This window comes from Zea mays, chromosome 6 (assembly GCF_902167145.1).
Source record: "Zea mays cultivar B73 chromosome 6, Zm-B73-REFERENCE-NAM-5.0, whole genome shotgun sequence".
Taxonomy (NCBI): domain Eukaryota; kingdom Viridiplantae; phylum Streptophyta; class Magnoliopsida; order Poales; family Poaceae; genus Zea; species Zea mays.
The window spans coordinates 25150895-25222983 of record NC_050101.1 but is presented as its reverse complement, the minus strand read 5'-3'; the positions used below and the strand labels follow the sequence as shown (position 1 = coordinate 25222983).

The 72089-nt window shown below is 49.0% G+C and overlaps 1 protein-coding gene across 1 annotated transcript; it reads left to right on the top strand.

Annotated features, from left to right (window-relative positions):
- The first annotated feature begins 42237 nt into the window (after window positions 1-42237).
- On the top strand, window positions 42238-43396 carry LOC107436074 (uncharacterized). Its single transcript, NM_001321536.1, is given in 1 exon segment — window positions 42238-43396. A coding segment is annotated over 1 exon segment (819 nt). The 5' UTR covers window positions 42238-42412; the 3' UTR covers window positions 43232-43396.
- The last annotated feature ends 28693 nt before the right edge of the window (window positions 43397-72089 follow it).

Sequence of the window (72089 nt, the reverse complement as noted above, 5' to 3'; positions counted from 1 at the left end):
CGAAACTAGCGGTCCCGGTAGCGTCCCATCTACAGAACCCACCAAAGGCTGTGTGTGCTATAGGAAATCCTGCAAGTCCCTTAGCGTCGCACTCAATATCTCAGAGTGGTCCCGATGCATGGATCTCCGAGATCCGGGACTACCTGAAGGAAAATATCCTTCCTGAAGACCATGTGTCCGCAAGGCGCATAGTGCGGTTGTCTAAACGCTACGCGGTGGTAGAAGGAGATCTCTACCGACGTGGCGCCAACGGCATTCTCATGCGGTGCATTACCCAGGAGGAGGGTTGTGAGTTGCTCACGGAGATCCATGGAGGAGAGTGTGAAAGTCATTCGTCATCCCGCACACTGGTCGGTAAGGCTTTCCGGCATGGCTTTTACTGGCCAACCGCTCTCCAGGATGCAGTTGAGATGGTAAAGTCCTACAAGGCGTGCCAGTTCCACGCAAAGCAGATACACACACTAGCTCAGGCTCTGCAGATGATTCCACCCTCTTGGCCATTCGCCATATGGGGGTGGATATCCTGGGACCATTCCCCAGGACCGTCGGCGGGTACCGGTTCCTCTTCATCGCCATTGACAAGTTCACAAAGTGGCCAGAGGCCACCCCTGTGGTCAACATCACCCAGGGTGCTGCTGTCGCTTTCCTCAAATTGATCGTCTGTAGATTTGGGGTCCCAAGCCGTATCATTACGGACAACGGGACCCAGTTTACAAGTCGGATCTTACAGGAGTATTGTGAGGGCATCGGCACCCAGCTTTGCTTTGCGTTCGTGGCTCATCCAAGGAGCAATGGCCAAGTGGAGAGGGCAAACGTAGAAATCCTCAGGGGACTCAAGACGTGCACCTATGACTGCTTGAAAAAGCATGGTGCAAATTGGGTCAGCGAGCTTCCGTCAGTGCTATGGGGGAACCGGACCACACCCAGCCGAGCTACCGGGGAGACCCCGTTCTTCCTGGTCTACAGGGCCGAAGCCTGCCTTCCCCCGGAAATCATTATGGGCTCCCCATGGGTCCAAGCTTTCGATGAGTCTATGCAGGAAAAGCTACGACGAGAGGACGTGGACTTCATCGACGAGCGCAGATGGCAAGCGGCAATCCGAAATGCACGGTACAACCAAGCGCTCATGCGCTACCACCAACGGTTCGTGCATAGTAGGGAGCTCCGGGTCGGGGACCTGGTCCTAAGGCGAGTACTGAACCGAGAAGGGCTCCACAAACTCTCCCCCAGCTGGGAAGGACCCTTCAAGGTGACGGAAATATGCCGACCCGGGTGTGTCCGCCTTGCCACAACTGAAGGAGAGCCTCTTCCCAATCCTTGGAACATAGAGCATCTCCATAAGTTTTTCCCATAGAAAGAAACCTGGGGATTCGGTTTTCTTCCTTTGTAACTAAATGGCACATATATGTACGCCAGCCCGGTGAGGTCTGCCCTCGTAAACCCGGTCTGTTGGCCTGCACTCATGAATATCAAGTTATAAAGAAAAGATTCACCCCCATATTTGTTTTTGTGGTAGTCTTATTTTGCTTTAGCTTACGAGCATCATTTTTCATCTAAACCACCCATACAGTACCCACCTTGGCTGGTATATGGACATCCGAATTGAGTAGCCAGGCCTACAGTTTGGGGCCCCTCGATAGGGGGTCCGACAGCCTGGAGGCCAGTTCTGGAGAACGGGTACTTGCCTACTAGGGTGGTCCAGAGCTGTGTAGCCGTTTAGCTTGGTTACATACCCTAAGCCTGCACACTCCACCATTCTATGACGGGTACCCTAGTATTCGGAACTATAGTCTTGTGGGTCCGTCAACCGGGGATCCGATTCTAGAGAACGGACACCCATCCCCTGGGGTGGTCCGGAGCTGTGTGGTCGCTTAGCCTGGTCCCATACCCTAAGCCTACGCGCTCCACCACTCTATGACGCATGTCCTAGTATTTGGAGCTATGATCCAGGGGGGCCAGACACACGAATTGACTTCCCGGTCTAAATCCTGCAGGTCCTGTTGCGTGAATCAAAGGATAAAAGATACCAGTTAGTGGGGGCCCTATGGGCGCACTACTAAAGCTTCCTAGCCAAGGCTGTGTGCAAGTCCGGGTCCAAGTCGAGACTACCTCCTGGGGGCCACGTCACGAATTTTTCTTAAGTATATTGGCATCCAGCCTCGACATGTCGAGCCTACATACCAGGGGGGCCAGATACCAGGGAGAAGTTGGTAACAAACGCACACAGCAAAGGCAAATAGCATACAGATAAGTTCTGTCACTGTTAGGTTAATACTTCCCAAAAGTATCTTACAAGACCAAAAATATTACAAGCCACTTCCCAGCGGGACCCTTGCCTTCTCTCTGTAGATTCAGCTACTCGTCATCAACAGGATCCCGTTGAAAGCGCTCGGCCACCAGCTCCACAGCGTATTTAATGCCCTCCCAGGCAGTGTCTTCAGTGTCGGCCACCGGACCAGCGATCACCGGCTCCAAGGATATGGCCGGGTCGTGGCTCTAGAAGCACGTCAGGATGTACTTGACTACCGCCTGGCAGAGTATGCCGCCCTCAGCCTCCAGGCGGGCGCCCAGGATCTGGTCCAAGCGTCGAAGGCGATCGGCGACGGAGTCCAGCACCGGGAGCGCGTCGGAGATGGACGTCGGTGGCTGCGACACCGGAATGGGACTCACTCCTAGCGGCACCAGTGCTGTGCTCGCCTCGCCGGCCCATGCGGCGATGCGCTGGACCCCGACGCGCTGCTCTGCCTGGAAATCCTCAAGTGTCTTCCTCATCGCCTCCACCGCCTTTGAGCCCAGGGTTGTCTGCGCTGCTCGCGCCGCCTCGAGCTGGCGGACCCGCTCCCCTAGCATCTGCTCCTTCTCCTCCAGCGTCCGCTCCTTCTCCTCCGCCTCGAGCTCATGACCGGTCAGCAGCTTATCCCGCCTCTCAAGCATTTCCTCCCTGAAGGCGAGGCCCTTCTCCCGCCAGGCGAGATCCGCCGCCCGCTTATCTAGGGAGGCATCCTTCTCCTTGAGGTTCTCTTCGGTCAGGGCAAGGCTGCTGGCCCTGTCATCAAGCCCCTGCTGCACCCTCCGCAAGTTCTCCACAGTCGTGGCCTGCTGATCCCGCTGCTCCTCCAGCATCTTGTTGTAGGCATTCAACTTCCCTGGAGCTCCGAGATGACCTCCTCCCTCTGGTCCAAGTGCACCTCCTTCTTGGCCAGCCTCTTCTCCTTCCGGGTCACCTCCAGCTCCCAGGCAAACACCTTCTTGAGGTCCTTCCTGTAGTCCTTGTGGTCCTGCTCAAGCTCGGACCGCTCGAAGGCGAACTAGCGGGACGCTGCCTTGGTGCGCTCCTCCAGCTGGGTACGCCAGTCGCTGAGGCGCTGGTGTTCAGCCTCAAGCGCCTCCCACTCCCGCAGGATCGCCGCCTCAATCTCTTGGAGGGCCTGGTGGGCGCGGGACAGCACCCGGGGGAGAGGAACTGGCGCTGCTTCTGGCTCAGCGCCGGACCGGAGTCGCCGCCTAAAAATCACCTCCGTCTCCTCCGGAGTGGGCAGCGGGTTGGAGCTGGACGCACCCCCCGCGTTGACCTTGATAGCGGCGGCGGGCGCAGCTGCGGCCTCCTCTACCGCTGCCGACGGTGTACTCGACGGCATCGCCGTCGTTGAGGCTGTGGCAGCCATCGGGGCAGTAGGGACCCTCTCCACCGCTGCGGCACCACTTGGTGTTGGCGCCGCCGCAGCCAGACCCACAGCTGGAGCCTGGGGGCCCGACGACGCTGTCTCTGTGGTAGCAGCGGGGGACGATGGAGGCACGACCTTGGGAGTAGAGGGGGAGGAAGCCCTGACAAGCAAAGGATGGGTTAAGACCTGTCGGCATGTTAAATAGACTAATCAAAAGGAAAGGGGCTCCACTCACTTGGGGCCCTGGACCTTCCAGCGACCTTAGAAGCGAGGCGACCGCTGTTTCTGTTGCTGCTGCTGCTGGTACCCCTGGGGGAGACCATCCCCAGGTCCTGTTTGCGGCGGCGAGCCCGACGGTGGTGGTGGTTGTGGTGGCGGTGGACCCAATGGCTGTGGTGGCGGAGGACTGATGTGCCTCTGCGCGCCCTGGGCCTGGGAGCCGGACTCCTCGGCCCCGCCAGCGGTCCTCTGACACTTTTTGGGAGCCGGCCTCCTCAGCCCCAACGGGGGGGGGGGGGGGGGGTCCGAAACAAATGATCCATCGGCGCGGGGTAGCCGACGTCTCCTCTCCTCCTCCAACATCTCAGCGCCGCCTCGGGCGGAGGAGCTACTTGCAGCCCCTTTGCCCTTGTCCAAAGGGCGGGGGCCATGGCGGGGACGTGAGAAGCCCCAGCGGGGGCGCTGGGGGCCACGCCAGCAGTCTGGGGGCCTCCAACTGGCGCATCGGAGATCTGGATCTCGCGATGGGTGTCCTTGCCACCGGTCTGGCGAACCGCGACGCCGCCTCGTCGAGGGTCGGCAGCGTGGCCAAATTCACTGACCTCAACCCTGCGTCGTCGTAGAGCGCAGGGATGCCCTCGGGGAGGATTAGAGACTCAGGGACGAAGGACTCACCAGTAATCCCCTTCACCAGAACCTCTAGTTCCTCCCAGGTCAAGACGGTCCCCGGCCCGCGCTGGATCCGGCCGATGTCGTTTGAGCCGGTGAACCAGCAACATAGACGCGCCCTCTGGTGCAGCGGTGCGATCCAGCGCTTCAGGAAATCACCGACCACGTGCATCGACGTCAGGCCGCCCGCCGCCAAGCTCTTGATCCTGTCCAGTACGAGATGGAGCTCCGGCGCCAGGGATGGCTTGGTCCTCCGCTGCTTCCGGTCGAGTCTCGGCCCATCGCTCGGCAGGGCGAGGCGGTCGTTGGCCTCCGCGCTAGCGATCACCCAGTCGCCGCGCCAGTTCTCCCACCTTGCGCCACCAAGGGAGGGGATGTAGGCGCCAGTCGAATCCGGCCTTGTCTGGAAGTAGTAGGCGCCGAGGTGGTCCTTCGCCTTCCTCGACTTCATCAGCACAAAGAAATGGCGGAAGAGGGAGGTGCAGGGCGCCACCCCCACGAACATCTCACATAGGTGGGCGAAGATGGCCGCCTAGAGGATGGAGTGGGGGTGAGGTGCTGAAGCTGGAGGCCGAACTCCTCCAACAACATCAGGAAGAAAGGCGAGATTGGCAGCGCCAACCCGTAGGAGATGTAGGAGGTGAACAAAACGAACTCCCCGCGCGGCGAGGTCACCGAGGGGGACGGCGCCAGCGCGGATCCTTTCGGCGAGCGCCGGCGCACCCCATCCAAGCAGGTTGCGCACCACATCGAGCGTCGCCTCGGTCTGGAAGCGGTCGGGTTGGCCAAGCGAAGTCATGGCATCGGCGGTGGCGTAGGTATGGAGCAGGAGAGCGCGAATGCAAAGGGGCACGGAAAGCTCGAAGGCGAAAGGGCGCAGCAAGAAGAGAGAATGCGAAAGCGTAACTGCTGCACGCAGGAAGAATCCCTTTTCAAGGAAGACTCTCCCGCTCGCGCCCATCTCGCCCGACGCGCACTAAAGCGACCCAGCCTCTAACACGGGGGCCAGGGGCCACAAGTCATAAAACTGGTGTGCGAGTCTCCGAGTACTGAGAAGGCGAACCGCAACGCGAGAAGCGAACCGCCGCCCGCGGTAGTGCGCCTCTCCATGTCCGCCGGAAGCAACGGCCCAGTCTCTGACATGGGGGCCTGAGCCCACGAGCCATACTCCCTGGGCATCGGTTTCTGAGTACAGAAAGAGCGAACCGCCGCTCGCGCCAGTACTGCGCATCCTCGGGGCCGCCGCAGAAGACAGAGAAGGTAATTTTGCAAACCGATGCAGCGGTATCGAGGTGTCTCGCGCATGGCCCGGCGAGACCATCATGCATGGGGGACGTGGGTCAGTCAGCCGCGGGGACAGACGTGGCAGTTGGCGTGTCCGAAGGCGGACTAGCAGTGATTACGTCAGCAAACACACGAAAGCGGCGCGCCAATCGCCAGTCAAGCTTTGGCCCCACCTGCAATCCTCCCCTGAGGCGGGCCCGGGGGCCACTGTCAGTACCCTGGAACAGGGGTACCCCTTACTACAGTGTGAAGACATGGCGCCCATGCGGCTATCTCTAGTCGCGTGGTGAACAGCACCCAACCCCACCACGTGGATGACTCCGGGGCTGCCACGTGGCCAGAGAAGACGATATACTCCAAGGTGTCAACAGTGGGTCCGGACCCCCACGGAAGAGTGTCGGACCCCTGTATACACAGGTCGGACCTCCGGGTGAGGTCCAGGACTTCCACGGGTACAAACCGGACCCCTGGGACGGGGCCCGGACCCCTCTGTGAGGGGTCCGGGGCACTCACTGCCGGGTCCTGGGATTCTGGGACAAAGAGTACCCGGACCTTAGTCAAGGCCAGGCGGGGGTCTGGAGCTGACACGTGTTCGGACCATACCATGTACGCCTCTGCTCCCTGCTCAGGCGGAGACCCGATGCTGCCACCTGGCCCACTGCCCGTGACGTAAGTCAGCGGGCGGAGCCTGACGTAAGGCCTCTCGGCCGCGCGTCCTCTGCATTTATTGCGGGTAAGGCGCGCCGCCTGTCAAACTGGCAGGCGATGTGCCGCCTCAGCATTTAATGAGCCCTATCACTCCACTGGCAGGCGATGTGCCACCTCAACATTAAATGTGCCCTGTCCACTCCGCTGACGGATGGCGATCGGGCCATCTTACAAGCGGCGTGCCTGTCCATTCCGTTGGCAGGCGATACGCCCATGCTGCCACATGTGCTGCACTCATCATGACACACACATACCAAGGAAGTTGCGGAGGCATATCAACACTGTATGCGCCACGGACATTACAACGCTCGGAGTTCACCCTGGCGTCACACGCATTAGTTGCTTTCTTCCATTTGTCTCTGGGCCCACATGTCGGGGCTCAGTGTCCTTGTGCGTGCCCCCCTTGAGCTATAAAAGGGAGGGCACACAGCGTTACAAGGAAGGCTCACTCAGACCCAACTTAGGCTCATACACTCACTCAAACTCACAAGTTCATACAAGCTCTCGAGCTCAATACATCACACAATGTAGTAGGGTATTACGCTCCGGCGGCCTGAACCACTCTAAACCCTTGTGTGTTCTTGTGTTCTTCCCATTTCCACCTAACAGGCAAAACGCTTAGGCCCCTCTTCATCTTAGGATTTAGGGCGGGTGCGTTCCGCCACCCGGCCGGAGAATTTCCTCTCTGACAGTGGTGTTGTTCTTGTGCTCTTGTGTGTTCTACTCCTCCCTCTTGGTGCTCTTTGGAGTTGTTGCTCCTATAAACTTGTGTACGACTGCAAGAGACTCTGATCTGTGGAGATCCTTGCGAGGGAAAAATTGATAAGGAATAATTGTGGCCTCAAATTGATCATTGGATCACTTGAGAAGGGTTGAGTGCAACCCTCATCCTTTGGAACACCACAACGTGAAGTAGGCAAGCATTTGAGGCTTGACTGAATCATGGTAAAAAACGATGCCTTTTTTGATCTATTGCGATTTGTTCTTCATCTCTTATTCTAAGTTCTTTATCTTCACTCGTGTTATTGCTCTAGTTATAATTCTGCATTCTAGGTTTAGGGTTTAGGGTTTAGAGCAATCAAGTGAAAGAACTATGTTCCTTATTACTCTACTTTGATCTCTATTTGTGCTAATATCTATAGATCAAGTTTGTTTTTAAGTTGTGAATTTTAGGCGTTACTTATTCACTCCCCTCTAGGTGGTTATTATGACTCCCTAGCAACCCCTTAGCTCAAGGTTGCCGACTAGATAAACTCTAAGAATAGAGTATTCAGAGTTGAGTTTAGTCGGTGTATCTAAATCAAATCCCACATTAGGTCAACGTTAGATCAAATGCTCTTAAACGTTGCTCACCGCTCCTGTTTATATTGCAAGTGAGGAGAGTGGTTACATGAACTTCGTATTCCATCGGCTAATACCTAACTACCTCATTCTTATTCTAATCTTGAAGTTGTAACATTGCCAAAGGTGTCCTTTCTACTAGCGGTTGCCATACTTGACACATGAGGGCAGATATGATACGTCGCTTCATTGGGTGTCAGGGCCCGTGCTACCTGGTATGAAGTAGTTGGTATCCGGTGTAGTCTTTTGTACCAGATAATACTTTTTTGTCATTTCACGTGCGCATGCATAGCTACATAATGACCTATGCATACAACATAGTGAGTTGTCCTATAGTCCAAGTCATGGCAACAATATGATTGTGATGTCCATAATGTCACGTATCATATATAATATATTTAATGTGATATACCTAAGACTTTTCCATTAAACTAACGCTATAAACTTGTCCTTAGACCCTTAGATGTGGAACCCATTTCACGGGATGTACTGTTTCTGATTGGCCCCGACACATCATCATGTCTTATGGAAGAATTACACTTGGACGCCTGAAAGCTTAGAGTTTGACCGCTTTTGCAAGTGACGTTGGAGCTAGGTTGTTCTCGGTGGATCATGTAAAATAGAGGATGGGTAATTATAGATTATACTGCTTGACACTGTTTGCAGAGTGAAGTTCGAATTAGGGGATAAGATAGGGATCGGATAATGGATCTACCATGGAGCCAATGTTTAGAGGATCTTGTCGTCGTGTATTTTGTAGCCCGATCACCCGATCATATTAATCTATATTTTTTGCTCGATTATGACAACGAATTGTCTCCAATTTCAACATAAATCCTCTCTTAGCACAGAAATATAACCGTGTGCTCACATAAATTTAACTTTATGGAAGAAAGTAGACATGACGTGCTTTTAGCATTTTTTGAAAATAGGACTGAAGTGGCGGAGGCCTCGAGGTGTCTTACAGAATATAACAGTGTTTACAGAATGGCATAATATATTTGTGAGTGTTGACGCCTTTTTGGAGGCGCCAAATACTCAAGAGAACCAGCAGCGGTGCCCTCTGCACAGGGGCGGACGGTCCGCGGCCTGGTGCGAGGCGGCGGTACTCTCTGGTCAGGCACGGACTGTCCGCGGCCTGGGGCCGGACGGTCCGCGACCTAGTGCAGGAGCTCGGGTTCCCTGCCTGATGGCCGGACGGTCCGCGCCCTAGGGCCGGACGGTCCGCACGTGCGCAGGGGCGGCGGAGGATCGCCGGCGGCGCCTGGATCTCGCTCCCGGGAGGGACCCCGTCGGGGAGGAGAGATCCTAGGTGCTGTCTAGGCTCGGGCCGGCCGACCTAGACTCCTCCAATCGGCATAGAGTCGAAGAGAGGCGAAGAATTTGGGGATTGAGAGGCTAAACCTAAACTAGACTAGAACTACTCCTAGGATAAAATGCGAATAAAAGTTGTATTGATTCGATTGTTGATGATTACAAATCGGCCGTAGACCTCTCTATTTATAGAGGAGGGGGGCTGGACCCTTTACACAACTGATTCCGAGCTAATCCCGCGAATATAGCTAACAACCGTAGCACAAAACTCGGAACCCTAATCTGTTCTGCGCAGGCGCGGACCGTCCGGCCCACAGGCGCGGACCGTCCGGACCGCGGACCGTCCGGCCTCAGGGCCGGACCGTCCGCTTGCTCATTTCTGGTTCAAACATATGCCCCCCTGCCTTTTGGTGGAGCTGGGCGAACCAAAAGCAACTAACTCGATGTGATCACATCGGTTCTCTTAGGCATCTTGCCACATACTAGGATGGTACTGTTTGAGGAAACGCCCATTCAAAGCCTTTGGTAAATCCTTGCCTTATAATGTTTGTAGCAAATAGGCGTTACCAGACATTACCTGTTTTACTTTATAAGGACCCTCCCAGCTTGGCGACCATTTTCCAAACTTCCGGTCTTTATTCCTTAGAGGCAAGATGGTCTTCCACACCAGATCCCCTACTTGAAATGACTTTGCTTTAACCTTCTTATTGTAGGCCCTGGCTACCATAATCTTGTCCTTTTCTATTGCTCCCAAAGCTATCACCCTCTTGTCGGTTACCTCATCAATATTATCCATCATTGAATTATAATAATCAGTGATAGTTAGATCATTTTGTCTGGCGAACCTGACAGCATTCAAACTTATTTCCACAGGCAATACTGCTTCCTGCCCATAGACAAGCTCAAAAGGAGATACTTTAGTAGCACTATGTTTAGATATTCTATGAGCCCATAAAGCTTCAGACAAAATCTTATGCCAATGTTTAGGATTATCAGATATTTTCTTTTTTATCAAATTAATCAATGTCCTATTGCTAGACTCGGCCTGACCATTGGCCTGAGCATAATATGGAGATGAATTAAGCAGCTTAATTCTGTATAATTCAGCAAATTCACGTACCTCCTTTGACATAAAAGAAGTACCTTGATCTGTAGTTAAGGTCTGGGGAATGCCGAATCTATGAATGATATGCTCAGTTATAAACTCAATTACCTCCTTGTGTGTCATGTTCTTTAGAGCAACGGCTTCAGTCCATTTGGTGAAGTAGTCAGTGGCAACTAACACAAACCGATGCCCCTTTGATGATGAAGGATGAATTTCTCCAATAAAGTCTAATCCCCATCCTCTGAACGGCCAAGGCTTGATAATAGGATGTAATTCGGCTGCAGGGACCAACTGTAGGTCGCCGAATTTTTGACACACTTGGCAACCCTTGTAGTACTTGAAACAATCAGCTATCATACTAGGCCAATAAAAACCAGACCTTCGCAACAACCACTTCATCTTTGGAGCTGATTGATGAGTACCACAAATTCCCTCATGTACTTCGGCCATGGCTAATATAGCGTCATCTGGGCCCAAGCACTTAAGCAGGATGTCATTGACTGTTCGGCGGTAAAGTTCATCACTCATCAAAACATACTTGAAAGCTGTTCGCCGAATGTTTTTATCTGTCCTGATATTGGGATTTCGTAAATAATTAAGTATAGGTGTCCTCCAATCACTTGCATCGGCTTCATTGTCAGCCGAATTAATGAAAAGAACATTTCTGGTAACCCCGGACGGTCCGGCGTCATCACGCGGACGGTCCGCGACCTGGGAATTTGGCCTTGCACTGGTTATCAGATTTTCAGTTTTGTGAAACTTCCCTCTCTTTATCCGATAACCTGATGCATCTTGTGCCAAATCATTAGCTCTATGATTCTCAACTCTAGAGATATACCGAATACTGAATTCGTCAAAAGAATGGATTATGCTCCAACATTTCTCAAGGTAACTATTTAGAGTACCATCAAAACATTGATATTCTTCTAACACTTGTTGGACAACCAGCTGATAATCACCAAATACCATCACATGTTTTACTCCCATACCATTTAAAAGTTCTAAACCGAATAGGAGGGCCTCATATTCAGCTTGATTATTAGTGCAATAAGTTTTCAATCGGCTAGAGAAGTCAAAGGAGACATTACTTGGTGAAACAAGTACAATGCCAATTCCTTGCCCTTCATTGCAAACCGATCCATCAAAATATAAAGTCCAAGGAGTAATAGTGAGGTATGACATGTCTAGCTCATGAATATCATTAACCCGATGTTCTACAATGAAATCCGCTACGACTTGGCCTTTCATAGATTTCAATGGTTCATAGGCCAAGTCATATTCTATTAGTGCATAAGCCCACTTACCAATTCTACCACTCATAATTGGGTTATGCAACATGTATTTGATCACATCGGCTTGACCAGAAACAGTGCAATGACTAGACAATAAATAACATCTACATTTGGTGCATGCGTAAAACAAGCATAAGCATAACTTTTCAATAAAAGTGTACCTTGTTTCAGCATCCACCAACCTTCGACTTAGATATGCCACCACATGCTCCTTCCCCTCAGTTTCTTGTGTCAGAACAGCCCCAATGACCTTATCCTCAGCTGCAATGTATAATCGAAATGGCACTCCTGCTTGTGGTGCTTTTAATACGGGAGCCGAAGATAAGTATTTTTTGATGAGATCAAATGCCTCTTGTTGTTCTGCCCCCCAAGCGAATTCGGCATCATTCTTAAGCCGAAGAATAGGGGTAAACGCATCAATCTTCCCGGCTAGGTTAGAAATAAACCTTCGTAAATAATTCACCTTGCCGAGGAACCTCTGTACCTCGACTTTACAGGTCGGAGGCCCCACATTCCGAATAGACTTGATTCGGTCAGGGTCTATCTCTATACCATGTTCATGTATGACAAATCCTAAAAACTTACCAGCTGACACTCCAAAAGCACATTTACGTGGGTTCATTTTCAAACCATACTGACGCATTTTATCAAAGGCCTTGCGCAAATCAGCTATATGAGAACTAAACTCAGCCGATTTGACTACAATATCATCAATGTAAACTTCCACAGTGTTTCCTAACAATTCATGGAAGATCAAATTCATAGCTCTCCGATAAGTAGCACCAGCATTTTTCAGGCCAAATGTCATGACAACCCACTCAAATAAACCAATGAAGCCTGGACATATAAAGGCTGTTTTAGACGCATCTTCTTCGGCCATGAAAATCTGATTATATCCGGCATTACCATCAAGGAAGCTAATAATTCTATTTCCTGATGCATTATTGATTAATGTGTCGGCTATAGTCATGGGATATTCGTCTTTAGGAGTTGCTCTATTTAAATTGCGAAAATCAATGCATACTCTAAGTTTACCTGTCTCCTTCTTCTCCACCGGCACAATATTGGAGACCCACTCTGCGTATCTGCAAGCTCTGATAAAATCAGCTTCTAGCAGCCGGTGGATTTCGTCCTTGATGCGTGGGAGAAGATCTGGATGAAATGTTCTAGCTCTTTGCTTGAAAGGTCTGAAACCAGATTTAATAGGCAGCCGATGCTCTACGATCACTCGGTTTAATCCAGGCATCTCAGTATAATTCCAAGCAAAGCAATCTGAATATTCCTTCAATAGACCGATCATCTCATTTCTAGAATCGGTCTCCAGGGTCTTGTTTACAAAAGTCGGCCTTGGAGTTTTACCATCTCCTATGTCAATCTCCTCCAAAGGATCGGCCGATGGAAACCCCTGTCCTAGTTTATCAAGATCTCTGAATTCCTCTATCATGTCCCCCACACAGGCATCAGATGATCTTTGTGTGATGGCGGACTTTCCGGTCTCGGGGACCGGATCATCCGTAATACTGTCTTTTCGCTGTGGTAGATGTTCGGTCTTAAAGTCCGAACTCTTTTGTGAAAGACCAGACCATCCGGCCTTGGCGGCCGAACTGTCCGTGACCAAAGACTCATGAACTTTGTGTGTATTCATCATTTAACTTTATTTAGGATTTAGCCGATTCTCCATCGGCTCTAGCATTACAGGAATGAAACCTTTCTTATCTATACTTATGAATTGATAATCAGAAAAGTCTACTCCTGTGAGACATGTAGCAGTCTCATAAGTCCAGAGTACTGGGGCATCGGCCACAGCGATGCAGGCCGATACATCAGCATGTACTTGTTCTATGTCATCGCCTACCCATTGTATCAGCATTTGATGTAATGTAGAAGGTATACATTGATTGGCGTGAATCCAATCTCTGCCTAGGATTAAACTGTAATTTCCTTCTACATCAGCGACGAAGTATGCAGCAGCAAGGGTCTTAGTCCCGATGGTTAATTCAACGGACGTGACTCCCCTGGCTTTGATCGAACTATCAGTTCCAACACCGCTGAGGGTCATGTTGGTCTTGACAAGTTCGTCATCTTGTTTACCTAATTTTCTGTATAATGAATAAGGCATTAGATTTACAGTCGCCCCTCCATCTACCAACATCTTAGCAATCGGTATCCCATCAATGTGGCCGCGCACGAAGAGCGGCTTTAAATGATTTACCGATTCTTTTGGTTTAGTAAAGGCGGCTTCTTTAGGACCAAAATCAAACTGGGCAACAACAGGTTCATTGTCGCTGATAATAGTACAATCGGCAGAAAATGTAATAATATTTACATCCATACCTGGGCGTTCTGGAGAAGCCTCATAGTCGACCAGGTCTTCTCCCAGCAGGTCGTCCTCCTCCATTGATGTTGTCGTGTCGTTGGAGGCCTCTTGGTGAACGGCGGACGGTCCGCGCGCGGAGGCCGGACGGTCCGCGCCTGGTGCAGGTTGTCCAGACGCTTCCTGGTGAAAGTCGGACGGTCCGTGCGCAGGGGCCGGACGGTCCGCGCCTGGTGCAGATTGTCCAGACGCTTCCTGGTGAGGGACGGACGGTCCGCGCGCAGAGGCCGGATGGTCCGCGCCTGGTGCGGGTTGACTTTCTATTTTCGTGGCCGTTTGTTTTTTCTCAACGGCCTTCGGTCTCCATTTCTTTTGCGGTGGCGGGTATAGTGGATGTGTGTCATTAAATGTCTTTTCCGCCTCCTTCTCCTGGCTCTCCTTTGCTCTTAGGCGCTGTAATTTTCTCTTTTGGGATCGTGTCAATCCCGCTGGGCACCATCGAGGCATGGAGTATTTTGGATCGGCTGTTTTGATGGTAGCTGTATCCTTTTCTGTTGTGTTGGCCGATTCGCCGAAAATCATCGGCCCTTTATTGTCTCCATGTATGACAACATCTGCAGTGCCTATTTTGATGATGTCCTTTTTTGTTGTTCTTTGAGTTGCTACAAGCATATGCCCCCCTGCCGGATTGGTCGGCCTGGAAGGCTGAGTAGTCCGGCAATCCTGTTGGGTTTGTGCCTGGTGACCGGATTGAGCAGTGCTCAATCGGTCTTGTACTGGTGGCGTCAACCTGTCAAAAATAGATGTTTGGGGTGCCCCCCAGGCGGGGTACTGTGGCATCCCAAATGGATATGGTGGCATGCCCCACATTTGATTTGGGACATATGGCGGAGGTAAATATGTGTATAGATATGGCATAGGTGGATATGGAGGTGGAGGTGTCCATGCAGGTACATTAGGTCTCACTTGTACAGTATGACCTTTCATTTCTTCCGATTGGTGGGGTGGTCCAATTGGCCTGACCTGACGCTGCTCATGAATGGGTGAGCGGGGTCGCTTTGCTGGCCGGTCACTGGGGCCGGCCTTCTTTTTTACGTATTTAGACAATAATTGATCAAAAGTTGGGCCGGCTTTAACCAACCGACCAGCTGCTTTGAATGTATTTGTTTTCCACGTACCTATCTCTGGTCGTCGTGGTTTGAAAGTACATGGACGTTGTGAATCCTGAGTACGGCCGGACTGTCCGCCAGAGCTCTCCGGACCGTCCGCGCCTACGTGCCGGATCGTCCGGGATACGCAGCACGGGCTCCTGCATCTGTCTCCCTGTCTGCGCTTGCCCCCCAGTACTGGAGGCTGTGATGGTCACCTTTAGGGTCTCCCCTCCATCGGGAGTCTTCTCGGCCACCACTTTCCTGCAAGAAACTTTACGATCCCCATCGGCCTCTTTAGCATTGCCGATGATTGTCTCTTTGCCTTTGTCTTTATCGGCTGTGTTTGGCCGAACTAGGACTTTCTTGCCCTCGAAGTCAATCATGTTCATCGGAAAGGGCTCTGTATCCACCTGCATTTCCTGAAATTTCAATCGTCCTTCGTTAATGGCCGATTGAATCTGTCGATGGAATACATTACAATCATTAGTGGCATGAGAAAACGAGTTATGCCACTTGCAATATGCACGACGTTTTAGCTCGTCGGCGGATGGAACAGTGTGATTTATTTTAATGTTGCCATTTTTAAGTAATTCATCAAATATTCTATCACACTTACCAACATTAAATGTAAACTTAACCTCCTCTTGCCGTTTCTTTTGAACCGGCTGTAAGGAGGCACAAGCCGAAGATTTGGCCTGCTTTGGCCAAACCATTTCAGCAGCATACACCTCTGCTGATTCGTCTTCTGAGCTACTTTGGTCGCATTCTACTACATGTACGTTGTGACGAATTGTTTTAGCAGTTTCTTTGCTTCGGCTTTCACAAGCCAAAGCTCTCTGGTGTAATTGTGCTAGTGTAAAGAATTGGATGCCTTCTAATCTTTCTTTTAAATAATATCGCAGACCATTAAAGGCTAATCCTACTAGCTGTTTCTCTGCTAAATGAATTTGAAAGCATCGGTTTCTTGTATCTCGGAATCTCCGGATGTAATCATTAACCGATTCATCTTTTGTCTGTCGCAACGACACTAAATCTACCAAATCCAACTCATAGTCACCGGAGAAAAAATGATCATGAAATTTTTGCTCTAGATCCCCCCATGATGAAATGGAATTAGGAGGTAAAGTGGCATACCATGCAAACGCGGTTCCTGTCAGCGATAATGAAAATAAACGTACGCGAAATGCCTCTGTGTCGGCCAATTCTCCCAATTGTGCTAAGAACTGGCCTATATGTTCGCGTGTGTTTTTCCCTTGATCACCCGAAAATTTTGCGAATTCGGGTATCCTGGTTCCCTTTGGGTATGGGTGGTGATCAAATCGGCTGTCATAAGGTTTCCGATATGACTGCCCCCAGGGACCATGCTTACTCCGAGCTTATCTCGGAACGCCCCGGCTATTTCTTCCCTTACTATATCAATGGCAGCCGGTGCAAGACCACCGGCTCTCTGGTCAAACATAGGTGGGGTTGGTGTGGGGGATAGATATCCCCCGGGTCCACTAAAGGAATAAAAGACCTCACGAAAGGCCCAAAAGCCCAATAAATCGTAAGGTCATTCTTTCGTGGGCCTGGGGAAAGACAACCAACAAAGCAGAGAAGACGTGAGACCAGATTGGTGCAAACCCGGGCGGTCCGCGACGTCGAACGAGTAAATCGCAACAGATACCCGACTTTCCCGCGCTGAAGCCCCCATGCAACAGAGCCATGCGAGGATAAGTCGGCGAGGGCTACGTAGGGATAAACTCAAGAGGTTCACTACCTTTTAGCTACTTGTTGTTATCATATCCACGTGTACTGCCCCACGGTCGAGTATATAAGGCCTAGGGGGCACCCCTTCAGATCGATCGACCCTATTTTACTTAGCCACCCACGTAAACTCTTTGTGCCTTCAATCCAGAGAGCCCTCTTGTAACCACACTCGTATACTCACTAGGACGTAGGGTGTTACGCATCTCTAAGCGGCCCGAACCTGCAAATCTTGTCCACTGTCCCTCGTGCGATCGGCACGAACCATTTTGCTACAGTCGTTGACACCGTCCTACTCCTAAAAACACCTTGGGGGGGCAACCCCGGGTGTGCGGTCGGACCCAAAACACCGACAGCTGGCACGCCAGGTAGGGGGTGTGTCGACGATCCAAGCTAGCTCAATGGCCGTCACCTTCCACAGCAAGATCACCGTGGGTCCCGGATCCGTATTCTGCTTTGGGACAATCTCATCTGTAGCGGATGAAGAGGGAATTCTACACCGCATCGCGGACCCGCCGGAAAAGAAGTCTCCTCCAACGAACTCCAAAAAAGCTGGAGAGACGCAACCTCCGGCTCTTCGGAAAAAGATCATCTCCGGAAAGGCTGGAGCTGGAAGCTCGCTGACCCGGGAGACTCCGCTGTCTACTTCCCCGACGAAAGAATGGACATGGATCGCGAGGAAGAAGGAGACCAGGGAAAGGCAAGTCGTTCTTTCCGTTCCTCCGGCCTCAAAGGAGAACGGAAAGAAAGTCGCCACGACAGCAACACCGTTCTACCCCGACGTCCTCTTCATCGGGAGAGTGGAGTCGCTCGCCGTCTCTGACGACGAACCGACTGCGCCTGGAGAAGAACCACCTCAACGAGAATCCCGCCGACGGAGGAATCGACGCAGGAACGTTCGACGACATCACGCGGCCGGAGAACGGGATCCGGAGCAGCCTGTCTCGCGAGACGAGGTCTCGGAGATAGGAGAAACTCCGGAGGAACGCGTCTTCAGAGAACGAAGGAACTCCCAACGACGTGATCGCCGACGAACTCAGGAGCAAGCCGAGCAAGATGCAAGGCAACGCCGGGAGAATCCGCTCTTCGGGCGCAACCTGAACCCCGATTTCGCCCGAGCTATGAACACGCCAAGCGAAGTCGGAGGCGTACTAGCTCGGATAGCTGACGGACTCCCGACGCCGAGGGATACCGACGCCTGTTCACTCAGGCGGCCAACCATCTTCTACCGCTCGCTCACCCGCCGAACGATCTACGACACGCCATCAACAGTCGCCGAGACGCGCGAAGCTCTATCAATGCTTCGCGCGAACGACGGCATGAAAACGAAATTCGCCGTCGGGAGGAGTATGACCGGGATCATGGCTTCCCGACTCAAGGCCAGGCCACCAGGACTGAGTCAACAACAGCTTCAACTGGCGGTACCACCCGGGGACGGTCGAGGAACCACAACCACCACTCCCCTCCCCGGGACAGACATCGTCCCCGACGACAGGAGGACACGTGCGGAGTATCCGCTCTTACTCCGCGCCTTAGGGCCATCCAATGGCCTCCCAACTTCAAGGTATCCAATGTCGACAAATATGAACCTAAGCAGGATCCAGGGGGGTGGCTAGCCATCTACACCACCGCTGCTCGGGCTGCCGGGGCATCTGAGGACGTCATGACCGCGTATCTGCCCATCGTCCTTGGGCAAGATGCGCTACAGTGGCTACGACATCTACCCCGACACTGCATCGACGACTGGGGAGACTTCAGTCGACGTTTCACCGCCAACTTCCAGTCCCTCTCCGACAAGCCAGCGCAACCATGGGACCTCAAATCCATCAAGCGCCGGGGGGATGAGACTCTCCTTTCGTACCTCAAAAGGTTCCAGACCATGAGAAACCGCATCCCCGAGGTCACGGAGGTGGCCGTGATCGAGGACTTCTACAGAGGATCCAATGACTCGGCTTTCGTCCGAGCCATACTACAAAAGGCGCCGACTACCTCCGAGGAGCTGTTCCGGGAAGCCGACCTCTACATCACCGCCGACGAGCGGGCCCAGGATCTCATCGGGGGAGCAAAGCCTGCACCAGCAGCACCACGACGTGATGCGAACCAACCATCCGACAAACGCTGGGAGAAGAGACCTCGTGAAGAAGTACACGCCGCCGGACCACCCGCCTCTCGCGCCCGAGGAGGACCTCGTGGAGGCGAGCGCACGCTGGACGACATCCTTGACGCCCAGTGCCCGTATCACAAGGACATGCGCCACACTCTTCGTAACTGCCGGGACTTCAAGCACTCCGTCGGGCACGGCCGACCCTTCCAACCTCTACCGCCTCCTCCGCCAAGGGGAGGACCAGATGAACCACGACAGCCCCATCAGCAGGAGGAGGGGGGAGGAGGAGCCTTCCCACGCGTTGACAGGGAGGTCAACGTCATCTTCGGCGGACATGGGTCGCAGGAGAACAAAAGACAACAAAAGCTCAACGACCGCCAGATACTGGTGGCGACCACCGGTCCTCCCGCCCCATACCGGTGGTCGGAGCACCCAATCACTTTCACTGGAGAGGATCAATGGCTCAACTTCGACCATCCAGGCAAATACCCGCTCCTCGTCGATCCGGTGATCCGAGAGAGCCGGGTAAAGAAGGTGTTAGTGGACGGGGGGAGCAGCATCAACGTCACCTTCCCCCGGACACTCCAAGGCTTGGGAGTTCACCTCAAAGAGCTCCACGAGTCGGACACTCCTTTCTTCGGCATCGTGCCGACGGAAGGGGAATACCCGCTGGGCCACATCTACATGCCGGTCACCTTCGGAACTCCGGAGAACTACAGAACCGAGTTCCTGAGGTTCGAGGTGGCAAACTTCGACTGCGGGTACAACGCCATCATCGGGAGGCCGGGACTGGCCAAATTCATGGCCATTCCGCACTATACATACATGATACTGAAGATGCCAGGACCGCAAGGAATCATAACTGTGCGCGCCGACTTCCAAGGCGCCGCAGAATGTTTCCGAGTGGCCATCCAAGCAGCCCTCACCACCAAGCCGTCAACGGTTCCTTCTACACTGGCGAACTCTAAGCCTGAGGAGGACCTCACAGTACCGGCAAATGAAGCTCAGGTCGTGACCTCTATGCGGCCAACTGAAGAAACCAAGCGAATCAACCTGGGGTTCGCTGATGAGCGCAAGACGGCCATCATCAGCTCCAGTTTGAGCGACAAATAGGAAAGCGCGCTCGTCCAGTTCCTGCAAGATAACCGAGACGTATTCGCATGGCAACCTGCGGATATGCCGGGAGTCCCAAGAGAACTGGCCGAGCACAAATTGAAGGTCTATCCCCAGGCGAGGCCGATCCGGCAAAAGCTACGTCGTTTCACGCCCAACAAGAGAGAGGCCATTCGTGCCGAGTTAGCTCGCTTGGTCGCGGCTGGATTTATTAGAGAAGTATTACACCCCGAGTGGTTAGCCAACCCTGTTCTTGTACTTAAAAAGAATAAAGTGGATTGGCGCATGTGCGTCGACTATACTGATCTCAACAAACACTGTCCGAAGGATCCCTTCGGGCTCCCGAGGATAGATCAGGTGGTGGATTCCACCGCTGGATGTTCTGTGCTGTCTTTCTTAGATTGCTATTCCGGGTATCATCAGATTAGTTTGGCAAAAGAGGACGAGGAAAAAAACGGCGTTCATCACTCCGTTTGGTGCTTTCTGTTATACCTCCATGCCGTTCGGCCTCAAAAACGCTGGAGCGACTTATCAGAGAGCCATTCAAACATGCTTAGCCGATCACTGGGGCAAGCGTGTGGAGGCTTACGTAGATGACGTGGTGATCAAAACAGAGAATTCGGAAAACTTCATCGAAGATTTACAGCTGGTTTTCAACAGCCTGAGAAGATATAGATGGAAGCTCAATCCTGAAAAATGTGTTTTCGGGGTACCAGCAGGAAAGTTGCTCGGGTTTATCGTCAGCCACCGGGGAATTGAGGCTAATCCAGATAAGATTGAAACTATCATGAAGATGGAAGCTCCTCGGTCACAAAAGAAGGTTCAGCGACTCACTAGGTGTATGGCAGCTCTGAGCAGATTTATATCTAGGCTGGGAGAAAAAGGTTTGCCATTTTACAAGCTACTCAAGAAGGTGGATAAGTTTCAATGGACTTCAGAAGCACAAGAAGCTCTAGACGCACTGAAGAAATTCTTGACAACACCACCAGTACTGAAACCACCCCGGCGAGCTACGCCGACTCAACCGGCTGAAGATTTGTTGCTGTATATCCCTTGCACGACTCACGTGGTGAGCACCGCGTTGGTAGTCGAGCGAGTAGAAGAAGGACATGCCTATCCAGTACAACATCCTGTTTACTTCATCAATGAAGTTCTAGGCCCCTCGAAGAAAAAGTATCCTCAGGTTCAGAAGCTATTATATGCAGTACTTCTAACTGCCCGCAAGCTGCGTCACTACTTTGACGACCACAAAGTCATAGTAGTCACTGGTTTTCCAATAGGGGACATTCTTCACAACAAGGAAGCCATTGGCCGAATAGCCAAGTGGGCTTGCGAGCTGGGATCCCACGATATCGAGTTCCGACCTCGCACTGCCATCAAAACTCAAGCACTGGTTGATTTCGTATCAGAGTGGACAGAACAGCAAGTACCGGACAATCCAGAAACTACAGAAGTATGGCGAATGTATTTTGATGGCTCGCTGAAGCTGCAGGGAGCAGGAGCAGGGATTCTCTTCACCGCACCTGGAGGCGAGCACCTCAAGTACGCTCTCCAGTTGCTATTCCCGGCCTCTAACAATGCAGCCGAGTATGAAGCTTTGATACACGGATTGAACATCGCCATGTCACTGGGCGTCAAGAGATTGATGGTATACGGAGATTCTCTGGTAGTCATCAGCCAGATAAACAAGGAATGGGATTGTTCAAGTGATTCAATGGGAAAATACTATGCTGCCGTCCGAAAGCTGGAAGATAAATTCGAGGGTCTGGAATTTCATCATATAGAAAGAGATCGGAACACGGCGGCCGATGTACTGTCCAAGCTCGGATCCGGTCGAACTCAGGTCCCACCCGGAGTCTTCGTGCAAGAAATTTTGCAGCCGAGTATCTCAATGGATCAAACAGAAGAGTGCAACATCATAAATCAACTCGAGTCAGATTCTGACGACTGGAGAAGACCGATTATTAAGTATATAAAGAATGAAGAAGAACCAGACGATAAGAACTCGGCAGAGCGCATTGCCAGGCAGTCGGCTCACTATACACTCATTGGGGAGGAACTGTACAGAAGGGGCGCGTCAGGCATCCTCATGAAGTGCGTTCTCCCGTCCACCGGAAAACAACTTCTAGAGGAAGTCCATGCAGGGCAATGTGGGATACATGCGGCATCCAGAACACTAGTCGGGAAGGTTTTCAGGTCAGGATTCTATTGGCCGACGACGAAGAACGATGCAGCCGAATTAGTTCAGAGATGCGAAGCTTGCCAATACTTGTCAAAGCAACAGCACATGCCAGCACAGCAGCTACAGACCATACCAGTAACCTGGCCTTTCGCATGCTGGGGACTGGATATGATTGGACCTTTCAAGAAAGCTCAAGGTGGATATACCCATGTATTGGTGGCGATTGACAAATTCACTAAATGGATAGAGTTCAAGCCCATTGCTTCTTTAACCTCTGCTAAAGCCGTGGAATTCATACAAGGCATAATATTCAGATTCGGGATACCAAACAGTATCATCACTGACTTGGGATCCAACTTCACCAGTTCAGAATTCTTTGACTTCTGCGAGCAAAAGAGCATTCAGATCAAGTACGCATCTGTAGCACATCCAAGAGCCAACGGGCAGGTTGAGCGAGCCAACGGAATGATATTGGAGGCACTCAGGAAAAGGGTCTTCGATAAGAATGAAAAATTCGCAGGAAAATGGATAAGAGAACTGCCTTATGTCGTTTGGAGCTTAAGAACCCAACCTAGGCGAGCCCTGCATGGAAACACTCCTTTCTTCATGGTCTATGGATCGGAGGCAGTGCTACCTGCTGATCTCAAGTTTGGGGCGCCAAGATTGATCTTCGAAAGCATAGCAGAAGCCGAGGCCACCAGGATGGAGGACGTTGATGTACTTGAGGAAGAGCGACTGAATGCAGTAATCCAATCAGCACGGTACCAGCAGACTCTAAGGCGCTATCACGACAAGGCTGTGCGGCAACGGTTCTTTTCGATAGGAGACCTCGTCCTCCGCCGAATTCTAACGGGAGAGGGACGGCACAAGTTATCACCCTTATGGGAAGGACCTTTCATAGTGGCAGAAGTCACTCGGCCCGGATCATATCGCCTCACTCAGATGGATGGCACAGAAGTTGGGAACTCCTGTAACATAGAGCACCTCAGAAAGTTTTATCCCTAGGCTGTATTTCAAAACTGCTGGGGCGACAATGTATTCTGTAAAGTGGAAATGTGTCATCAATAAAGAGAGATTACAAAGATACTCAGCTTATTTACGATCGACTTGCATACTTACTTAACTCAGGGTGACCACTATGCCCTACAAACGGAGCAATCGACTTAAGTCGGCAACGACTTAAGGCGGTGCAACATGCTCACGCTTACTTAACTCGGGGTGACCACTATGCCCTACAAACGGAGCAATCGACTTAAGTCGGCAACGACTTAAGGCGGTGCGACATGCTCACGCTTACTTAACTCGGGGTGACCACTATGCCCTACAAACGGAGCAATCGACTTAAGTCGGCAACGACTTAAGGCGGTGCAACATGCTCACGCTTACTTAACTCGGGGTGACCACTATGCCCTACAAACGGAGCAATCGACTTAAGTCGGCAACGACTTAAGGCGGTGCAACATGCTCACGCTTACTTAACCCAGGGTGACCACTATGCCCTACTAACGGAGCTATCGGCTAAAGTCAGTGGTGGCTTAAGCCGGTGCAGCATACTCGCGCTTACGCAATTCAGGGGATGACTTCCATATCCCGCAAACAAACTTCATAATCAACATGCGGCGTTACCACAAACTTACGAACCAATAAATTCTGATACAATAAGAGAGTAATTATGTCACTTGAATGATAAAGCTGATATTTTCTAACGAATACTTGATCATGCTAACCGCGCGCTCAGAGCACGCAAAATGTTTCTCTATTTTCCAATGTCTTTCTCAGGAACGACCGACGAAGAAGGGCGATTCGAAGAATCGGGGGCAGCATTCACATCGGCTTTTATGTCTTCAGGAACAACCACGCCAGGTCTCCTCATCAAGATTCGTCCCGCCCGAATAGCCTTGTTCATGGCTTTATCGCGCTGGGCTTTGAGAGTAACAACAGTTTCTTCGGCAACTTTAGCAGCCAGCTGAGCAACTTCTAACTCCTGAGCAATGGATTTCTTAGAAGCTCGGAGTCCCTTGATGGTGGCATCCTTTGCTGATATCAATTGCTTAAGGCGGGTCACTTCGTCCGCAGATTCTTGCAGCCTACAACGCTGATTGTCCAGTTCTTCCATTGTAAAGCGGTGACTCCTCTCCAAGATGGTCAGCGAGTTGCTAGAATCACGATACAATCTGTCCAGATTGTCGCGAGAAGCAGCAAGGATACGTTTTTCTTCCTACAAACAAAAATCAGCTCCTTCAGAATCCAAGCAAGTAATAAGGGCATAGCAGGGCGAGGCACGATTTTGTAAGTTACCTTTTCAGAGTCAAGCCGAGCATGAAGAGAAGAGCTCAGAGCGTTGGCGTTGAAAGTCGCCTAGAGGGGGGGGTGAATAGGGCGAAACCGAAATTTACAAATATAAACACAACTACAAGCCGGGGTTAGCGTTAGTAATAAAGAAACGAGTCCGCAAGAGAGGACGCAAAACAAATCCCAAGCGAATAAGCAAGTAAGACACGGAGATTTGTTTTACCGAGGTTCGGTTCTTGCTAACCTACTCCCCGTTGAGGAGGCCACAAAGGCCGGGTCTCTTTCAACCCTTCCCTCTCTCAAACGATCCACGGATCGAGTGAGCTTTCTTTTCTCAATCACTTGGAACACAAAGTTCCCACAAGGACCACCACAAGATTGGTGTCTCTTGCCTCAATTACAAGTGTGTTTGATTACAAAGAATGGATCAAGAAAGAAGAAAGCAATCCAAGCGCAAGAGCTCGAAAGAACACAAGCAAATCACTCTCTCTAGTCACTATGGCGTTGTGTGGAATTTGGAGAGGATTTGATCTCTTTGGTGTGTCTAGAATTTAATGCTAGAGCTCTTGTAGTAGTTGGGAAGTGGAAAACTTGGATGCAATGAATGGTGGGGTGGTTGGGGTATTTATAGCCCCAACCACCAAAAGTGGCCGTTGGGAGGCTGTCTGTTCAATGGCGCACCGGACAGTCCGGTGCACACCGGACAGTCCGGTGCCCCCTGCCACGTCATCACTGCCGTTGGATTCGACCGTTGAAGCTTCTGACTTGTGGGCCCGCCTGGGTGTCCGGTGCACACCGGACATCTACTGTTCCTTGTCCGGTGTGCCGGAATGGGCGCGCCTGACATCTGCGCGCGCTGCGCGCGTATTTAATGCGCTGCAGGTAGCCGTTGGCGCGGAGTTAGCCGTTGCTCCGGAGTCGCACCGGACAGTCCGGTGCACACCGGACAGTCCGGTGAATTATAGTGGACTAGCCGTTGGAGTTTCCCGAAGCTGGCGAGTTCCTGAAGCCGACCTCCCATGGCGCACCGGACACTGTCCGGTGTACACCGGACAGTCCGGTGAATTATAGCGGAGTCGCCTCTAGAAATTCCTGAAGGTGGCGAGTTTGAGTCTGAGTCCCCCTGGTGCACCGGACATGTCCGGTGGCACACCGGACAGTCCGGTGCGCCAGACCAGGGGTGCCTCCGGTTGCCCCTTTGCTCCTTTGTTGAATCCAAAACTTGGTCTTTTTATTGGCTGAGTGTGAACCTTTTACACCTGTATCATCTATACACTTGGGCAAACAAGTTAGTCCAAAGATTTGTGTTGGGCAATTCAACCACCAAAATTATATAGGAACTAGGTGTAAGCCTAATTCCCTTTCAATCTCCCCCTTTTTGGTGATTGATGCCAACACAAACCAAAGCAAATATAGAAGTGCATAATTGAACTAGTTTGCATAATGTAAGTGTAAAGGTTGCTTAGAATTTGAGCCAATATAAGTACTTACAAGATATGCATGGATTGTTTCTCTTATATAACATTTTGGACCACGTTTGCACCACATGTTTTGTTTTTGCAAATTCTTTTGTAAATCTATTTCAAAGTTCTTTTTGCAAATAGTCAAAGGTAAATGAATAAGAGTTTGCAAAGCATTTTCAAGATTTGAAATTTTCTCCCCTTGTTTCAAATGCTTTTCCTTTGACTAAACAAAACTCCCCCTAAAAGAGATCCTCCTCTTAGTGTTCAAGAGGGTTTTGATGTATCATTTTGAAATACTACTTTCTCCCCCTTTTGAACACAATAGGATACCAAATGAAAAATATTCAATACTGAGTTTTTGAAATTTGAAATAGGTGGTGGTGCGGTCCTTTTGCTTTGGGCTCATTTCTCCCCCTTTTTGGCATGAATCGCCAAAAACGGAACCATTAGAGCCCTCGAAGTGCTATCTTCCCCTTTGGCAATAAATAAATGAGTTAAGATTATACCAAAGACGAAGTCTGGTCCTTTTGCTTGGGGCCCTTACTCTCTCCCCCAAAGACAAGGTCCTTTTCTTTGATGCTCATGCTTTTCTCCCCAAGAATGGAGAGTTGCTTGGAGCGACGGCGAAGGATGAGTTACGTAGTGGAAGCCTTTGTCTTCGCCGAAGACTCCAATTCCCTTTCAATACACCTATGACTTGGTTTGAAATAAACTTGAAAACACATTAGTCATAGTATATGAAAGAGACATGATCAAAGGTATATAGAAGAGCAATGTGTGCAATTTAACAAAAGAAGTTCCTAGAATCAAGAATATTGAGCTCATGCCTAAGTTTGTTAAAAGATTGTTCATCAAGAGGCTTGGTAAAGATATCGGCTAATTGATCTTTAGTATTAATGTAAGAAATCTCGATATCTCCCTTTTGTTGGTGATCCCTTAAAAAGTGATACCGAATGGCTATGTGCTTAGTGCGACTATGCTCGACGGGATTGTCGGCCATTTTGATTGCACTCTCATTATCACATAACAAAGGGACTTTGGTCAATTTGTAACCGTAGTCCCGCAGGGTTTGCCTCATCCAAAGCAATTGCGCGCAACAATGGCCTGCGGCAATATACTCGGCTTCGGCGGTGGAAAGAGCGACCGAATTTTGCTTCTTTGAAGCCCAAGACACCAAGGATCTTCCCAAGAACTGGCAAGTCCCCGATGTGCTCTTTCTATTGATTTTGCACCCCGCCCAATCGGCATCCGAATAACCAATCAAATCAAAAGTGGATCCCCTAGGATACCAAAGCCCAAACTTAGGAGTATAAGCTAAATATCTCAAGATTCGTTTCACGGCCGTAAGGTGAGCTTCCTTAGGGTCGGCTTGGAATCTTGCACACATGCATACGGAAAGCATAATATCCGGTCGAGATGCACATAAATAGAGTGGAGAACCTATCATCGACCGGTATACCTTTTGATCCACGGACTTACCTCCCGTGTCGAGGTCGAGATGCCCATTAGTTCCCATGGGTGTCTTGATGGGTTTGGCATCCTTCATCCCAAACTTGGTTAGAATGTCTTGAGTGTACTTTGTTTGGCTAATGAAGGTGCCCTCTTGGAGTTGTTTGACTTGGAATCCTAGAAAATACTTCAACTCCCCCATCATAGACATCTCGAATTTCTGTGTCATGATCCTACTAAACTCTTCACATGTAGACTCGTTAGTAGACCCAAATATAATATCATCAACATAAATTTGGCATACAAACAAGTCATTTTCAAGTGTTTTAGTAAAGAGTGTAGGATCAGCTTTGCCGACTTTGAATCCATTTGCAATAAGAAAATCTCTAAGGCATTCATACCATGCTCTTGGGGCTTGCTTGAGCCCATAAAGCGCCTTAGAGAGCTTATAGACATGGTTAGGATACTCACTGTCTTCAAAGCCGGGAGGTTGCTCAACATAGACTTCTTCCTTGATTGGTCCATTGAGGAAGGCACTTTTCACGTCCATTTGATAAAGCTTAAAGCCATGGTAAGTAGCATAGGCTAATAATATGCGAATTGACTCAAGCCTAGCTACGGGTGCATAGGTTTCACCGAAATCCAAACCTTCGACTTGGGAGTACCCTTTGGCCACAAGTCGAGCTTTGTTCCTTGTCACCACACCATGCTCATCTTGCTTGTTGCGGAAGACCCATTTGGTTCCTACAACATTTTGATTAGGACGTGGAACTAAATGCCATACCTCATTTCTAGTGAAGTTGTTGAGCTCCTCTTGCATCGCCACCACCCAATCCGAATCTTGAAGTGCTTCCTCTACCCTGTGTGGCTCGATAGAGGAAACAAAAGAGTAATGTTCACAAAAATGTGCAACACGAGATCTAGTAGTTACCCCCTTATGAATGTCGCCTAGGATGGTGTCGACGGGGTGATCTCGTTGAATTGCTTGGTGGACTCTTGGGTGTGGCGGCCTTTGTTCCTCTTCCTCCTTGTCTTCCTCATTTGCATCTCCCCCTTGATCATTGCCATTATCTTGAGGTGGCTCATTTGCTTGATCTTCTACTTCATCAACTTGAGCTTCATCCTCATTTTGAGTTGGTGGAGATACTTGCGTGGAGGAGGAAGGTTGATCTTGTGCATTTGGAGGCTCCTCGGATTCCTTAGGACACACATCCCCAATGGACATGTTTCTTAGTGCGATGCATGGAGCCTCTTCTTCACCTATCTCATCAAGATCAACTTGCTCTACTTGAGAGCCGTTAGTTTCATCAAACACAACGTCACATGAGACTTCAACTAGTCCAGTGGACTTGTTAAAGACCCTATATGCCCTTGTGTTTGAGTCATAACCAAGAAAAAAACCTTCTACAGTCTTAGGAGCAAATTTAGATTTTCTACCTCTTTTAACAAGAATAAAGCATTTGCTACCAAAGACTCTAAAATATGAAATGTTGGGCTTTTTACCGGTTAGGAGTTCATATGATGTCTTCTTGAGGATTCGGTGTAGATATAACCGGTTGATGGCGTAGCAAGCAGTGTTGACCGCCTCGGCCCAAAACCGATCCGAAGTCTTGTACTCATCAAGCATGGTCCTTGCCATATCCAATAGAGTTCTATTCTTCCTCTCCACTACACCATTTTGTTGTGGAGTGTAGGGAGAAGAGAACTCATGCTTGATGCCCTCCTCCTCAAGGAAGCCTTCGATTTGAGAGTTCTTGAACTCCGTTCCGTTGTCGCTTCTTATTTTCTTGATCCTTAAGCCGAACTCATTTTGAGCCCGTCTCAAGAATCCCTTTAAGGTTTCTTGGGTTTGAGATTTTTCCTGTAAAAAGAATACCCAAGTGAAGCGAGAATAATCATCCACAATAACTAGACAGTACTTACTCCCGCCGATGCTTATGTAAGCGATCGGGCCGAATAGATCCATGTGTAGGAGCTCCAGTGGCCTGTCGGTCGTCATTATGTTCTTATGTGGATGATGAGTGCCAACTTGCTTTCCTGCTTGGCATGCGCTACAAACCCTGTCTTTCTCAAAATGAACATTTGTTAGTCCTAAGATGTGTTCTCCCTTTAGAAGTTTATGAAGATTCTTCATCCCAACATGAGCCAGTCGGCGGTGCCAGAGCCAACCCATGTTAGTCTTAGCGATTAAGCAAGTGTCGAGTTCAGCTCTATCAAAATCTACCAAGTATAGCTGACCCTCTAACACTCCCTTAAATGCTATTGAATCATCACTTCTTCTAAAGACAGTGACACCAATATCAGTAAAAAGACAGTTGTAGCCCATTTGACATAATTGAGATACAGAGAGCAAGTTGTAATCTAAAGAATCAACAAGAAAAACATTGGAAATGGAATGGTCAGGAGATATAGCAATTTTACCCAAACCTTTGACCAAACCTTGATTTCCATCCCCGAATGTGATCGCTCTTTGGGGATCTTGGTTTTTCTCATATGAGGAGAACATCTTTTTCTCCCCAGTCATGTGGTTTGTGCACCCGCTGTCGAGTATCCAACTTGAGCCCCCGGATGCATAAACCTACAAAACAAGTTTAGTTCTTGACTTTAGGTACCCAAATGGTTTTGGGTCCTTTGGCATTAGACACAAGAACTTTGGGTACCCAAACACAAGTCTTGGAGCCCTTGTGCTTGCCCCCAACGTATTTGGCAACTACCTTGCCGGATTTGTTAGTCAAAACATAAGATGCATCAAAGGTTTTAAATGAAATGCTATGTTCATTTGATGCAATAGGAGTTTTCTTTCTAGGCAACTTTGCATGGGTTGGTTGCCTAGAGCTAGATGTCTCACCCTTATACATAAATGCATGATTAGGGCCAGAGTGAGACTTCCTAGAATGAATTCTCCTAATTTTGCTCTCAGGATAACCGGCAGGGTATAAAATGTAACCCTCGTTATCCTGAGGCATGGGAGCCTTGCCCTTAACAAAGTTGGACAATCTTTTAGGAGGGGCACTAATTTTGACATTGTCTCCCCTTTGGAAGCCAATGCCATCCTTGATGCCCGGGCGTCTCCCGTTATAAAGCATGCTACGAGCAAATTTAAATTTCTCATTTTCTAAGTTGTGCTCGGCAATTTTAGCATCTAGTTTTGCTATATGATCATTTTGTTGTTTAATTAAAGCCATATGATCATAAATAGCATTGATATCAACATCTCTACATCTAGTACAAATAGATACATGCTCAACAATAGATGTAGAGGGTTTGCAAGAATTAAGTTCAACAATCTTAGCATGAAGAATATCATTTTTATCTCTAAGATTGGAAATGGTAGCATTGCAAACATCTAGTTCTTTAGCCTTAGCAATTAAATCTTCATTTTCTACTTTAAGGCTAGCAAGAGAAATGTTTAATTCTTCAATCCTAGCAAGCAAATTATCATTATTATCTCTAGGATTGGGAATTGAAACATTACAAACATGTGAATCAACCTTAGCATTTAAACTAGCATTTTCATTCCTAAGGTTGTCAATCATCTCACGGCAAGTGCTTAGCTCACAAGATAGTTTTTCACATTTTTCTACTTCTAAAGCATAAGCCTTTTTAACCTTAACATGTTTCTTGTTTTCTTTAATTAGACAATCCTCTTGGGAATCCAAGAGGTCATCCTTTTCATGAATAGCACTAATTAATTCATTTAATTTTTCCTTTTGTTCTATGTTAAGGTTGGCAAAAAGAGTACGCAAGTTATCCTCCTCATCACTAGCATTATCATCACTAGAAGACTCATATTTAGTGGAGGAGTTGGATTTAACCTTCTTCCGTTTGACGTCCTTTGCCATGAGGCACTTGTGGCCGACGTTGGGGAAGAGAAGTCCCTTGGTGACGGCGATGTTGGCGGCGTCCTCGTCGTCGGAGGAGTCGCTGGAGCTTTCGTCGGAATCCCATTCCCGACAAACATGGGCATCGCCGCCCTTCTTCTTGTAGTACCTCTTCTTCTCCTTTCTTCTCCCCTTCTTGTCGTCGCCTCGGTCACTGTCACTTGATATAGGACATTTAGCAATAAAATGACCGGGCTTACCACATTTGTAGCAAACCTTCTTGGAGCGGGACTTGTAGTCTTTCCCCCTCCTTTGTTTGAGGATTTGGCGGAAGCTCTTGATGACGAGCGCCATTTCCTCATTGTCGAGCTTGGAGGCGTCTATTGGTTGTCGAGTTGGTGTAGCCTCCTCCTTCTTTTCTTCCGTCGCCTTGAATGCGACAGGTTGAGCTTCGGATGTGGATGGATCATCAAGCTCGTTGATCTTCCTCGAGCCTTCGATCATGCACTCAAAACTTACAAAATTCCCGATAACTTCCTCGGGGGTCATTTTAGTATATCTAGGATTACCACGAATTAATTGAACTTGAGTAGGATTAAGGAAAATGAGAGATCTTAGAATAACCTTAACCATTTCGTGGTCGTCCCACTTTACGCTCCCGAGGTTGCGCACTTGGTTCACCAAGGTCTTGAGCCGGTTGTACATGTGTTGTGGCTCCTCTCCTTTGCGAAGCCGGAACCGACCGAGCTCCCCCTCGATCGTTTCGCGCTTGGTGATCTTTGTGAGTTCGTCTCCCTCGTGCGCGGTTTTGAGCACATCCCAAACTTCTTTGGCGCTCTTCAACCCTTGAACTTTGTTATACTCCTCTCTACTTAAAGAGGCGAGGAGTATTGTTGTCGCTTGAGAGTTGAAGTGCTCGATTTGGGCCACCTCATCCTCATCATAATCTTTGTCCCCTACGGATGGTACCTGTGCACCAAACTCAACAACATCCCATATACTTTTGTGGAGTGAGGTTAGATGAAATCGCATTAAATCACTCCACCTAGCATAATCTTCACCATCAAAAGTTGGTGGTTTGCCTAATGGGACGGAAAGTAAAGGTGCATGTTTAGAAATGCGAGGGTAGTGTAGGGGGATCTTACTAAACTTCTTACGCTCTTGGCGTTTAGAAGTTACGGAGGGCGCGTCGGAGCCGGAGGTCGATGTTGATGAAGTGTCGGTCTCGTAGTAGACCACTTTCCTCATCCTCTTTTGCTTGTCCTTACTCCGATGCGGCTTGTGGGAAGAAGACTTTTCCTTCTTCTCTTTGTGGTGAGAAGAAGATTTCTTCTCCTTCCCTTTGTTGGAGGAGATCTTCTTCTTCTCCTTCCTCTTGGTGCGGGACTCTTCCGATGAAGTGCTCCCTTGGCTTGTAGTGGGCTTTTCGCCGGTCTCCATCTCCTTCTTGGCGTGATCTCCCGACATCACTTCGAGCGGTTAGGCTCTAATGAAGCACCGGGCTCTGATACCAATTGAAAGTCGCCTAGAGGGGGGGTGAATAGGGCGAAACCGAAATTTACAAATATAAACACAACTACAAGCCGGGGTTAGCGTTAGTAATAAAGAAACGAGTCCGCAAGAGAGGACGCAAAACAAATCCCAAGCGAATAAGCAAGTAAGACACGGAGATTTGTTTTACCGAGGTTCGGTTCTTGCTAACCTAATCCCCGTTGAGGAGGCCACAAAGGCCGGGTCTCTTTCAACCCTTCCCTCTCTCAAACGATCCACGGATCGAGTGAGCTTTCTTTTCTCAATCACTTGGAACACAAAGTTCCCACAAGGACCACCACAAGATTGGTGTCTCTTGCCTCAATTACAAGTGTGTTTGATTGCAAAGAATGGATCAAGAAAGAAGAAAGCAATCCAAGCGCAAGAGCTCGAAAGAACACAAGCAAATCACTCTCTCTAGTCACTATGGCGTTGTGTGGAATTTGGAGAGGATTTGATCTCTTTGGTGTGTCTAGAATTTAATGCTAGAGCTCTTGTAGTAGTTGGGAAGTGGAAAACTTGGATGCAATGAATGGTGGGGTGGTTGGGGTATTTATAGCCCCAACCACCAAAAGTGGCCGTTGGGAGGCTGTCTGTTCAATGGCGCACCGGACAGTCCGGTGCACACCGGACAGTCCGGTGCCCCCTGCCACGTCATCACTGCCGTTGGATTCGACCATTGAAGCTTCTGACTTGTGGGCCCGCCTGGGTGTCCGGTGCACACCGGACATCTACTGTTCCTTGTCCGGTGTGCCGGAATGGGCGCGCCTGACATCTGCGCGCGCTGCGCGCGTATTTAATGCTCTGCAGGTAGCCGTTGGCGCGGAGTTAGCCGTTGCTCCGGAGTCGCACCGGACAGTCCGGTGCACACCGGACAGTCCGGTGAATTATAGTGGACTAGCCGTTGGAGTTTCCCGAAGCTGGCGAGTTCCTGAAGCCGACCTCCCATGGCGCACCGGACACTGTCCGGTGTACACCGGACAGTCCGGTGAATTATAGCGGAGTCGCCTCTGGAAATTCCCGAAGGTGGCGAGTTTGAGTCTGAGTCCCCCTGGTGCACCGGACATGTCCGGTGGCACACCGGACAGTCCGGTGCGCCAGACCAGGGGTGCCTCCGGTTGCCCCTTTGCTCCTTTGTTGAATCCAAAACTTGGTCTTTTTATTGGCTGAGTGTGAACCTTTTACACCTGTATCATCTATACACTTGGGCAAACAAGTTAGTCCAAAGATTTGTGTTGGGCAATTCAACCACCAAAATTATATAGGAACTAGGTGTAAGCCTAATTCCCTTTCAGGCGTCATCCAAAGCAGCGGAGACCTGATTTAGTTCAGTCTGGCTCTGAGAATACTTCTCCTCGAAGTCAGCGCACCGTTGAGCCATTTCAGCTTGATCTCGGGAATGTTTTTCCTCAAGAACTGCAATCTGCCGAGTCATTCCTATCAAGAGGTAATCAAACAAAATGAGGTCAGAAGGTAAAACAGTCCACGAACAGAGGCAAAGAAGAAGAAGAAAAAGGGCACTAACCAGCGTTAGTTGCCTCCAACTCGGATACACGACGATGAAGCGACACTGGATTCCAATGCTCAAGAGACGAAGCGACTTCTGGGATGAAAGCACCCTGCGATCTCAGCTGACTGGCCATCCCATCCACGAAAGCCTGATAAGAAGAACAGATGAACATAATGACAAAAGCTCATTCAACGCAAAGATCAAGCTAAAAGTACAGCACAGTACCTGGAGGTTGGAAAAGAACGAAGGGATCCCCAAATCAGGAGAAATCAGCTGATAACCAGATGCCAGACCACCACCCGAAGCAGCTTGCAACAGACCAGTAGGAATGAGCTCAGTGCCTTCAACAGAGCCAAACGCCAGATCAGCGGGGACGCTGCCCTCTAAAGCGACTCCCTGATCCAGAGTTTGGGCCACCACCATGCCGCCAGAGTGTGGAGGTGAACCCGCGTGAACGTCCATGGAAGTGCAGGAAGGAGACCTTGCTCGGGCACCCTCGGGGGCTGGGTCACAGTCGGCATTGCCCACTTGAGCCGGATCATCCCCGGCAACACCCTCAGGGGCTGGGCAGTGGCTTATACTCTTCACCCGAGCTAAGTCTTCCCCGGCGACATTCTCGGGGGCTGGGCATGTGTCAGCACTATTCTTGGGGTCCAGGCTCTCTGCAGTGACCACCTCTAAGGTTGACAGGCCTTCAGCTACTTCCATGGGACCAGAACAATCCAAGTCAGCGTCCCGACCCTCGAGATCGTGCTCTAAGGTCGACGAGGCACGGGATGACCTCAACCCAGCATCAGGCAGGGCAGCGCAAGTCTCTGTTGCATCATCATCCACAGGCTCTGATAACAAGTCCTCTGGGACCATATCCTCTAGAGTTTGATCAAAGTTGGCCAGGGACAGTTCTTGCAGACCAATAAATGCAGACAATGCAGGAGAAGGAACTCCACTACTTCCACCACTGGCGATGAACTGCCGACTGTTTTTCCGAGTTAATGGAGCTTCATTTTCTTCCTCCTCATCCTCCACAGTAACAACGCAAGCAGCACCCCCGTTGGGTTCAACAACAGATGGAGCACACCCATTGGGTTCAGCAGCAGTTTGGGCACACCCATTGGGGTCAGCATCAGAAAGGCCAGTTGCAGGCACTTCTTCAGCAGCAGGAGCTAAGGCACCGGCGTCCTCATCAAAACTGGATACTCGCCGGAGGCGTCTTCTTTTCTTCTTTTGCTCATCAGCAGAAGGCTCGGGCTGACTGGTTCGGCTAGGGCGCCTCGGACGAGTACTGACAGGTCTCGGGACATCCAAAGTTGTATCAACCTCTGGAAGGGGCACCACTGCCAACGTACCATCAGGAGCAGCATCGGATGAATCCTCAGCTAACAGATCAAGCATGTCATTTATGTCCGCATCGCTAGGGTTCAGGGGCACTTCAAAATAAACCTACCGTTCATCATCAGGAATCTCCCCGAGCGAAGCAACCAAAGTACTGACTTCTTCAGCAGAGGGCCGCACTCTAAGGCCCAAATTGCCATCAGTCACAGGCGGATTTGACACAAAAAGGGTGAAAGCTTTGGGAGGAGGTAGGTTCCAGGCCGAGTATGCCACTGGAGCACCAACATTTGAAACCTTACCTCTGAGGATCATCTCAAGTCGGCTTACCAAATCTACAGAAGGAATTCTCCTATTGGTAACCCGAGTCGAGTCGGCTAGCCCTCTATACAGATATGCCAGATAGGCCCTGTCTTTCAGTGGCTGAATGTTCTTAAAAACAAAGTCAGTGACCACAGCTTCAGCAGTCAGACCTCTCTCTTTCAGCAATCCGACTTCAGTTAGCAACACACCTGCCTCGGCCACTTCCTGATCTGTGGGAGACTCAGTCCAACTCGGAGTGCGAACGTCTGGCTGTCTTCCCGACCGGGAGGGGAGAGAATTTCCATAATTATCAACTATAAACCACTCTAGACGCCACCCCTTAATGCTATCTTTGAGGGGAATCTCAAGATACTCAGTCTTCCTCCCACGGCGCATCTCCAAACTGGCACCTCCGACCAACTGATGTTGTCCCCCGGCCATCCCAGGGCGACAATGATACAGATACTTCCACAAACCGAAATGCGGCAGCACGCCGAGATAGGCTTCGCATAGGTGAACGAAAATGGAGATTTGCATAATGGAATTAGGGTTCAAATGGGTCAAGTTGATGTGATAGAAATCAAGGAGGCCGCGGAAAAAAGGAGAGATGGGAAGGCCGAGGCCGCGGAGAAGAAAAGGAGCGTAAACTACAGACTCGTGGGTATCCTCTGTTGGGACAGTAGTCCCGTGGCAAATCCGCCAAGAACAGAGTTCCCGCGGAGGAAGAACCCCGATGGAGACGAGGCGGAGAAGCTCAGCCTCGGAAATAACGGACATATGGTTACCTGCGAAGGGTAACTGACTGTTGGGGTCGATTGCAGGGATCACCGCAGCAGACGAGTTCGCAGTTTTCCTCTTGGGCGCCATCTTGCTTTTCACCAGCGAACAGAGTAGGAGAAGAGTGGCAGAGAAGATTCAGATGCGGGAATGCAAGAACTAGGGCACGGAAAGCAAAGGCGGCTAAAAGCGCAACTCTTATGGGATATTCTCGAGCCAGATACCGTTTCAAAAAGTGCCCAGTCATCACCCGGCGGTTATTTCCGAAACCCCAGCATACCACGTGGACATCTGGCAGTTATTTCCAAAAAAGCCAGCGTGCCACTTCATCACTCGGTTATTATCCTCAAAATAACTCGTGCGACCGGCTATCACTCGGCGTTGTCTCTAAAACGCTGACCTCGTATTCAATCGCTCGGCATTACCTCTAAAATGCCGACGTCGACCTTCAACCACTCGACGTTGTCTCCAAAACGCTGACCTCGTATTCAATCGCTCGGCATTACTTCTAAAATGCTTACGCCGACCTTCAACCACTCGGCGTTGTCTCTAAAACGCTGAACTCGTATTCAATCGCTCGGCATTACTTCTAAAATGCCGACGCCGACCTTCAATCATCCGGCGTTGCCTCTAAAACGTTGACCTCGTATTCAATCGCTCGGCATTACTTCTAAAATGCCGACGCCGACCTTCAATCACTCGGTGTTGCCTCTAAAAACGCTGACCTTGTATTCAATCGCTCGGCATTACTTCTAAAATGCCGATGTCGACCTTCAATCACTCGGCGTTGCCTCTAAAACGCTGACCTCGTATTCAATCGCTCGGCATTACTTCTAAAATGCTGGCGTCAAACTTCACTCACTCGGCGTTGCCTCTAAAACGCTGATCTCGTGTTCGATTGCTCGGTATTACTTCTAAAATGCTGATGTCGACCTCCAATCGTTCGGCGTTGCTTCTAAAACACCGATACCGACTGCAAGACTACTCGGCAGCTACTTCTGAAGGCATCAGTATGATGCACAAATTATTCATCTACTGTCTCAAAAGAATCAGTTCTATAATAAGGGAAAGCAAGTCATCGATAAGGGGCAAACGTCATTTTTTCATTAAAGGGAAGATAAAAAGCTTACAAACCAACTCTTCGCGAGTTGGTGCTTCCCTATTACTACTACATTACATTACTACTACTACTATACTACTCTACATTACTACTACATTATTCTAACTACTCTATACTAATATCTAAAGACCAGTGGCGCTTAACCACTGGCCTTGCTGCTGCTGCCACCGCCGCCGCCCCTGGTGCTGCCTTTGTTGCTGCCACCTCTGGTGCTGCCCGTGCTGCTGCCGCCTCTGGTGCTGCCCTTGCTCCCGTCGCCGCCGCCGCTGCCCCCGCCGCTGCCGTCGCCATCGTCGTCGCCACCGTCGTCGTCGTCCTCGCCCTCGCCGCCGTCCGAGTCCTCCTCCTCCGAGGAGAACTCCGACTCATCCGAGCCCTCGAGCCCGGAGCGCTCAACGGTCCGGATGTACGTCCAGACTTCCGCGGCAATCCCTTGGGAGTCGTCTGAATCATCAGACGACGCCGGGGGAGAGACGGGAGCCGAAGACCCCTCGGACTCGGAGGAGAACTCCTCCTCCGAGTATTCCGAGTCGCCGAAGTCCTCCGACGGAGGAGTCGGCTCGCGCTTGCGTTTGTTACCCTTGCCCATGGCGAAAGCAGACAGAAGGGAGGAGAAGGACGCAGTAAAGAACAGCGAAGAGATGTGAAAAAACCAGAGGAGCAAGGGTGTTATTTATAGAAGGAAAAGGCAACCGCTCACCTCCAACCGTGGTCACTGAACAGTCGCAAAGCATTCAATAAGCACTTCCACCCGTCTGAAGACGCGTCAGACGGCTGACGCCGTTTCATGCAACACTACACCCATTGGGACTCCAGTCAACAGCGCAAAGGATATGATTACACTCGCCGTCCCATCACATTACTACTCAGAAACAGCCGGCTAAAACACTCAGCGTACCAAGCCGTCCCTTGCCCACACCCATTGGGGGGGACGCCCAGGAATTATCAGTATATTTTTCAAAACGGTCACATCCGTGCAGGGCACGCAGTGAATACCTCAAGACAAAAATGAGATATCAGTAAGGATCAGAGGAAAGCCAAATATAGCCAGCAAAGTACAAGATATGGCCGACAAAAGCGACGTAAAGACTAGACAGAGAACGTCCGTCAAACGTCCAATCAGTCGCAGAAGCAAATAAATTGCACTACCTAGCAAGATATGGATGGATTGCAAACTCGGCTGCTAAAGACAAAATATATGCTGACCTCTGTAGCAAATTATTGATGACATAATGTTGACCTCTAAAGCATAATGCAAATAGCTTCATGCCAATTTCTACAAACGAAAGGAAGACCTTCGAATGGATTATCCTTAAAAAATCCATTTGAAGGTCGGGGGCTACACCCATTGGGTGCACCTCCAGTGCACCCCATGGATTATCATTTCAAACCGAGATAGTGCCGACTTCTAAGGCGTGTGACAAGATTTAAAAGACCAATCCTCAACCAAGATGCAGGAACACAAATGGAAATAATTTCTGAGGAAGACCTTCGAGTGGATTATCTTCTAAAATCTACTCAAAGGTCGGGGGCTACACCCATTGGGTGCACCTCCGGTGCACCCAATGAAGTTCATAATCCTACAAATCGAAATGCCGACCTCTAAGGCACGAGCACGAAACTAAGCTTCGGTCAAATGAGTGATCGGAGCAAGAGAAGACAGCAGGAAGTCATTTTTTGGACCTGGGATCTTTGGGTTGATTACCTCTAAATTAACCCAAAGATCGGGGGCTTGTGGGGGATAGATATCCCCCGGGTCCACTAAAGGAATAAAAGACCTCACGAAAGGCCCAAAAGCCCAATAAATCGTAAGGTCATTCTTTCGTGGGCCTGGGGAAAGACAACCAACAAAGCAGAGAAGACGTGAGACCGGATTGGTGCAAACCCGGGCGGTCCGCGACGTCGAACGAGTAAATCGCAACAAATACCCGACTTTCCCGCGCTGAAGCCCCCATGCAACAGAGCCATGCGAGGATAAGTCGGCGAGGGCTACGTAGGGATAAACTCAAGAGGTTCACTACCTTTTAGCTACTTGTTGTTATCATATCCACGTGTACTGCCCCACGGTCGAGTATATAAGGCCTAGGGGCACCCCTTCAGATCGATCGACCCTATTTTACTTAGCCACCCACGTAAACTCTCTGTGCCTTCAATCCAGAGAGCCCTCTTGTAACCACACTCGTATACTCACCAGGACATAGGGTGTTACGCATCTCTAAGCGGCCCGAACCTGCAAATCTTGTCCACTGTCCCTCGTGCGATCGGCACGAACCATTTTGCTACAGTCGTTGACACCGTCCTACTCCTAAAAACACCTTGGGGGCAACCCCGGGTGTGCGGTCGGACCCAAAACACCGACAGGGTTGGCTGGATATTAGCATGTTGTCTTTCCCCCCATTGATTTGAGTTACGTGGTGCATTTTCATTTGCCCTATATGGGTCATAGGTTTGATCGTTTCTTTCCGGCCTCCTGGGTGGGGCCGGAAAGCTTTCCTGGGCTCTGGATCTTGAATTAATTGGTTGATGCATTGTATAGTGCGATGGGAAGTGCTGCTGGGACGGGTGAGGATTCCGGTAACAATCCTCCTCAAAAAGGTCATGTGCGGACTGTCCGGACATTGGTCCGGACCGTCCGTGATTATGTGCGGATCGGCCGTCGTTGTATGCGGATGGTCCGACTGGGTAGTTTAGATTCTGTGTCGTGTGTGGTGGTTCGGGTGCATATCTAGGTAACTCATGAAAAATAGGCCCGACTGTTGTTGGCCCGGACGGTCCGCGCTCACGTGCGGACGGTCCGGGCATGTGCAGATCGGCTGATTTGCTGCCGATTTGTGGTTGTTCAGGGTATGTGTCCATCGGCATCCCACAAAGGGGTTGTGACTGGTCGTGACAACCTGTAGCCGATGTGTTACGCGTGTTACCTCCTAACTCAACCTCGTGTGAAGGAAAATTTGCGATGTTAGACTTATCGAATGCACGTACTAGTCTCTTAACATCGCTTTGCATACCCCCTATGATGCTCTGCATTTGTTCACGCTGCTCTTCTACATAATTTCTAAGAGATTGTAGCTCGTTGGTATTACTTACATTGGGGATATCTGGCATGGGTTGGAGCGAAGCCGGATCCGTCGCCCGATGTCGGACGACCTTGTTGTTCCTGTCCACTTTGAAGTTGGCCAAGAATTTTGCTTTCGCCTCCTGGATCATCCGCTCCTTGTGCTCCTCAAACTGGAGCTGCTCGTCAGCCGGCAAGGTTTCCCAAGTCGGCTCTATGATGTTGCTTGGAGAAATATCAGAGCTCTCCCTTGAACCGGCCATTGAGGGCCGATTTGATGAGCCTAGATGTGCCTTCCCCAGCGGAGTCGCCAAAAAGTATGTTGACGCCTTTTCGGAGTGCCAAATACTCAAGAAGAACCGGCAGCGGTGCCCTCTGCACAGGGGTGGACGGTCCGCGCGCGGGGCCGGACAGTCCGCGGCCTGGTGCGAGGCAGCGGTACTCTCTGGTTAGGCGCGGACTATCCGCGGCCTGGGGCCGGACGGTCCGCGACCTGGTGCAGGAGCTCGGGTTCCTGCCTGACGGCCGGACGGTCCCCGCCCTAGGGCCGGACGGTCCGCGCGTGCGCAGGGGCGGCGGAGGATCGCCGGCGGCGCCTGGATCTCGCTCCCGGGAGGGACCCCGTCGGGGAGGAGAGATCTTAGGTGGTGTCTAGGCTCGGGCCGGCCGACCTAGACTCCTCCAATCGGCGTAGAGTCGAAGAGAGGCGAAGAATTTGGGGATTGAGAGGCTAAACCTAAACTAGACTAGAACTACTCTTAGGATAAAATGCGAATAAAAGTTGTATTGATTCGATTGTTGATGATTACAAATCGGCCGTAGACCTCTCTATTTATAGAGGAGGGGGGCTGGACCCTTTACACAACTGATTCCGAGCTAATCCCGCGAATATAGCTAACAACCGTAGCACAAAACTCGGAACCCTAATCTGTTCTGCGCAGGCGCGGACCGTCCGGCCCACAGACGCGGACCGTCCGGACCGCGGACCGTCCGGTCTCAGAGCCGGACCGTCCACTTGCTCATTTCTGGTTCAAACAGTGAGATTAAAATAAAAAAGTTATGATAAAATACTTTGTAATTGTTTGGGAGAGACGAAATATCGTGTAAGTAGCTGTAGCTCTCTACAGTCGATGGATGAGATGTACCGATCCCATCCATAGATAATGATTAATGACTAATAAATTTAAATCTTTTTTGTAAGCATCAATTTTTTAGCCATCACGTATTAATTTCATAGAAATCAGTTTTTTTATAGAGAGAACTACAAAAAAACAGGAAAAATTTGCTGTGTCGTTCCAAACAGAACTTTACTAGTGACATACGGGACAGTTAAAATTGATTTATATACTGCACATTCAGTCAAAATTGGAATTGCACACGGCTGTCGAAAATGGTACAGACGCTTCGTATTCCAAGATTTACCGGGCTCTGGTTGGCGGGAGAAAAAGCGCGGGCGTGGTTGGCGATCGGGGTCTGCACCTCCCAACTTTTATGTATCTATAAATACAAATACGAGCAAATTCTATCCCTGTCGGCGACCCATTTCCAGCTCCACCATGGCACCAACCATCCCCGCCGACGCCATCACCATCTCCTCCTCTTTATCCGAACAACCCGTTAGCAACACCCTCGTCATCGTGTCCTCCTCTGGATCCGATCAACCTGTTAGCAACACCCTCGTCGACCTGTCCTCGGCGACCTTCTCCTCTCGCTCCGTCGCCATCCTCCCAGACCCATGCGCCAGCCGTGGCGGCGGCGACCAGGCCAGGGACGCGCCGCGGAACCGGCGCCCACACTCGACGGCGCCATCCGTCGTGCCCGTCCTTTCGTCGACCGTCGTCACGGCTGCTTCATTCGCCGACGGCAGCGGAGCCGAGGCCACGAGCCGGCGGAGGCCGACGGCGGCTGCGCGGCAGCAGTGCCCGTCACCGCGCTCTGTTTTGTCCGTCCGCGCACCAGGCGGCGTCGCCCCAGCCCCAGCCCCTCCCTCCAGCGGCGGCGGCGATGACGAGGCCACGAGCCGGCCCAAGAGGAAGGCGCGGTACCGAAAGTGGGGCATCGACGACGAGCGCAAGGTCCTCGCTACCCTAGCCGAGCTCCGCAGGGACAACATGGGCGTGCTCCCCCAGATCTCCGTGCTTCTCAAGAAGCTCTGCGCGAACGGCGGCCTCGTCCGCCGCGGCGTGGATGCCATCGAGCTTTCTGATAAGGTGTACAAGCTCAAGAAAAAGTACGTGAAGGCCGCTGCCAAGTTCGCTGCCAGCGGCGGCAGGCGCATTCGCAAATACCGCAACCAGGAGCTCTACGAGATATCCATGGAGGTGTGGCCGGAGCTGATGAGAGGCGAAAACCAAGACGTCAGGGTCGGCCACTGATCATCGTCTACGTTCACGACGTGTCGTCCACTTCAAAATGACCAGCAGTCCAGTGGCTATTGTATGAATCTACCTAGCTAGACATGCTGTTCCTGATGTGCATGTATGAACTACCAGTCTAGCTAGCTAGTACTGTCTTTTGGATATGAACGAAGAATCTTTTGCACTTGATGTCTTACTGTTGATCCCAGGCCACAAAATCACGCGTACCTACAGGACACAAAATAGAGATATATTTGGAATAAATAATCATTTTTTTGAAACGACGCTGAGACCTAAGGTTTAGTAAAGATGATAACCAGAAACCTTGGCATCCCAGCCATGAATCAAACACGGAGTGAACTACTAAACTAGGGCATTTTTCTATTCAATTATTAGCAAGCTTGAATTTATGGGTGCCCATTAGGTCGACAATATATGACCATCTAGCAATTTACCAACATGTTCTACGGCAACCTGCAAAAACAAACCTTGTTGATCACTTGCTCTGATTTCTGAAAGGCATCAAAGCCAGGCAACGCAAACTTTCTCCCTTCCATTTATCTTTAACTTTGGAGATAAACTGATGAGAAGAAGTCAAGTGAGATTGAAATTCTAACAGAATTAAGAATTAGTACACAGAAGCTCAATAGTAGCGATTGTGAAACTATTTTTATTGACGGTCCTCAGTTACCCGCATGTAAAATCGATGATTCCACTTTCACTGTAAGTTGAGTTAAGAAAACCATTGATGAAAATCGGCGATCAACGTAGTAAACCATTGAAAATAATTTTCAGAAACATTAAACGAGTTTTAAAAACAGCAAAAAATTTATCTTAGGAGAGGCCTCAGCCCACCCCACCAGCCCCGTCTCCGTCAAAATCGCGAGTGGCATTTTTCGCGGTTGTTAGGAATCGAACCCCTTGTTGACCACTTGCTCTGATTTCTGAAAGGCATCAAAGCAAGGCAACACAAACTTTCTCACTCCCATTTATCTTTAACTTTGGAGATAAACTGATGAGAAGAAGTCAAGTGAGATTGAAATTCTAACGGAATTAAAAATTAGTACAAGCTTAATAGTGGCGATTGTGAAACTATTTTTACTGGCTTTTCTTAGAACCGCCGGTGATAAGGACCAGTAGAAATCATCATTTTTACAGGCGGGTAACTGAGGACCGGTGGAAATGCGCAGTCAACTTAATAAACCATTGAAAATAATTTTCATAAACATTCGCGGTCAACTTAATAAACCATTAAAAATAATTTTCAGAAACATTAAAAGAGTTTTTAAAAACAGCAAAAAAAATATCTTAGGAGAGGCCTCAGCCCACCCCACAAGCCCATCTTCGTCGAAGTCGTGAGTCATGGCATTTTTAGGAATCGAACCCCTACCTCATCCACACGTGTAGCCTCCACTACCACTCCGCCTATGACATACTTTGTGTCTAGTTTATAGTTTTGTTGTCCACATATTACAACCAACTGAGTGTAAATTGCTTGTTTGAGACTGTAAACGAATTCAAATAAAAAAGTAGTCAACTACAAAGTTAAATAACTTTTGAAGTTCTACAACTTTCATTTTGACACTTTTTTCATCCGAGGTCGTTTGCAAAATTTGAATTTTAAGTTTGACAAATTTAGATGCAATTTTTGAGAACCGAAATGAGTTCAAATAAAAAAGTTATCAACTACAAAGTTTCATAACTTTTAGAGATATACAACTTTCTCTGTTGGTGGTTTCATCATACGAGGTCGTTTGAAAAACTCGAAAAATTAAGGATAAAAATGATTTCTAGTGGCGGTTCCTTAAGAAAACCGCCTATAGAAATCCTAGAAATACGATTTCTAGTGGCATTTTTCTTAAGGAATCATCACTAAAAATAGCACAGGCGGTTGATACCTGAATCAGCCTATAAAAATATATCACCCCGTAGGCTTTGAGCCTTTTTCTACTAGTGGAACACAAGAGCATACGAAAGAAATCTTCATTGTTGTACACTTTGTATTATCTTCTTATAGCAAATGAATACAATTATACCTTCGTAGGTATAGATGACAACCCGTGAGCAGAGATGAACTCAGCTTCGGAGGCGAACCTAGCCAGTGTGACGTGAAATCATATCTGTGCATGGGTGTTGTTCACCTATTTATAAGGACAACTCGATATACAACTTAGTGAGAAATTATAATCATAGCCTCAAAATCTTTACATATTGCAACAAAAACTACTGGGGACATCATTGTCATTTCTTACGAAGCGGCAGCATACGTGCCGGACCCCTTCGTTTCTAGACTAGCTGCTTCAGCTTCGACGACATGATTCGGTTCAGCGCATAAACCGAAGCTTCCTCCACTTCTCTTTTCACCTGTGTTGACATCCTACGGCAAGCATAGGTTAATCACTCCTGAGACAAATTGTAAAAAACCATCAGCATCAGTTAGTTTTGAGGACGTTTGGCAAATGCATCTCCCAACAAAATAACCTCTCGCGGGATTAGTTCGTTTTTTTATAACGTACTCAGACCACGAAACAAACAAAGACTTATACCGAAGGTTCTAAAAACACCTTCCTTCAGCACGTTATACAACATAGTTTAACAAGCATATCTTCGAATGTGGAACGCTAGCGGTCCACAGGGCAGCGAGCTTAGATGGGATGACTCCTCGACTTCTGCGCCCAGATGCCTATATAACCCAGTCAGTCCCATGCCACTACCACAATATTTACCGCTTGCACCAACATGTTGACGTCAAATTCTCTGCTTCCGAAGCTTTTTCCATTCCTCTGGTTTTATTGCATGCTTTGGGAACTTGATCTTAGGCAATCCTCCGATGGCTAGGATTCATTCGACTGCTGAGTTGGTAACCCCAACTTCGTCGTAGGCACTTGGGAGGGAGAAAGACACTCTTTACACCATGGTTGTGGGTCCTGTAATTTCTGAGGTGATGAAGGGGACAACCAGGACGAGGAGGCTGAAGGCTAACGAGGTTGCTAAGGAAGACCATATAGAGGAGGGTGCTTTGGATGCTGCGGGAGAAGACAACGATCTTCGGCCAACAAAGCCTGGCTACATCGATATTGGCTAGTCTACCATCAAGCTTAGTGACCAAGAGCTCTTGAATAAACTTGGGTACGTTGAAGATGATAATATCATTCGTTTTGCTGGTGATGAGACCAATCTTGAGTCGAAGGAAGATGAGATTGTAGTTTTCAAAAGCTTCTTAGTGGTGGACTTCGGCTGCTCATGTTCAAGATGATTGTCAATGTAATGAAGAAATATGAAATTTACATGCACCAGTTGACGCTAAATGCCATAGTAAGACTAAGTGTCTACATATGGTTCATGCAAAGCCAAGGTGCTTGAGCAGATGTGAAAGCCTTCTACAGGATCTACGTGCTGCAGTACCAATCAAAAACTAGACCTTTGGATAAACTGCATAATAACTTTGGGTGTTATAGCTTTGCCTACCAAAAGGATTCAAAATTTGCAGTTTTGGCGTACCGGACGAGGTGGCCAAGTGAATGGGCCAAGGAATGGTTTTGTGTGAAAGCTGATACAAAGAAAAGAGATGAATTCAAAGGTATTGTGATGAGTCTTCTTATCATCCATAGAAACAAATTGTTCTCTCATAAGTGCTTTCACATCAGTCCAAATTTGTGGTTCCTCATAGTCATGCAAATTATTCCACCAAACTAGTGCATGATTCGTTAAAGTACTAGCCACCATTTTAATTTTTCACCTATCACATATATGATGACGTGCAAAAATATTATCCATTGATACTTCCCATTCAATATATTAATTTCCAATATTTGCATCAAAAGAAGACAAAGATAGATATATATGGAACCCGAGAGAGACAAAAATGAGAAAATGAGTCATGCCACTTACAATAAGTGTGTCGCTTGAGCTCATCAGAAGATGGAATAATATGATTTATTTTAATGTTGTCATGTTTGAGTAATTCGTCAAATATTTTTATCACATTTGGCAACACTAAAACTAAACTTAACCTCCTCCTCGTACACGTTTTTCTAAGCCGACTATAAAGAAGAACAAGGTGGTGGTTTGGCCTTTGTTGACCAAACTAATTTAGCAACATATATTTGTGGAGACTCGTCTTTTGAACCACTCTCATCACACTCAACTATGTGAACCATGTGACGAGTCCCCTTAGAATTATCTTTGCTTCGGTTCTCACAAGCCAAAGCTCGTTGGTGCAATTGAGCTAGTGTAAAAAATTGCATGCCTTCTAATCTTTCTTTTAAGTATGACCTCATCCCATTAAAATCCAATCCTGCTAGTTGTTTATCTACAATGTGAATTTGGAAACATTGGTTTCTCGTGTCTCGGAACCTATGGATGTAATGATTAACCGAGTCATCCCATCCTTGTCGCAATGCTGCTAAATCTACCAGGTCTAACTCATACTCTCCGGAGAAAATGTTCATGGAATTTTTGCTCTAAATCCCCAAGAGTAGATGGAATTAGGTGGTAGGGTGGCATACCATGCAAAAGCAGTACCAATTAGGGATAGTGAAAACAAGTGAACGCGGAAAATCCTCCCTATCGGCCAATTCTCTGAGTTATGCTAGGAACTGGCCTATGTGCTCATGCGTGTTTTTGCCCTAGTCACCCGAAAAATTTGAAAATTCAGGTATCCTTTTCCCCTATTGGTATGAGTCATAGTCAAATCGGCTATCATAGGTTTGCTGATACGACTGCCCCCGTGGGTCATGTTGACTCTGAGTTTTTCTTGGAATGCCCCGACTATCTCCTCCCTCACTATGTCAATGGTGGTAGGTGTCGGTGTTTGGGACCCGACCGTGCACCCCGGTTACCCCTCGAGGTGCTTTTGGGTAGGACGGTGTTGCTGACTGTAGCTCGATGGTTTGTGCTAGGCGCACGAGAGACGATAGACAATTTTCTACAGATTCAGGCCGCTTGGAGAGGCGTAATACCCTACTTCCTGGTGTGGATCTTTATGTGGTGGGTTACAGGGGGATTCTCTAGTATGAAGGATGCTAGAGAATGGAGTAGATGGTTGATGAATGACCTGTCTTTGATGGGGTGCCCCCTAGGCCTTATATATCCGACCGTGGGGCATCTACATATGTGTACGATAACGTTGCATGCCTAAGTAATAGTGAACCGACCGAACTTATCTTCCTATAATCTTGCCTACTTATTCTCACTCAGTTCCGATGTCCAAGGTGGTCGCGCGGGAGAATCAGATCAGAGCTTTGGATAACGCTCAAAACCCTATGAACCGCCTTGGCCCATGCTTGTTCATTCCTTGTGTTGGCCCATTCCACCAGCAGTTCTCCCCTGGCCCATGAAGGGATGGCCTTGCGAGATAGTAAGCCCAAAACCGTTTGCGAGGCCTTCTAACCTTCTAGTGGACCCAGGGGATATCTGCCCCCCACAAGCCCCCTATCTTTGAGTTGATTTTGAAATAATCAGCCCGAAGATTCTAGGTCCAGCTTGCGGTTTTGATTTCCATTTTGGTGACGAGCGCTTGGGAAACACATCTGTTGAGTGTTGCTTCTGAACTTTGAGTGACTTTAGTAAAAAACAATCTTATGTTGTCCTCCTTTGGTACATTCGACGATCTTCGCCTTATGCTTTAGGAATCGACACTCTGTCATCAACTTATGCTTTAGAGTTCAGTGTTATGTCCTTTGGGGTTAAAGATTCATTGGGTGCACCCAATGGGTGTAGCCCCCGAGCTTTGAGTGGATTATTGAAAATAATTCACTCAAAGATCTTCATCTCATGCTTTAGAAATCATCATTTTATCTTCGTCTCATGCTTTAGAAATCAGCCTTTTACTATCGGTTCATGCTTTGGAGATCAACATTCTGTCCTTTTGGGTTAAAGATTCATTGGGTGCACTGGAGGTGCACCCAATGGGTGTAGCCCCCGAGCTTTGAGTGGATTATTGAAAATAATCCACTCAAAGATCTTCATCTCATGCTTTAAAAATCATCACTTTATCTTCGTCTCATGCTTTAGAAATTAGCATTTTATCTCCGACTTATGCTTTAGAGATCAGCATGTTGTCTTCATCTCATGCTTTAGAAACCAACAGCGTGGTCTGCCCATGTCCTGTTAGGTTTGAAAATTATTTGATCGGCGATAGATTGGACGTCTGGTAGATGGCTCTTGGCCAGTCTTCATTTCGCTTTGTGCTTCAATGCTTCTGCTGACTAGACTTGCAGTTCAGTAGCTATATTTGGCTTTCCTTTGATCTTTATCGATATCTTCTTTCTGTCTTAACACATTCATTGCATATACTGTATGGGTGTGACTGCTTCAGAAAATCTATTGAAAATTCCTGGCCGTCCGCCACCCAATGGGTGTGACCAAGGGACGTCTTGGTACGCAAAGCGTTTAGCACATTGTCCTGGAGTAGTAACTTGACGTGACCGTTGGGCATAATCATATTGCCCAAGCAGTTGATCTTAGTCCAAATGGTGTCGTGTTACGCGAAGCGGCGTCTGCTGCCTGACTCGCCTTCAGGCGATTTGAATTGCTTATTGAATACTTGGACTATTCGGTGGGCGTGGTATGAGATGAACAGTTGCCACCGGTCTCTATAAATAGCATGTTTGCTCCGTTGTTATTTTCACACATCCTCTGATCGTCCGTTGTTTCTTTCTCAACCTTCTCTTCTTTTCCATCTAGCCATGGGCAAGGACAAGAAAGGTCAGGGCTCGCCACATCGCTTCGGTGACAAACGGAAGCGTGAACCGAGTCCCTCGTCAGAGGACTTCGGTGACTCCGAGTACTCGGAGGAGGAGTTCTCCTCCGAGTCCGAGGGGTCTCCAGTCTACGCTTCCCCCCGGAGGGGATAGCCGCCGAGGTGTGGACGTACATCCGGTCCGGCAAGCGCACCGGGCTCGAGGGTTCAAATGAGTCGGAGGTCTCCTCGGACGAGGAGAACTCTTCCGACTCGTCAGAAGAAGGGAGCGGCGGTGACGGCGACGATGAGGGTGACGACAGCGATGGCGGTGACAGTGGCGATGGCGGTGATGACGGCAGCAAGGGTGGTGGAGGCGACGACAGCGGCAAGGCCGGTGACAACGGCAAGCAAGGGCAGCATCAGTAGCAGCAAGGCCAATGGCAAAGCGCCACTGGCTTAAATATTAGTATAGATAATAAGTAGTAGCAGTAGTAGTAGTGAAATAATGTAGTAGTAGTTAGTAGTATAGTGTAATGTAAGTAATGTAGTAATGTAAAAAAGGGAAGGAAAGGCCGACTCATAACGAGTTAGTCTTTAAGTTTGTGAAAACTTCCCTCCTCTATGTAATGAAGGACCTTGGCTGGTCTGAATGAATATTGCCTCTTTTTTATAAGTGCTTGATAGTTCGCTTTTGCATCTAACGTTGCCGACGTTATCGAAAATAATCACCGAGCAATAACTGATGATGCCGGCGTTTTAGAAGTAACAACCGAGTTATGATTGACACTTGTCGGTGTTTTAGAGATAACGGCCGGGTAGTGCTTGATGTTGTCGGCGTTTTAGAGGTAACGGTCGGGTTATATCGGAAGTCTCGTTTTCCCGAGTGATGACTTGGCCCTTTTCAGAAATGGCGCCCAACACGGGAAAACCCCATTTATACTCATGTCGACGTGCGCTTTTGATTTCTAAGCCCTAACTTCGCATTTCCGCCTCAAACCACTTTTTTGCTTCTCTGAAATTCCGCTCCCCTTCGTCCCGGCGGTGAGATTGCAATGGTGCCGAAACGGAAGAACCAGAGCTCTGCTGCGGCAATCATTCCTCTCATCGACCCCAATAGTCAGTTGTCGTTCGCAGGTAACCACATGTCTGTTGTTTCGGAATCAGATCTTCTTCATCTTGTTGATGTTGGGGTTCTTCTTCCAAAAGAGCTCTGCTCTTGGTGGATTTACCGCGGGGTCACTGTTCTGACAGAAGACACCCACGAGTCTGTCATCTATGTTCCTTTTCTTATCCGCGGCCTTGCTCTTCCTATTTCTCCCTTCTTTCTCGGCCTCCTTGATTTCTATGATCTAAACTTGACCCATCTGAACCCTAATTCTATCCTGCAAATTTCTATCTTCGTGCATCTGTGTGAGGCCTACCTCGGGATTCTTCCCCATTTTGGCCTCTGGAAGTATTTGTATCATTGTCGGCCCGGGATGGCTGGGGGCAGCACCAGCTCGTTGGTGGTGCAAGTTTGGAGATGCGTCGCAGGAGGAAGACAGAATACGTTGACATTCCTCTCAAGGATATCATTAAAGGGTGGCGCCTTGAGTGGTTTATTGTGGAAACCCCCTGCGAGTCCCTCCCCCCTCGGTCAGGGAGGCAACCAGATGTACGTACTCCTAGCTGGGTTGAGTCTCGAACTCCTTTGGAGGTAACGGAGGCCAGAGTTCTACTTGCTGAGATCTGTCTGCTAAAGGAGAAAGGTCTGACTGCCGAAGCTGTGGTTGCAGATTTCGTTTTCAAGAATATCCAGCATTTGAAGGACAGGGCATACCCTGCATATCTGTACGACGACATCAATGATGGCACCCGGGTGACAAACAAGAGAATTCCCACTGCTGATCTGCTAAGCCGACTGGATATGATCCTGAGGGGCAGAGTTTCAAACGCTGGTGCTCCTGTTGCTTATTCTGCCTGGAACCTGCCATCACATAGATCCTTTTTCAATTTTGTGTCTAATCCTCCTGCCCGTGATGGTGGTCTGGGTCTTAGAGTGCGACCCTCCCCTGAAGACATTGAAGCTTTAATTTCCGCACTCCGGAGTCTCCCAAAGGATGAGAGACAGACTCATTTCGAGATGTCAGCTAGCACAAACGACGAGGAGATAGATGTTGTGCTCAACTTGTTGGTTGGGGAATCATCTGACTCGACACATGCCGAGCCAATGGCTATCACGGATGGGTAAGAGCTTGTTGGAATGGAGAGGATCTGGAAACCCGAAGAGGTCCGTCCAAAGCATCCACGACGAGTGAGCCTGCCTACTGCACCCGTTGAAGAGAAAAGGAAGAAGAGGCGGCTTCGGCGACTGTTGAGATTGGATCATGGCGTGGGTCCTTCGGTGCCGGTTTGTGATGAAGTGCCAGCAGAGGTCCTTCCTGAGGTCGATCCCAATGGTTGTGCCCATGCTGAAGTTGATCCCAATGGGTGTGACTGTCCTGCAGTTGATCCTAATGGGTGTGACCATGCATCGGCTGTTGTTCATATATTTGTTGAAGATGAAGAAGAAGAAGTCCCACTGATTCAGAAGAACAGTCAGCATTACAGAGGTAGTAAGGGGGATAGTGACATTCCTTCTCCAGCTCTGTTAGCTCTTGTCAGCCTTCAGGAATTGTCAATATCGGATTTTGATCAGACCCTTGAGGAGGTCGTCCCTGAGGATATGCTATCGGAGCCGACTGCTGATGACATGATGGCTATTTGTTTGGAAATTCCAGCCGCGGGATTGGAGGTATCCCAAGCAGTGTCTCATGCGTCGTCGACTTTGGAAGGCAGTCTTCAATGCTGAGGTGTTGGTTCGGATTGCCCGACTCACATGGAGGTGATAGAGGATCGTTCAGCCTTAGAGGTGGCTGCTGTAGAGGACCCTGCCCCGAGGGTGGTGCTAGCGGTTACCTAGCCCCCGAGGATCTCGCTGGTAGTGATCCGGCTCTGGTTGGTAGCGCGAGCTGCAACCCAGCCCCCGAGGGTGTTGTCGGTAGTGATCCGGCTCTGGTGGGTGGCGCGAGCTGCAACCCAGCCCCTGAGGGTGTTCAGGTGAGCTCTCCTTCCACACCTCCATGGACGTCCATGTCGGGTCATCTCCACCACGATTTGATGGGGCGATGGCGATGCATGCTTCTTCGGCTTCGAGCGAACAAGCCGCCTTGGAGGTCGGCGAGCCAAATGCGAGAAGTCTGGTATCCGCTGGTGGGGCTGAGCTCACCCCTGACAACGTTCTTCAAACTGTACCGGTTGATCTTCCTTCGTCGAGCTATGACGTAGCTCCCCCTAGCTTGGGGTTACCATCATTCCTCTCCAATCTTCAGGTGAGTCAGCTCTTGCATTTTATCGTTCCTCTTGGTAAATTATCTTTCCTATACTCATTTGTCTTCGATCACATGCTTTGGTTGACGGAATGTCTGCTCAGTTGAGGTCACATGGTGCCACTGTCCCGGAAGGAGCTCTGTCTCTAATGCAGTGGAACCCATTGCTGACTTGAAGGCGTCAAACGCTAGTTAGTAACTTTGTTTCTTCCTTAGCTGTTTCGATTGATCAACTTGTTTTTAATCGTGTATCCCTCTTCAGCTGCCTCATCAGATATGGCTCGGCGGTGCTCCGAGCTTGAGGAAAAACATCTTCAAAGTCAAGCTGACTCAACCCGACGGTACTCTGATCTCGAGGAGAAGTATTCTCAAGGTCAAACCGACCTGGCTCGGGTTTCTGCTTCGCTGGACGATGCTCGTTCTTTGAATTCTTCTCTCAATGCTCAGCTTAATTCTGAAAGGGCAACACATGAGGTAAGCTTCCTTAGTTGGCTTTGTCGTTCTTACTGTTTACTGGATGTTGAAAGTTGCTTCTTGTTTGTAGGAGGAGAAACGAGCGTTCGCAGCTTCTCGTGATAATCTGGACATGTTATATCGTGATGCCAGCAATTCCTTAACCATCTTGGAGAGGAGCCATCGATTCACTATGTCAGATCTGGATCATCATCATCGCGAGCTGCAAGTGTCCCAAGATGAGGTCCTACGACTTAGACAGTTGGTGTCAAGCAAGGATTCCATCATCAAAGATCTGCGTGCCTCCAAGAAGTTAGTCGCCCAGGAGCTAGAGGCTGCTCGACTGGCTACCAAAGTTTCAGAGGACAACTGCGCCATTCTGAAGGCTCAGCGCGACAAGGCTATGGACAAAGCCATTCACGAGGGGCGGATCTTGATGAGGAGGCCCGGCGTAGTGGTTCCTGATGACATTGTTGCCGACGTTAAGGTTGCCCCTGATGCTTCGAGTCGACCTTCTTCTTCACTGGCTCCTGTGGAAAACATTGCCAACCGAGATGTTTCGATGCAGTGACATCTTGTGAAATACTGAATGTACTATGAATTCTATGTGTTTGTGATGGTTGTATTTGAATATTTTGTGGATAGGGCACTTAAGCCAATTGCTCCGTTAGTAGGGTATAGTGGTCACCCTAAGTCAAGTAAGCGCGAGCGTGTTGCACCGTCTTAAGTCGTCGCCGACTTAAGCCGATTGCTTCGTTAGTAGGGTATAGTGGTCACCCTAAGTCAAGTAAGCGCAAGCATGTTGCACCGTCTTAAGTCGTCGCCGACTTAAGCCGATTGCTCCGTTAGTAGGGTATAGTGGTGACCCTAAGTCAAGTAAGCGCGAGCATGTTGCATCGTCTTATGTCGTCGCCGACTTAAGCCGATTGCTCCGTTAGTAGGGTATAGTGGTCACCATAAGTCAAGTAAGCACGAGCATGTTGCACTGTCTTAAGTCGTCGCCGACTTAAGCCATTTGCTTCGTTAGTAGGGTATAGTGGTCACCCTGAGTCGAGTAAGCGTGTTGAATCCAAGTCCAATTGAATCGAAGTCAAGTAATAGTTAACAGTTTGAATGCCCTTGAAAATGAAAACTTTATTGATGATGTATTCTCCCATTATAGAGCACAATGTTGCTCCGATAGCTTTCGAGGTCATGCTAAGGGTAAAACTTTCTAAGATGTTCTATGTTCCATGAATTCCCCACTTCCGTACCATCCATTTGAGTAAGCCGGTATGATCCTGGCCGAGTGACCTCCGATACAATGAATGGCCATTCCTATAGTGGTGACAACTTGTGTCGTCCTTCCCCCGTTAGAATTCGGCGAAGGACCAAATCTCCCACTACAAAGGATTGATGTCGTATAGCTTTATCATGATAGCGCCTCAAGGTCTGCTGGTATCTGGCTGACTAAATTACTGTGTTCAATCGCTTTTTCTCCAGCACATCAATATCCTCTAGCCTGGTAGCTTCTGCTTCAGCTATGCTTTCGAAGACCAGCCTTGGCGCCCCGAACTTGAGGTCGGCGGGTAGCACCGCTTCTGAACCATAGACCATGAAGAACGGGGTATTTCCATGCAGGGCTCGACTAGGTTGAGTTATCAAGCTCCAAACCACATAGGGCAATTCTCTGATCCACTTTCCTACAAACTTTTCATTTTTGTCGAACACCTTCTTCCTGAGTGCTTCCAGTATCATTCCATTGGCCCTTTCTACCTGACCATTGGCTCTTGGGTGTGCTACTGATGCATACTTGATCTGGATACTCCATTGTTCACTGAAATCAAAGAATTCAGAGCTAGTGAAGTTGGATCCTAGGTCAGTTATCATGCTATTCGGTATCCCAAACTTGAATATTATGTCTTGTATGAACTCCACTGCCTTTGCTGAAGTTAAAGAAGCAATAGGTTTGTACTCTATCCATTTGGTGAATTTGTCGATGGTGACCAGTACGTGAGTATAGCCTCCCTGAGCTCTCTTGAAGGGTCCAATCATGTCCAGTCCCCAGCATTTGCTTTGACAAGAATTGGCAAGCTTCATATCTCTGGACTAACTTGGTTGCGTCACTCTTTGCTGTTGGCCAATAGAAACTAGACCTGGAAACTTTCCCAACTAGAGTTCTGGATGCTACGTGTATTCCAGACTGTCCAGCGTGGATCTCATCTAATAGTTGTTTCCCAGTAACCGAGGAAATGCACTTCATGAGGACTCCTGTCACACCCCTTCTATACAGTGCGGCCCCTATGAGGGTGTAGTGGGCCGACTGTCTCGCAGTGCGTTCTGCTGTAGCTTTATCATCTAGTTCTTCTTCATTCTTTATGTACCTGATGATAGGTTCTCTCCAGTCATTAGAGTCCGATTCTGGTTGGCTCAAGGTGTTGCACTCTTCCGCCTGATCTGAGGGAATACTTGGGCGTGGCACTTCCTGGACGAAGATTCCAGGTGGGACCCGGGCTCGACTGAATCCTAGCTTCGACAACGCGTCTGTTGCTACGTTGTGGTCTCTTTCCACGTGATGGAATTCCAAGCCTTCAAACTTGTCTTCCAATTTTCGGATGGTCGTACAGTATTTGCCCATGGAATCAGTCGAGCAATCCCAATCTTTATTTATCTGGCTTATGACCACTAGTGAATCTCCGTATACCATCAGCCTCTTAATGTCTAGCGATATGGCGATGTTCAACCCATGGATCAGTGCCTCATATTCTGCTACATTATTCGATGCCGGGAATAATAGCTGAAACGCGTACTTGAGTTGTTCACCTCTAGGGGCAATGAAGAGGATTCCTGCGCCTGCTCCCTGCAGTTTCAGCGAGCCATCGAAATACATCCGCCATACTTCGGTAGCCTCCGGGTTGTCAGGGACTTGTTGCTTGGTCCACTCTGATATGAAGTCAACTAATGTTTGAGTCTTCACTGCTTTGCGCAGCCGAAATTCTATGTCATGAGCTCCCAGCTCGCAGGCCCACTTGGCTATTCTTCCAATGGCTTCTTTGTTGTGAAGAATATCCCCTATTGGAAACCCGGTGACTACTATGACTTTGTGGTCGTTAAAGTAGTGACGGAGTTTGCGAGCAGTTAGAAGTACTGCGTACAGTAGTTTTTGAACTTGGGGATACTTCTTTTTAGAGGGCCCCAGAACTTCACTGATGAAGTAGACCGGATGTTATACTGGATATGTGTGTCCTTCCTTTGCCCGCTCGACTACCAACGCGATGCTCACCACGTGAGCCGTGCAGGAGATGTATAACAACAGATCTTCTACCGGCTGATTTGGTGTGGCTCGGCGTGGCGGCTTCAGTACTAGTGGCGTGGTCAAGAATTTTTTCAATGCTTTGAGAGCTTCCTATGCTTCTGTGGTCCACTAGAACTTGTCCACCTTCTTGAGCAATTTGTAGAATGGTAAGCCTTTTTCGCCTAGCCTTGATATGAACCTACTCAAGACTGCCATGCATTCAGTAAGCCTTTGCACTTTCTTCTGTGATCGCGGCGCTTCCATTCTCATGATGGCCTCGATTTTTGAGAGCACCTAGAGGGGGGGGTGAATAGGTGATCCTGTAAAATTTGAACTTAATGCCACAAAACTTGGTTAAACGTTAGCACAGTATTGCCAAGTGGCTAGAGAAGAGTCTTAGCGAAACACAATAACCACAAGAGAATTAACACAGGTAGACACAGTGGTTTATCCCGTGGTTCGGCCAAGTACAACACTTGCCTACTTCCACGTTGTGGCGTCCCAACGGACGAGGGTTGCAATCAACCCCTCTCAAGCGGTCCAAAGACCCACTTGAATACTACGGTGTTTGCTTTTCTTTTCTATATCCCGTTCGCGAGGAATCTCCACAACTTGGAGTCTCTCGCCCTTATAAAGATGTTCACAAAGAAGCACAGAGTAAGGGAGGGATTAGCAACTCACACAAGACACAAAGATCACAGCAAATACACACACACAAGACCCAGACTTAAGCTCAAAAGACTAGCACACTAGAACAGAGCTCAAATCACTAGATTGTCGAACAAGTGCGCAAGAATGGAGTGTGAGTGATCAAGAGTGCTCAAGGAATGCTTCGTATTCTCCTCCATGCGCCTAGGGGTCCCTTTTATAGCCCAAAGGCAGCTAGCAGCCGTTGAGAGCAATCCGGGAAGGCAATTCTTGCCTTCTGTCGCCTGGCGCACCGGACAATCCGGTGCACCACCGGACACTGTCCGGTGTGGATTTCCTTCCTTATTTGGCGAAGCCGACCGTTGGCAGCCTTGGAGCCGTTGGCGCACCGGACACTGTCCGGTGCACACCAGACAGTCCGGTGCCCCCTCCCGACCGTTGGCTCGGCCACGTGTCTCGCGCAGATCGCGCAGCCGACCGTTGGCCCGGCCGACCGTTGGCTCACCGGACAGTCCGATGAATTATAGCCGTACGCCGTTAATTCCTTCCCGAGAGCAGCAAGTTTGCCTGAGCCAGCCTGGCGCACCGGACACTGTCCGGTGCACCGGACAGTCCGGTGCACCCAGACAGAGCTGGCTTTGGCTGAAACAAAGCTATCTCTCTACAATTTGTTTTCTCCTGTTTCCAGCACTTAGACACAATACATTAGTCTCTAAAACAATGTACTAAGTCTGAGAAACATACCTTTGTACTTGATTTGTACTTTGTCCACCATTTGACACTTAGGCACTTGTGTTGGACACTAAATCACCAAAACACTTAGAAATGGCCCAAGGGCACATTTCCCTTTCAATCTCCCCCTTTTTGGTGATTTATGCCAACACAACATAAAGCGAGTAGAACAAGTACAAAATCAATTCAAATAAGAACTCAAATTTGTTTTGAATCAAATTTGGCATATATGGATCATTCTTTGCCACCACTTGGTTTGTTTTTGCAAATCAAACTCAATTTCCTATCTCTAAGTCAAACACACATGTTGAAACATAAAGAGAGATATTTCACGAGAAATTGATCAAGGATTCAAAAGCTCCCCTTTTTACCATAATTAAACCTTCTCCCCACAGGAGACCAACTTTCGACAATAAGAGCAATTAAGAGTATTTTGACAAACAAAAACTCTAACTCTATTATTTTCAAAACTCACAAGTGGTAGCTGATCCATTTATTGCTTTGGCCTTATTTTCTCCCCCTTTGGCATCAAGCACCAAAACGGGATCAATTTTGGCCCTTTAACCCCATTGCCTCACCAAAAATCTTCAACTAAGAGTAAAAGGCAATAAGAGTACGAAGATGAACTTGGAAGAAGTTACTCGTTCATCGGAGTGCAGTGGAAGTCTTGCATGGTCCAAGTCCACCTTTTTCCCTTTCAATCCACCTTCGAGACTAAATCAGGCAAACTCAAGCACACAGTTAGTTTCAAAGGGTCAAGTTGTAGCACATCTCCCCCTAAATTTGTGCATCACTTGCAAATGACTTGTGAGGTCCGGGGAGTGCATGTACAACTTGAGCACCATAAATAAACAACATAATGCAAAAGGAACATGATCAAAGGCATAAACACATGTATGCTATAAATCAATCCAAGTTCCGCGAATCTAAGACATTTAGCTCACTACGCAACTTGCAAAAGGTCTGCTCATCTAAAGGCTTGGTAAAGATATCAGCTAGCTGGTTCTCGGAGCTAACATGAAACACTTCGATATCTCCCTTTTGCTGGTGGTCTCTCAAAAAGTGATGCCGGATGTCAATGTGCTTTGTGCGGCTGTGTTCAACAGGATTATCCGCCTTGTGGATAGCACTCTCATTATCACATAGGAGTGGGACTTTGCTCAGATTGTAGCCAAAGTCCCTGAGGGTTTGCCTCATCCAAAGTAGTTGCGCGCAGCACTGTCCTGCGGCAACGTACTCGGCCTCAGCGGTGGATAGGGCAACGGAGGTTTGTTTCTTAGAACTCCATGACACCAGGGACCTTCCTAAGAATTGGCACATCCCCGATGTACTCTTCCTATCGACCTTACACCCAGCATAGTCGGAGTCTGAATATCCAATCAAGTCAAAGGTAGACCCCTTTGGATACCAGATCCTGAAACAAGGCGTAGCGACTAAATATCTAAGAATTCGCTTCACAGCCACTAAGTGACACTCCTTAGGATCGGATTCAAATCTAGCACACATGCATACGCTAAGCATAATATCCGGCCTACTAGCACATAAATAAAGTAAAGACCCTATCATAGACCGGTATGCTTTTTGATCAACAGACTTACCTCCTTTGTTGAGGTCGGTGTGTCCGTCGGTTCCCATCGGAGTCTTTGCGGGCTTGGCGTCCTTCATCCCAAACCTCTTGATCAAATCTTGTGTGTACTTCGTTTGGGAGATGAAGGTTCCATCCTTGAGTTGCCTCACTTGGAACCCAAGGAAGTAGCTTAACTCGCCCATCATCGACATCTCGAATTTCTGAGTCATCACCTTGCTAAACTCTTCACAAGACTTTTGGTTAGTAGAACCAAATATTATGTCATCGACATAGATTTGGCACACAAAAAGATCACCATCACAAGTCTTAGTAAAAAGAGTTGGATCGGCTTTCCCAACCTTGAAAGCATTTGCAATTAAAAAGTCTCTAAGGCATTCATACCATGCTCTTGGGGCTTGCTTAAGTCCATAGAGCGCCTTAGAGAGCTTACACACGTGGTCGGGGTATCGTTCATCCTCGAAGCCAGGGGGTTGCTCCACGTACACCTCCTCCTTGATTGGCCCGTTGAGGAAAGCGCTCTTCACATCCATTTGGAACAACCTGAAAGAATGGTGAGCGGCATATGCTAACAAAATACGAATGGACTCTAGCCTAGCCACAGGAGCAAAAGTCTCCTCAAAGTCCAAACCTGCGACTTGGGCATAACCTTTTGCCACAAGTCGAGCCTTGTTCCTCGTTACCACTCCGTGCTCGTCTTGTTTCTTGCGGAACACCCACTTGGTTCCCACAACATTTTGCTTGGGACGAGGCACCAGTGTCCAAACTTCATTTCTTTTGAAGTTGTTGAGCTCCTCCTGCATGGCCAACACCCAGTCCGGATCTAGCAAGGCCTCTTCTACCCTGAAAGGCTCAATAGAAGAGACAAAGGAGTAATGCTCACAAAAATTAACTAATCGAGATCGAGTAGTTACTCCCTTGCTAATATCACCCAAAATTTGGTCGACTGGATGATCCCTTTGAATCATTGCTCGAACTTGGGTTGGAGGTGCCGATTGTGCTTCTTCCTCCATTGCAAGATCATCTTGTGCTCCCCCTTGATCACACACCTCCTGTTCATCATCTTGAGATGGGGGTTGCACCATTGTTGAGGAAGAAGGTTGATCTTGCTCATCTTGTTCCTGTGGCCGCACATCTCCAATTGCCATGGTGCATATTGCGGTCGTTGGAACTTCTTCTTCATCTGCATCATCAAAATCAACAACTTGCTCTCTTGGAGAGCCATTAGTCTCATCAAATACAACGTCGCTAGAGACTTCAACCAAACCCGATGATTTGTTGAAGACTCTATACGCCTTTGTATTTGAGTCATAACCTAACAAAAACCCTTCTACGGCTTTGGGAGCAAATTTGGAATTCCTACCCTTCTTCACTAGAATGTAGCATTTACTCCCAAAAACTCGAAAATACGAAAAATTGGGTTTGTTACCGGTTAGTAGCTCATACGACATCTTCTTGAGGAGGCGATGCAGGTAGACCCTGTTGATGGCGTGGCAAGCCGTGTTCACGGCTTCCGACCAAAAGCGCTCGAGGGTCTTGAACTCTCCTAGCATCGTCCTCGCCATGTCTATAAGCGTCATGTTCTTCCTCTCTACCACACCATTTTGCTGTGGTGTGTAGGGAGCGGAGAACTCGTGCTTGATCCCTTCCTCCTCAAGGTACTCCTCCACTTGAAGGTTCTTGAACTCGGACCCATTGTCGCTCCTTATCTTTTTCACCTTGAGCTCAAACTCGTTTTGAGCTCTCCTTAGGAAGCGCTTGAGGGTCCCTTGGGTTTCAGATTTATCCTGCAAAAAGAATACCCAAGTGAAGCGGGAAAAGTCATCAACTATAACAAGACCATACTTACTTCCTCCTATACTTAGATAGGCGACGGGTCCGAATAGGTCCATGTGAAGCATCTCCAAAGGTCTTGATGTGGTCATCACATTTTTGATGTGATGAGAGCTTCCCACCAGTTTGCCTGCTTGACAAGCTGCACAAGGTCTATCTTTTTCGAATTGCACATTAGTTAAACATATCACATGTTCTCCCTTTAGAAGCTTGTGAAGGTTCTTCATCCCCACATGTGCTAAGCGGCGATGCCACAACCAGCCCATGCTAGTCTTAGCAATTAAGCATGCATCTAGACCGGCCTCCTCTTTTGCAAAATCAACTAAGTAAAGTTTGTCGTCTAATACACCCTTAAAAGCTAGTGAACCATCACTTCTTCTAACGACAGACACATCTACATTTGTGAATAGACAATTATATCCCATATTGCATAATTGACTAACAGATAACAAATTATATCCAAGAGACTCAACTAAAACACATTAGATATAGAGTGCTCTGATGAAATAGCAATTTTACCTAACCCTTTTACCTTGCCTTGATTCCCATCACCGAATATTATTGAATCTTGGAATCCTTGTTTTTGACGTAGGAGGTGAACATCTTCTTCTCCCCCGTCATATGGTTTGTGCATCCACTGTCGATAATCCAGTTTGATCCCCCGGATGCATAAACCTGCAATGCAAATTTAGGCTTGGGTCTTAGGTACCCAACTCTTGTTGGGTCCTACAAGGTTAGTCACAATTGTCTTAGGGACCCAAATGCAAGTTTTGTCTCCCTTGCATTTTGCCCCTAATTTTCTAGCAACTATCTTCCTATCCTTTCTACAAATGGCAAAGGAAGCATTTAAAGCATGATATATGGTAGAAGGTTCATTAATTTTTCTAGTAATATTAACACCATTTCTCCTAGGCACATTTCTACCATGCATACAGGAAGAACTAGAAGCAAACATAGCATATGAATCATAAACATGTGAATCAAAAGCATCATAACTTCTATTTGCATTTCTAGCATGTCTCCTATCATGATACATAAAAGCATGGTTCTTTTTAGCACTACTAGCCATAGGGGCCTTCCCTTTCTCCTTGGCGGGGATGGGAGCCTTATGGCTTGTTAAGTTCTTGGCTTCCCTCTTGAAACCAAGTCCATCCTTAATTGAGGGGTGTCTACCAATCGTGTAGGCATCCCTTGCAAATTTTAACTTATCAAATTCACTTTTGCTAGTCTTAATGTGGGCATTAAGACTAGCCACTTCATCATTCAATTTAGAAATTGAAACTAGGTGTTCACTACAAGCATCAACATTAAAATCTTTACACCTAGTGCAAACCACAACATGTTCTACACAAGATGTTGATTTATTAGCTATTTCTAACTTAGCATTCAAGTCATTGTTTATGCTTTTTAAACTAGAAATAGAGTCATGGCATGTAGACAATTCACAAGAAAGCATTTCATTCCTCTTTATTTCTAAAGCAAGGGATTTTTGAGCTTCTACAAACTTATCAAGTTCATCATATAAGAGATCCTCTTGCTTTTCTAGCAATCTATTCTTATCATTCAAAGCATCAATCAATTCATTTATTTTATCCACCTTGGTTCTATCTAGACCCTTGAATAAACATGAATAATCTATTTCATCATCATCACTAGACTCATCCTCACTTGAAGAAGCATAAGTACTAGTGTTACGAGCGCTTACCTTCTTTTCCCTTGCCATGAGGCAAGTGTGATGCTCGTTGGGGAAGAGGGATGACTTGTTGAAGGCAGTGGCGGCGAGTCCTTCGTTGTCGGAGTCGGACAACGAACAATCTGAGTCCCACTCCTTGCCAAGATGTGCCTCGCCTTTTGCCTTATTATAGTTCTTCTTCTTCTCCCTCTTGTTCTCTTGTTCCTGGTCACTATCATTGTCGGGGCAATTAGCAATAAAATGACCAACCTTACCACATTTGAAGCATGAGCACTTCCCCTTTGTCTTGGTCTTGCTTGGCTGCCCCTTGCGACCCTTTAGCGCCGTATTGAAGCGCTTGATGATGAGGGCCATTTCTTCATCATTGAGCCCAGCCGCCTCAACTTGCGCCACCTTGCTAGGTAGCGCCTCCTTGCTCCTCGTTGCCTTGAGAGCAATGGGTTGAGGCTCATGGATTGGACCGTTCAACGCGTCGTTGACATATCTCGCCTCCTTGATCATCATTCGCCCGCTTACAAATTTTCCAAGAACTTCTTCGGGCGACATCTTGGTGTACCTAGGATTTTCACGGATATTGTTCACCAAATGTGGATCAAGTACAGTAAAGGACCTTAGCATTAGACGAACGATGTCGTGGTCCGTCCATTGTGTGCTTCCGTAGCTCCTTATCTTGTTGATGAGGGTCTTGAGCCGGTTGTATGTTTGGGTTGGCTCCTCTCCCCTGATCATTGCGAATCTTCCAAGCTCGCCCTCCACCAACTCCATTTTGGTGAGTAAGGTGACGTCGTTCCCCTCATGTGAGATCCTGAGGGTGTCCCAGATCTGCTTGGCATTATCCAAGCCGCTCACCTTATGATACTCGTCCCTGCACAAAGAGGCTAACAACACAGTAGTAGCTTGTGCATTTCTATGAATCTGTTCATTGATAAACATAGGACTATCCGAGCTATCAAATTTCATTCCACTTTCCACAATCTCCCATATGCTCGGATGGAGATAGAACAGGTGACTACGCATTTTGTGGCTCCAAAATCCGTAGTCCTCTCCATCAAAGTGAGGAGGTTTGCCAAGTGGAATGGAGAGCAAATGAGCATTTGTACTTTGCGGAATACGAGAGTAGTCAAAAGAAAAGTTCGAATTAACCGGTTTCCTTCTCTCGTAGTCGTTGTCGTCGTTGTCCTTTTGGGAAGAAGTGGACTCATCGCTGTCGTCGTAGTAGACGATCTCCTTGATGCGTCTTGTCTTCTTCTTCTTCCCATCTTTGCATTTGTGGCCCGAGCCCGAGTCGGTAGGCTTGTCATCCTTGGGCTCGTTGATGAATGACTCCTTCTCCTTGTCATTGATCACAATCCCCTTGCCCTTAGGATCCATCTCTTCGGGCGGTTAGTCCCTTTCTTGAAGAGAACGGCTCTGATACCAATTGAGAGCACCTAGAGGGGGGTGACTAGGTGATCCTGTAAAACTTGAACTTAATGCCACAAAAACTTGGTTAAACTTTAGCACAGTATTGCCAAGTGGCTAGAGAAGAGTCTTAGCGAAACACAATAACCACAAGAGAATTAACACATGTAGACACAGTGGTTTATCCCGTGGTTCGGCCAAGTACAACACTTGCTTACTTCCACGTTGTGGCGTCCCAACGGACGAGGGTTGCAATCAACCCCTCTCAAGCGGTCCAAAGACCCACTTGAATACCACGGTGTTTGCTTTTCTTTTCTATATCCCGTTCGCGAGGAATCTCCACAACTTGGAGTCTCTCACCCTTACAAAGATGTTCACAAAGAAGCACGGAGTAAGGGAGGGATTAGCAACTCACACAAGACACAAAGATCACAGCAAATACGCACACACAAGACCCAGACTTAAGCTCAAAAGACTAGCACACTAGAACGGAGCTCAAATCACTAGATTGTCGAACAAGTGCGCAAGAATGGAGTGTGAGTGATCAAGAGTGCTCAAGGAATGCTTCGTATTCTCCTCCATGCGCCTAGGGGTCCCTTTTATAGCCCCAAGGCAGCTAGCAGCCGTTGAGAGCAATCCGGGAAGGCAATTCTTGCCTTCTGTCGCCTGGCGCACCGGACAGTCCGGTGCACCACCGGACACTGTCCGGTGTGGATTTCCTTCCTTATTTGGCGAAGCCGACCGTTGGCAGCCTTGAAGCCGTTGGCGCACCGGACACTGTCCGGTGCACACCGGACAGTCCGGTGCCCCCTCCCAACCGTTGGCTCGGCCATGTGTCTCGCGCAGATCGCGCAGTCGACCTTTGGCCCGGCCGACCGTTGGCTCACCGGATAGTCCGGTGCACACCGGACAGTCCGGTGAATTATAGCCGTACGCCGTTAATTCCTTCCCGAGAGCAGCAAGTTTGCCTGAGCCAGCCTGGCGCACCGGACACTGTCCGGTGCACCACCGGACAGTCCGGTGCACCCAGACAGAGCTGGCTTTGGCTAAAACAAAGCTATCTCTCTCCAATTTGTTTTCTCCTGTTTCCAGCACTTAGACACAATACATTAGTCTCTAAAACAATGTACTAAGTCTGAGAAACATACCTTTGTACTTGATTTGTACTTTGTCCACCATTTGACACTTAGGCACTTGTGTTGGACACTAAATCACCAAAACACTTAGAAATGGCCCAAGGGCACATTTCCCTTTCAATTTTTTCTGGGTTGGCTTCAATTCCTCAGTGGCTGACAATGAATCCGAGCAACTTCCCGGTGGTACTCTGAAGACACATTTTTCTGGATTGAGCTTCCACCGGTATCGCCTCAGGCTGTTGAAGACCAGCTACAGATATTCAATGAAGTTTTCTGAATTTTCTGTTTTGATCACCACATCGTCAACATAAGCTTTTACCTGCTTGCCCTAGTGACCGGCCAAGCATGTCTGAATAGCTCTCTGGTAAGTCGCTCCTGCGTTCTTGAGACCGAACGACATGGAGGTATAACAGAAAGCTCCAAACGGGGCAATGAATGCAGTTTTTTCCTCATCTTTTGCTAAGCTGATCTGATGGTACCTATAATAGCAGTCCAGGAAGGATAGCATAGAACATCTAGCGGTCGAATCAACCACCTGATCTATCCTAGGGATTCTGAAAGCATCCTTCGGACAATGTTTATTGAGATCTGTATAGTCGACGCACATGCGCCAATCCACTTTATTCTTTTTGAGTACAAGAACAGGATTTGCTAGCCACTCAGGATGCAGTACTTCTCTAATGAACCCTGCTACGACTAAGCGAGCTAGCTCGGCGCGAATAGCCTTTCTCTTGTCAGGCGTGAAACGATGCAGTTTTTGTCGGATCGGCCTTGATTGGGGATAAACCTTCAGTTTGTGCTCAGCCAGTTCTCTTGGGACTCCCGGCATATCCGCAGGCTGCCATGCAAATACGTCTCGGTTATCTTGTAAGAACTGGACGAGCGCGCCTTCCTATTTGTCATCCAGGCTGGAGCTGATGATGGCGGTCTTGCGTTCATCAGCGAACCCAAGGTTGATCCTCTTCATTTCCTCAGTTGGCCGTATAGAGGTCACGACTTGAGCTTCATTCTCAGGTATTGCGAGGTCTCCCTCAGGCTTTGAGTTTGCCTGCACAGAGGAAGTCGTCAGTGGTTTGGTAGTGAGGGCCGCCTGGATGGCTACTCGGAAACATTTCGCGGCGCCTTGGAAGTCAGCACGCCCGGTGATGATCCCTTGTTGTCCCGGCATCTTCAATATCAAGCACGAATAGTGCAGAATGGCCATGAATTTTGCCAATCCTGGCCTGCCGATGATGGCATTGTATTTGCAGTCGAAGCTTGCCACCTCGAACCTCAGGAACTCGGTTCTGTAGTTTTTCAGAGTTCCAAAGGTGATAGGCATGTAGATGTGCCCAAGCGGGTATTCTCCTTCGGTCGGCACAATGCCGAAGAAAGGAGTGTCTGACTCATGGAGCTCTTTGAGTGCAACTCCCAAGCCCAAGAGTGTCCGGGGGAAGGTAATGTTGATGCTGCTTCCCCCGTCCACTAATACTTTCTTTACCCTGCTCTCTCGGATCACCGGATCGACGAGGAGCGGGTACTTGCCTGGATGATCAAAGTTGAGCCATTGATTCGCTCGGGTAAAGGTGATCGGGTGTTCTGACCACTGATAGGGGGCAGGGGCACTGGTGGTTACCACTAGTATTTGTCGGTCATTGAGCTTCTGTTGCCTTTTGTTTTCTTGTGACCCGTGTCCTCTGAAGATGACGTTGACCTCTTCGTCGACGTGCGGAAATGCTCCACCTCCTCCCTCTTCCTACTGCTGAGGTCGCCGAGGTTCACCGGGCCCTCCTCGCGGTGGGGGAGGTGGTAGAGGTTGGAAGGGTCGGCCATTCCCGACGGAATGCTTGAAGTCTCTGCAGTTCCGCAAGCTGTGGCGCATATCCTTGTGATACGAGCACTGGGAATCGAGGATGTCGTCCAGTGTCCGCTCGCCTCCGCGGGGTGCACCTCGGGAACGAGAGACGGGTGGTCCAGCGACATGGACCTCTTCATGAGGTCTCTTCTCCCAGCGCTTGTCGGTCTGCTGGTTTGCATCACGCCGTGGTGCAGACAGAGCAGGCTTCGCTCCCCGATGAGGTCCTGAGCCCATTCATCGGCGGTGATGTAGAGGTCTGCCTCCATGAACAGCTGCTCGGAGGTGGTCGGCGCCTTTTGCAGTATGGCTCGGACGAAGACAGAGTCATTGGATTCCCGATAGAAGTCCTCGATCACTGCTACTTCAGCGACCTCGGGGATGCAATTTCTCATGGTCTGAAACCTTTTGAGGTACGACCGAAGAGTTTCATCCCCGTGGCGCCTAATGGATTTGAGGTCCCATGGCTGCGCCAGTTTGTCGGAGAGTGATTGGAAGTTGGCGATAAAACGCTGACTGAAGTCGCTCCAATCGTCGATGCAGTGCCGTGGTAGATGTCGCAGCCATTGCAATGCGTCTTGCCCGAGGACGATGGGTAAATACGCAGTCATCACATCTTCCGTTGCCCTAACGGCCCGGGCAGCGGTTGTATAGACGACCAACCAGCCTCCCGAGTCCTGCTTAGTCTCGTATTTATCGACGTTGGAGACCTTGAAGTTTGGGGGCCATTGAATGGCCCTGAGACGTGGAGTGAGCACGGATACTCTACACGTGTCTTCTTGTCGACGACCGTGTGCTAGTACCGGGGAGGGGAGTTGCCGATGTGCTGTCTCGACCGTCCCCGGATTGTGCCACCAGTTGAAGTCGTTGCCGACTCAACTCTAGTGGCCTGACTTCGTGCTGGGATGTCGTGATCCCGATCGTACTCCTCTTGGCGCCCTATCTCATTCTCATGTCACCGTTCGTGTGAAGCGTTGATGGAGCTCCGCACGTCCTGCCGACTGTTGATGGTGTGCCGTAGATCGCTCGGGGGATGAGCGAGGGGTAGAAGATGATTAGTCGCCCGAGTGAGCAGCCGCCGATAGCCTTCAGCGTATGGAGTCCGGGGGAGGCCATTGGCTATCCGATCCAATACTCCACGGACCTCACTCGGTGTGTTCATGGCACAGGCGAAGTCAGGGTTCAGGTTTCACGCGAAGAGAGGGTTCTCTCGGCGTTGCCTCGCATCCTGCTCAGCTTGCTCTTGAGCCTGCCGACGATCACGTCGGTGAGAGTTCCTCCTCTCTCTGAAGACTCGTTCGTCAGGAGTTTCTCTCACCTCCGAAATTTCATCTCGGGATACAGGCTGCGTCGGGTCTCGTTCCCCTGCTTCGTGATGTCGCCGAATATTTCGGCGTCGGTTCCTCCGTCGGCGAGCTTCTCGCTGAGGAGGTTTTCCCTAGGCATGGTTGGCTCGTCATCGGATATGGGAAATGATTCCACTCTTCCCCCTGATGAAGAGGATGTCGTGGTAGAAAGGAGTTGCTGCGGTGACAAGCTTATTTCTATCCTCCTTTGAGGGCGAAGGCGCCAGAAGAGCAGATTGACGGGCCTCTATCCCGTTTCCTTCTTTTTTTCCTCGTAATCCGTGTCCACTCTTCCGTGGACGAGGTGGACAACGGGGTTCTTTGGGTAAATGAGTTCTCTGTTCCTGACTTGCAGGAGGTAGTCTTCGCTCGGGGCGCTGGAGGTTGCGCTATTTGCTGCCTCGTTCCGGCTTTCTCGGAGATTTTCAAGGAAGGCTTCTTTTTCGGTGGATCCGCTATACGATGCAGAATTCCTTCTTCGTCTGCCACGGACGAGATGGTCCCGAAGCAGAACACGGATCCAGGAAGGAGAGCAATCTTGTGTTGGAAAATGATGGCCATTGAGCTAGCTTGGATCAGCGACACACCCCCTACCTGGCGTGCCAGCTGTCGGTGTTTGGGACCCACACCCGGGGTTACCGCTCGAGGTGCTTTTAGGTAGGACGGTGTTGCTGACTGTAGCTCGATGGTTTGTGCTAGGCGCACGAGAGACGATAGACAATTTTATACAGGTTCAGGCCGCTTGGAGAGGCGTAATACCCTACTTCCTGGTGTGGATCTTTATGTGGTGGGTTATAGGGGGATTCTCTAGTATGAAGGATGCTAGAGAATGGAGTAGATGACTGATGAATGACCTGTCTTTGATGGGGTGCCCCTAGGCCTTATATATCCGATTGTGGGGCATCTACATATGTGTACGATAACGTTGCATCCCTAAGTAATAGTGAACCAACCGAACTTATCTTCCTATAATCTTGCCGACTTATTCTCACTCAGTTCCGATGTCCAAGGTGGTCGCGCGGGAGAATCGGATCAGAGCTTTGGATAACGCTCAAAACCCCACGAACCGCCTTGGCCCATGTTTGTTCATTCCTTGCGTTGGCCCATTCCACCAGCAGTTCTCCCCTGGCCCACGAAGAGATGGCCTTGCGAGATAGTAAGCCCAAAACCGTTTGCGAGGCCTTCTAACCTTCTAGTGGACCCGGGGGATATCTGTCCCCCACAGTAGGTGGTAATTCACCGACCCTTTGGTCCAAAAGGTGTGGGCGCACAACAGGAATCCTAATGATTCCCGTCGGCCATGATAATTCCCGTCAGCCAGGGACAAAGCCGACGGGAATAATGTAACTCCCGTCGGCTAAACCTCAACCGACGAGAATAATTTAACGCATGTCGGCCAGAGAGTAGGCCGACGGGAGTTAACTTAACTCCCGTGGGCCAGAGCATAGGCCGACGTGGATTACTTAACTCCCGTCGGCCAGAGAGCAGGCCGACGGGGATTAGCCTTTTATGAGCACGGGTGAACCCGCGCGGGCTCATTCTTTCTGTCTTCCTGGTCGCGCCACCGCCTCCTGCCCTAGCCACCGCCGCCTCTAACCGCCACCACCGCCGCGCCGCCGCCCGTCCCGGCCGCCGTGCCATCCCGGCCGCGCCCGTCCGTCCACGCCGGGCGCAGCCCCGCCGCCGCCCGTCCTCGCTGTCGCGTGCCCGTCGGCGCCGCCGCGCGGCCGCCCGCCCGTCCCCGCCGCGCGCCCGCCCGTTCGCCACCGCTGTGCCCGCCCTCGCTCGTCCCCGCCGTGCCCCACACCGCCCACATCGCCGTCGGGCCTCCCATCGCACCCACAAACGCCGCCGCCGCCTCTCGGAGCGTCGTCGCTGCCTCCTCGAGCGCCGCCGCCGCGCCCAAGCGCCCCCTCCGCCCCCGACCGCATCTCCGAACCGACTACGACACCCACGTGAGTTAATTATGTGTCTACATGTTAATGCATGGGATTGTGAATGTTAATTATGTGTGTACATGTTTATTTTCGTCGGTTTTTTATGGCCGACGAGAGTTAACTTTAATGTGATTAGTATTAATTTAATAACACATGTGATTAGAGTGTGATTAGAGTTAATTTAATATCACATGTGTGGCTTCATGTTAGGTAATTATTAATTCTATTATTATAGTAGATTTAACTTATACTATTGAATTGTTAAATTTGATGTTATTTATTGATTAGATTTAACTTATAATATTAGGATGTATGAAGGTTTCGATATTGATTAATTTGATGTTATTTATGTGTATATATAATTATTTATGTATAAATATAGTTTTACTACTTACCTATAGATGTATATATGTGTGACGTGTAGAAACATGATTGTCTCACACACACTCTTTACTCGTACACAGCCGCAATAATGGGTGATAGACTTGATTGGATGTATGAAGGTTTCAAGAAGGGTGGGTGTCACACTAGTGAATGGTTTGCCAAGACGCAAATGTTTCTGGACCATGCAGCTACTTTGTCACAAATAGATAATATTAGGTGTCCATGCAATAAATGTAGAAATATGATGAACCACACCAAGAGGCAGGTCACACTACACCTGTGCTCACATGGTTTCGTGCCAGGCTATAAGGTCTCGTATCTCCATGGTGAAGATGTTGAACGAGCAACAGAAGTAGAAGTTGATGATGGTGAAGATGATGTTGATAGGATGGACCAGATGCTTGAGGATCTGCAGCCTGAACTGGCACTAGATCATCATGATTCACCTACACCGGAGGTTTAGAAGTTCTTCGACCTACTCAAAGCGTCAGAAGAGCCTCTTCGCGGGCACACTGACGTGACCGTACTCGAATTCGTGACCCGGCTGATGTCAATCAAGTCCAAGTTTGCATTCTCAATTAATTGTTA